At 29.8% G+C, this 60,975-nt stretch overlaps 4 protein-coding genes across 5 annotated transcripts; 3 read left to right on the top strand and 1 right to left on the bottom strand.

The window, feature by feature from the left end:
* The first annotated feature begins 1,206 nt into the window (after nucleotides 1-1,206).
* LOC106767187 lies at nucleotides 1,207-2,040 on the top strand. The gene has a single exon (XM_014652030.2). It carries the CDS (start codon nucleotides 1,316-1,318, stop codon nucleotides 1,679-1,681), a length of 366 nt encoding a protein of 121 aa, XP_014507516.1. The 5' UTR covers nucleotides 1,207-1,315; the 3' UTR covers nucleotides 1,682-2,040.
* Nucleotides 2,041-23,472: 21,432 nt separating this feature from the next.
* LOC106755656 (protein ABHD17B) lies at nucleotides 23,473-27,202 on the top strand. The gene is made up of 5 exons (XM_014637883.2): nucleotides 23,473-23,986; nucleotides 25,214-25,250; nucleotides 25,364-25,600; nucleotides 25,715-25,762; nucleotides 26,596-27,202. Exons 1-5 carry the CDS (start codon nucleotides 23,685-23,687, stop codon nucleotides 27,073-27,075), a joined length of 1,104 nt encoding a protein of 367 aa, XP_014493369.1. The 5' UTR covers nucleotides 23,473-23,684; the 3' UTR covers nucleotides 27,076-27,202.
* A 2,841-nt stretch (nucleotides 27,203-30,043) lies between these two features.
* Nucleotides 30,044-33,850, bottom strand: LOC106765284 (glycerol-3-phosphate dehydrogenase [NAD(+)]). Of its 2 annotated transcripts, none has more exons than XM_014649856.2 (11): nucleotides 33,466-33,850; nucleotides 32,992-33,068; nucleotides 32,831-32,903; nucleotides 32,273-32,490; nucleotides 32,072-32,179; nucleotides 31,245-31,308; nucleotides 31,120-31,157; nucleotides 30,895-31,015; nucleotides 30,770-30,824; nucleotides 30,628-30,676; nucleotides 30,044-30,452 (listed from the first exon to the last, which is right to left on the bottom strand). In XM_014649856.2, the coding sequence occupies exons 1-11, from the start codon at nucleotides 33,650-33,652 to the stop codon at nucleotides 30,297-30,299; spliced, it is 1,146 nt and encodes a 381-aa protein (XP_014505342.1). In that variant the 5' UTR covers nucleotides 33,653-33,850; the 3' UTR covers nucleotides 30,044-30,296. The 2 variants fall into 2 exon arrangements, with proteins under 2 accessions (XP_014505342.1, XP_014505350.1); XM_014649864.2 differs by having other exon boundaries at nucleotides 32,273-32,376.
* A 3,742-nt stretch (nucleotides 33,851-37,592) lies between these two features.
* On the top strand, nucleotides 37,593-38,135 carry LOC106757863 (classical arabinogalactan protein 6-like). Its single transcript, XM_014640699.1, has one exon. The coding sequence runs from the start codon at nucleotides 37,593-37,595 to the stop codon at nucleotides 38,133-38,135; it is 543 nt and encodes a 180-aa protein (XP_014496185.1).
* Nucleotides 38,136-60,975: the final 22,840 nt, after the last annotated feature.

The raw sequence follows: 60,975 nt of genomic DNA, 5'->3' as shown, positions 1-60,975 counted from the left end.
ATCTAAGTCCTAAACAATTAAACTACAATTATTACAAAAGCTTTTCATAACAAAAATAAGTCTTCAAAGGATCTTCATGAATCTTGATAAATCTTGACTTAATTTGGGCATCATCAAAACTTCATCTTCACCATTTTGCTAACAAAAATAATACAGAGAAAAATAATCTAACATAAACTATGTGTACCATATCATCACCCCCACAATCAAACATGTCGGACGGTCTTGGAGAGCCAAATGCGGCCAAACTGGTTGAATGTGGTAATAATCCTTACTCAAACCGAACGGCCAGAAGCTGAACGTCTGCTCTATTCAATAATTTGGTCTTTCTACAAGGATTAAAATAAGTGGTAATTAGAGATATTTGGTTGAGAATGGACCGTGATTAAGATTTCGCTAATCCTAGGCCCATGACAAAAACTATAAGTACAGATCAAAGGTAAGAGGTAGGTGGTTCACATTTGCTGTATATTTACTACTAGTGTTAAATTATTGTACGGATAACTGACTTTTGCATCGGAGAACCTTTGACAGATACACCTCCGAAAGGTATAATAAAGACGAAAACAAAAGACGTAAACCGAACGACTTTCTAGAAGAAATTGCGTAGATATTGAAAATTGTTTCACCTCACACACCTGAAACACTATGTATGTTTGAAAATTGAATTTTAAAACAAAAACACTAATTTTACAATTTACTTCATTTAGCACATGTAGGTTGTTTTAATTAAAGATGACTTTTTTGAAAATTATGAGTAAAAGATAATAAAAGCAGGACTAAAATTCAAAATCTGTCCAATGCATACTATTTTATGTCCAAGTAGTTGAATTTAAATTTTAAACTAAATGTAATGAACTAACAAGCATAAATAGATAGATTTTTTTTCCTCTTCCAAGTTATTCGATATATTTAGCTGTAAAAACCTATTTATAATTTCAAACGTGTGAAATTATAAATAACTTTTTATAGAATTAATTATTTTTATGAAATATATTCTCATATCATATCATATATATATATATATATATATATATATATATATATATATATGCTTTTACGAAAAAAATGAAAAATTAGTTATTCATAAAAATAATTTGGTTCTGTTGTAAAAGTTTATTTTCATGACTAATCAAATCTCACTTTACAACTTTTTATCAGAATTAAAAATACTCTCATCAAAAGTCACAACAATAATCAACTAATGAAAAAGGGAATAGGGCTCAACCTGGAAAATTATAACCAAAACACCATCACTGCTTCTTCTGCTCTTCGGTAACAGATCTCTCTCATTGCGCAAACTCCTTTCGTTTCCATGGCTTCAGCGCTGCAGAAACTGCTTCGAAAACCACCATTATTACCCTTTAAATTCATTTCTGCCGTTAACCCTTCTTCTCTCCTCCAAAACCCTATTCTCACTGTTCCCTCGCAGTGTCACCCTCAACCCTCTCCCACAAGCCCGGCTACGCAGCAATTCGATGCCCCCACCGTCATCTTTCCCAGTTTTCCTTTTGGCTTTTTCCCAAAACCCGTTTTTGAAAGTGGGTTTCGTTCCCTGGATGATGGGGTGGAAGAAGATTCGGGAACCATGTGGGCGGACAGCGTTAAGAAGAAGCGCAAGCGGAAGATGAACAAGCACAAGTACCAGAAGCTGAGGAAGCGCTTGAGGAAACAGAGTTAGAAGGTGAGGGTTCAATGGTTTTGATGCCCAACAGGAGAAAAAGAAAATCTTTGGACTTTATCAATTTATTTTCTTTATTTTGTTTTACTGAAAGAGTGAGGGTGTCTTTCTTTCAATTAGTATGTAGTGAGAGGAGACTTGAAGGGGAAGAAGAGATGTTTAAAGTTCTATGACAATTAGTTGGAGTCCAATTGTTTTGGATTTCTCTTTTATGATTTTTGGTTAGTTTAAATGTTGCTATTGCACTTTATTTGATACATCCCTAGGTTATGATAAATAATGCATGCAATGACACTCTAAGAACAAATCGGTTTTTATGATGAGTTTGTTGATTTTTATAATAGTTCCTCCTTGATTTAGTGCTCTTGTTTTTGGATTGATGATGATTACTCCTTTATTTCTGTTTTGACTCTGCAAAGACATGGATGTTGGTTTCCTTACCATGGGCACTTCTAAAAAGAAGACAAAACAATGAAATATTTCATAAGCTAAAGTTAGCTTATACATAATTGGTGTTTAGAAACTTTCTCATGTTATCTTCTCTTAAAGTTGGTTTCTAACTTGTTAGTCATGCATAGGCTGAATTTAGTTTATAGAAAAAATTGTTTCATTTTCTTTTTCTCTTAGAATAATTTGTAGAAAGTTTTTCTAAACAAGTCTTGCGCATATGGGTAACAACTTTTGACATGTATGTGCTGCTAACACATTACAGGGACCTATTGTTTGTGCTTTAGGATAACATTTGAAGTCTCAATTTTCATTTGTGACAAACCAATTGAGAAACTTGGATCAATGAGAATTTTTCTTTCTTTTCTTTTTGTTCTATAGGTTTAGATAATGCCACTTTGCCTACGAAAACAATAGGAATTATTGCTAGATTTGTGCTATATTATGACACCTAGCAGTTGTAAAGGAAGATGGGTATCTGGTTCATGGAATGACGCCTCCTATATAGATATTGTAGGAATCAAAAGCACTTGGGTTGGATGGGGAAAAGGCGTTCTGGTAGAGGATTGAATCTCTGACATCAGCTTTGGGTAAGATCATGAAGATTGGGTTGGTGCTAATTGAGATAGAAGCATGCTGGTCTTTTAAGTTATATTAAGTTTGTCTTCTATTTTAGAGTTCTGTACTTAACTTTCAGCCAAGGGTAGTTCTCTAGCTAAGTAGTATGGAAAATAATGTGTTAATTCTTTCTTTGTTGGATTTTTAAGTTAAGTCTGTATTCTATTTTAGAGTTCTCTGGTCAACTTTCAGCCGCAGGAAGTTCTCAAGTTAACAAGTATGGAAAATAATGTGTTAATTCTTTGTTTGTTTTCACCTTTGGTTTGAGTTTGCGTCTAGACGTTTCCAGAACATATAACCTTGTCCTGTTTTCTATTTTTAAAAAAATTTTAAATACAAAATCCAAGCTGATGGAGAATTTAGAAGCTCTCTTTGTGTATCAAGTAACAGTTTTAGTAGTTGAGTCTTAGAAATCTGTATTATTTAAATGTATTACATACTGTGGCTACTAGCAACCAAAGAGTCATTGTTGTATTTGATAAATGATAATTCTGCAAAAGTCAATCTCATTATTAGGCGTCTATGTAATGAAAAATAGTTCTGATGTCAAGAATTATGTTACGTAAGAGCCTGGTCAATTCTAGAATAATATATTGGAAACTGTGATTCTCAATGAAATTTCTACACATTGTGAATTTGGTGAACTATGTTCAGTGACTTGGGATAGAATGTTGATCATATTGGATTTCTTTCGTCTTAAGCAAACCCTTTATTTACCCTATAGAGGTACCTATCCTATTTTCATAATTTCCACTTGCTTTAAACCCTAATCTTAAACTAACTGCTTACCTGCATGAAGATTGAAACTTAACCATGATGACACTAATATGTGATGTTCTGAAACAGTAGCTTTCCTTTCTTATCTTTATAATTTTGTTGTTTTTGATGCCTATAGTTTTACTTCGCTCTTGTTTCACCTTTGCACTACTCTAGCAAAAGTTATGTAGACTTATTTGAAATTGGAAACAACAGAGGAAAATCTCTCTGAAAATTATAGATCTGCTTCGTGCCTGAATAATTTCCCTCAGGAACCTGTTTTCCCTTTTTTTTTCTTCAAATTTTAGTGCAATTCTCTGTGGTTTTATTGAATGTATATGTTCTGAAACATCACAAAACTGAGGATGTAGATCCATTAAGAATGATTTTTTTTTTAATGTTTTGAATGGTACTTGTGAAATCTGATACACCTGTTTGGCTTGTTTTAGAAAAATTCAAGCAAAACAAGTCAGCCCTAAAATTGCAATAACAATCTTATTTAAACTCTGAAAAATCGAAGTAACTAAAGCAAATTATAATGACAGGTTACTTTACATTGCTCTAGTGAGTCATTTTTACCTAATTTTACTCAGAAAAGACAGTCAAAATCCTTAAGGATCTAACTGATAGATGGGATATGACAAAATAAGATTATATGATATATAATGAGATAAGTTCTTTACTAGAAATTTTACATTAATTGGGGATATAATGAAATTATAGGATATTAGTGGATTATAATATAAAGGGAAGTGTAAATTTATGAACCCTGAGTTTTTTGTATCCTTTTTATGTAATATGAAATATAATTTAAATTATTTTTTTTCTTCACTAGAATAGACTAAAACCAAAATCCTTTTTTTAAATTTAATTAACTTTTTAATTTAAACAAAAAGTTTTTTTTTTTTTTTAATTTGTGATATAGGAAACCATGGAATCCTATCTCTAAGTTTTCTACTTCTCTTTATTGCTTATTTCTCCTTGCACCTCCACAATTTTAACCTATACTTTTATAAAGTTTTGTATTTTAGAATGTACACTTTATAATACCATTTTTTTTACATTTTGGATTATGTATTTTGAAATATAAAATAAATAATGTATTTTAATTATATATTTCAGAATATGAAATTTACATTATAAATTATACAATTCAAAATATAACATTTTTGTAGAGTAAAATTATAAAAATACTGGAAAAAATTGCTTAGGATATTGCATACATTGGATTACATAAGGTTGCTTTGGAAGGAGGAAGAAGAGAAGTTGATTTGGTTGAAAGTTTGTTCTCAAATGTTTGATGATGAAGATATTACATATATTTTCGAAAATTTATTGTGAAAATCCATCTCATAGAAATTTATTCTAGAAAACATTTCATATGTTCATAGAATGCATTTTATATATTCTGAAAAACTTGTTTTAGACATCTTGTTGTCCTGGGAATTTATTCTGAAAATTTGAAAAAAAGCTTCTTTTAAAAGATCTTAAAAATCAAATTGTGGAGTTGCAAAAAGAAAAAGCCTTGACTAAACTGTCTAAGATTCATAGAACAAAGGTCCAATCCAAGTATCTTCCGCCAGAAAATACTTCTAGAATTACTGTGCATTCTCTTTACTCTTTCTTTCACAAAAATAGTTACATGGCAAAACAATTTTTTTTTCCTGTTTTTAGTCTTTAAATATGAAGTGGATCTTTTTTGTATAACTTATCTTGGTTGTTGGTGAGGGTCGGAATCAGATTTTATGTGGTTAAAGATTCATGTGTTTAAAGCAACATTAGGTACCCCTAGTTCTTGATAAAACAGACAAATTTTGTTGTGATTTAAAAAACCATTTTAGATATGTTTGGATCTTTTATGTACCATCTACTACCAAATGCATTCGTAAACAATAATTTTTAGGTGTAATATTTTAGAAAATATGATTAGACAGTGTACAAAATAGTGTCACAAAACTCATATTGAAAAATATTTAAAGTTAATCAAAGATATTTTTAGATATAACTAAAATAAAGTTCTAGTTATGATATTTCTAAAAATACAACTTTTGATTCCAAGTTTGCCAAATGATCAAACCTCACATGAGATATTGATCTGCTTTGAAGTCTGTACTTTGTGTCTATTTTATCTTTAAAAGACAATTTAAAAGATGGAAGGATTAAACTGTTTTAGGTCTCGATTCCTAAGCGATGTGAGAGTATTGGTCAGTATAGGAACATAAGCCCTTCAATTGAGGTCTAAGAGGAATAACGAGTCATTCTCAATGAAGGCTTGAGACTGATGGATGGTTTGTTTGAGAACCACATTATGGGCCTTAGGGTTAGCATCAATGTTCTAATTCCAAGCCAATGAGTGACGTCGTTAGAGTCAAACACCATGTTTCTGAGGTATTGTCCGCATTGGAGTTTAGAGCTTTGTCATAGTTTTATCCTTAAAAAGAGTCTCGGAAGGTAAAAGGAGGAATGAGTATTAAAATTGTCTTAAGTATCAACTTCTAAGAAATGTGGGACTATTAGGTGTGATAAGAAGCCCCAAGTCAAGGTCTAAGGGGAATGAGGACTCATCCCGAGTGGATGTCTTAAGCGAACCAATGGTTCGTCTTTAGAACCTCGTTATAGGTTCCACATTGGGCACCAATTTTCCAATCACAAGTTCTTTAAGTGACATCATTATGGTTAACCACCATACATCTGAGGTATTCTTCCGATTCCAAGTCTGCCGAGCGACATCATTAGGATTAATCACCATGTTCCCGAGGCATTGTTTGCTTTCAAGTATGGAGCTCTATCATGGTTTTTCTTAAAAGGCATCTCGGAAGGTGAGAAGAGGAAGGAGTATTTAAACTGCATTTAGCCTTGACTCCTAAGTGATGTGGAACTTTTCAATATAGTAGGAACAAAAGCACTCTAGTGGAGGTGTATGGGGAATGACTGGTCATCCCCATAAGAGGGCTTAAGGGATAAATGGTTCTTTTTAGAACCTTGTTCTCAAGATTTAGGCGCCAATGTTCTGATCCCAAGTCCATCGAGTGACATCATTAGGGTCAATCACCATACATCCAAAGTATTGTCAACTTTGAAGCATAAAACTTTCACGGTTTTGTCCTCAAAAGGCACCTTAGAGGGTTGAAGGAGGAAGGAGTATTTAAATTGCCTTAGGGCTCAACTCCTAAGCGTTGTGAGGCTATTAGGCGTAGTAGGAACATAATCCCCCAATTGAGGTCTAAGAGGAACGATTGGTCATCCCCAATTAAGGGTTTAAGGGACTAATAGTTCATTTGAGAACCTCATTATCAAGACCACGGTGGGCACCAATGTTCTTATCCCAAGTTCATCGAGTGATATCATTAGGGTCAATCACCCCTCATTTGAGGTATAACCTGTTTTGGAGCTTGTGGTTCGTCACAGTTTTTTCCTTAAAAGGCGTCTCAAAGGATGGATGGATGAAAAAGTATTTAAACTGTCATAGACCTCAACTCCTAAGCGATGTGAGACTATTGAGCATGGTAGAAACATAAGGCTCCTAATAGAGGTCTAAGGAGAATGATTGCTCATTCCTAATTGAGGACTTAAAGGACCGATGATTCGTCTTAGAACCTCGTTACCGATGTTTGACATAAAGGCCGCCAGTGTTCCAGTTCCAAGTATGTTGAGTGAAATCATTTGACTCAATCACCATATATCTAAGGTATTGTCCACATTGCAGTGTGGATATTCGTTACGATTTTGTCCTTAGAAGGCGCTTTAGAAGGTAAAATGAGAATGTAGTATTTAAACTGCCTTAAACCTTGACTCTTAAGCGATTTGAGACTATTGGATGTGGTAGGAACATAAGTCTCCTAGTTGAGGTTTAAAAGGAATGACTGTTCATCCCCAATGGAGGTCTTAAAGGACTGACGATTCTTCTTACAAAAAGGTCCTCAAAAGAATTTTTTTAGTACTAATATACTTCAATTAAATTAATTATAAAATTATGTTTGAAAATAAAATAAAATTAAAATATTATGATTAATTGTTAATTTTTATTGGTATAAAAAATAATACTTAATGAGATAATAACTTTTTCCAATGAATCATAATTTGTTTAGAAAAAAGAGACTGGTTAATTATCTCTATTTTCTTACTAAATCGGTTATCATTTCTATCTTTTTTTTTCTCTCTAACTTTTCATTCATTGATTCTACTCCTTGAATCTTAGGATTTGAAAAAACACAAACAAAAAATTTCATTTCAGTAATAAAACCATAAAAATTTAATTTTTTAATAAACCATTTACATACTAAAATAAAAAATTTAATAAAATAATATAAATTTCAATTTCAATAAAAATCATTTACATAGAAATAACAACATAAGTATATTTCCTTTCTAAATAAAACAATAAAAATTTCAATTTCTAATAAAATCCGGGTTGTAATTTTAGAATAAGAAAACTTCACTCATTACCACTTGCGACTCGAAGATGGCCAGACTAGAAGCTGCAATAACGAGGAAGGTGGTGACGATGGCAACGAGGACAACAACGAGTGTGACAATGATCGCAAACCAAGCGAACGGTGATGAGGACGAAACGCGACCACCCACAGCGAGTGAACGAGTGATGACCACGATCGACAAGCGAACTAAACTCGGCCACGAACGACGATCGAATGGAGTGAAGCTTGACCACGAGCGACAAAGATCAGTGTTGGAATGAAACAAAACAAAAATGAAAAACATTAATTAGGTTATTAAACCCTAAACAAAAAGACTCCTCCTTTCTTCGTTTCTGCCTTTTCAAATTCGCTAAATCATTGTGAAATCGTGATTCTGAAAGATTCCACCAAGCCCATATATGGATCTACCGAGTTCAGTCCAAAAACGAATTTGGTTCCGAGTTAACTCGAAAACCATGGCTAAAAATGTAAACTTGAACAAGTTAATGAGTTAACTCGCGAGTTTGACAACTATAATGTTAACAATTTCACTAGTTTTCACCTAAAAGAGTTTTTCAAAACTAAAAATAATAAAAATTTATTAATCTTATATAAAAACTTGAAATATAAACTTTAAATCAAATCACGATACAATTTAGCAAAAATTGTTTTATAAGTAAATAAAAAATTCTTATATATATATATTAATGTAGGGACACGAGAAGAATTTTGAATTGAAATAGATGAAAGAAATAGTAGGAAATAAAAGTATTTAACATAATAATATGGAAGAGGCATGATTGGCAGCTCCCTTTCTTGTTTAGGAAATTGAAAATTAGCAAAGAGTGGAAGTTAGATGCAAAATGATTAATGAGATTAGTTACCGAAATGGACAAACATGAAACGTTAGACAACAGTGCATGAATGTGGTGAATCATCACATCAGTCGCAATCTGTGGACCCTAAATTCTTGGAATCAACCACTTATCTTACTGCCACCAACGGACCATACAACCACTAATTCTAATCAGACCAAACCCAGGATTCAATCCAACGACACAATCAAACCATTTTTGGTCTCTTGTGGACCCTTTCAAGTAACCGTATCAAACAAACATATCAACAAATAAAACTCATCTCCAACCCTCCCAAGAAAACTAAAGTAATTTTCGATATACACTTATATTATTAGTAAAATTTATTTCTTTTTCTGTCGGTTACAAATTTTGCATCAATTTTATCTATATATTTCATCAAGTGTATAAGTTTTTGTCCACAATAAGTTGTTAAATTGTCTATAATTATAGATGATAATACTCAGATCGAATATAGATAGTGTTTAATTTTATTCACAAACTGAAGATTACATTTTGTAATTTATATGTTATCTTGTAAATACTCGTTTAAAAAAATTAACAAATATTTTAAAACTCGTAAGTATCAATAGATATATGTAAATGTTAAAAATATATAATTTATATATTTTAAAAATAAAATTAAGAAGAAAAATATAAATTTAATATAAATAAAATAAATTTAAAATTTAGTTTTAATTAAATTTAATATAATAAAGTATACTTTATTTTTATTTTTTATGGATGATATAATATATACTCATACCAAAGAATTTATAAGAAAATATTATGTATACCAACTATCGTAGACAAATTTTTTGTCATCCTATTTATAATATATATTTGTCATATCATAAATTAATATATGCTATGAATAAAACTTAATTTTACTTAAAACCTTTTTAGAACTACAATAATAATTAAATATATATTAATAAGAAAATAATGTTGAATAAATAAAATTAATAAAATAAAGAGTAATAGTCAAATTTAAATAAAAAACATAATTTTATAAAGATTCAACTTAGTTTAAAAATAAAATTTTAAGATTTATAAATTTATAAGTATATTTTAAATTTTAAAATATATTTTTAAACTATTTTTTCTTAAATTTTAATAGGAAATTATACAGAATTATAATTATTATAAAAGTAATTATAATTTTTTTTAAAGATTTAATATTTTTTTTTTACTTATTTAAAATTGAAATAAAAGATTTTTAGAAAAAATTAATCCAATATAATATTGTCTAAATTAACTTATAATATAAAATTGACTAATCCAATAAATTAAATATTAATATGCAAAAATTAAAATTTAGATTTAAATTATTCCATATTAATAGGATTGGAATATTCATACCTAGATTGGGTCGCCTGACTAGCTGTATATTCTGGTTGATGTGATTGGCTGATGAGACATGTCTGGTTTCCGCAGCAATTTCTCATCATTAATACTAAAAAATGTTAAATATTCTTTTATCCTACTGATTATATTTTTAATTTTATCTTATTATTTTAAACATTTACCAGTTTTTTTTTAAAAAAACTTAGTGTGATATTTACTTTTTATTTTTATTGTTATTAAATTGATGATCACACTAAAATAAATTGAAATCATTCAAAACAATAAAATAAAGATTATCAGGACAAAAACGTTATTTAAACAAATTAAAATTATACAATAATCAAAAACCGTAAAAAGAATAAATTTGTAATCTACTTTTTAAGAATATTTTAATCATTAAAAGGAGAAAAATTGAAGAGTAGAATAATAAATTTGAATTTTATGTAAGTTTATAGGATATGTGAGACGTATGCAGTTGCTTGGAATAATTATGATACAACATAACTGTCTATTTTCACAACAATTTCTATTTTATACCACTGATTGCTCTCATCGATTTGATGAATCAGAAGTGCTCTGATATATAAGGTCCTGTTAGCTTTAAGGAAATTTATTTGTTAAAAGGAATTGGCATGGATTCATTATTGGTTAACCACATTATTGGTTAACGATACTTTCACACTATTATTTGACAAATTTTTTATACCATCCATATGTTTCGTTTTGATGGGTCCAATTGAAAAAGATTAAAAAAAATTAAATGACATATATATGCAAAGGATTTGGGATTCTAGGATTTTAAGTTCATGGGTTTCATTTTGAAGATTTCAAAAATTAGAAATTTCATTTCTTATAGAGAAGACACAAGAGAAAACCTACGAGAAAGAATGTTCTCCCACCCACAACCGTCGTCGTTCACCGGAGCAGTGTATGTCGTCGTTCACCGTAGTTGTCTCTGCTGCCGTTCGTGTCGAACGTTTTGCCGTTTCGAACCATTGTTCCTTTCGCTATTTCAAATTATTGTTCAATGCTGAAACCACCATTCACGTGAGTTTTGAAGCTTCATGTCGTTCGTTTCGCTGCAAGCGCCGTTTGGAATCACCGTTGTAGGCGAAAACCACCATTGAAGACAAAAAAACATCGTTTGTGTTGATGTTTAGACATTGATTATGACATTTATATCGAACTTCATCCCAAGAAAACATTCTTTGTAAAACTCATTGTGCAGAAACAACATTGGGAGCAAAGGCCAAATAAGTGGAGAGTTTATGCAAAGTTTTTGCATACGGGGGTCAATTGTGAAAATAACATTGAATTTGAAGTGAACCATTTTCTTTAAGATTTATTAGCCATACAAGTGATGTTCAGGCATTGATTATCACATTTATATCAAACTTCATGGCCAAGGATCCATTCTTTGTAAAACTCATTATGCAGAAACATCACTAGGAGCAAAGGAAAAATAAGTGGGGAGTTCGAGCAAAGTTTTTGCACACAGGGGTCAATTATGAATAGGACATTGATTTTTAAGTGAACCAATTTTTTTAAGACTTATTGGACATACAAGTGATTTTCAAGCATTGATTATCCCATTTATATCGAACTCCATGGCCAAGGAATCATTCTTTGTAAAACTCATTGTGCAGAAACAACCTTGAGGAGCAAAGGCCAAATAAGTGGGGAGTTCCGACAAAGATTTTGCACACAGGGGTCAACTGTGAAAATGACATTGATTTTTAAGTGAACCAATGTTTTTTAAGATTTATTGGACATAAAAGTGATGTTCATGCATTGACTATCACATTTATATCGAACCCCATGACCACGGAACAATTATTTGTAAAACTCATTGTGCAGAAACAACACTGGGAGCAAAGGCCAAATAAGTGGGGAGTTCAGACAAAGTTTCTGAACACAAGGGTCATTTGTTAAAATGACATTGATTTTTAATGGTGGTTTTCGCCTATGATGTTTTTTTGTCTTCAATGGTAGTTTTTGCCTATGACGGTGATTCCAAACGGCGCTTGCAGTGAAACAAACGGCAAGAAACTTCAAAACTCACATCAATAGTGGTTTCAGTGTTGAACAATGATTTGAAATAGCGAAAGGAACATTGCTTCGAAACGTTCGGCCCAAACGGTAGCGGAGACAGCTCTGATGAACGGCTGCATACACAACTCCAGTGAACGGCAACGATTGTGGATAGGAGAACATTCTCCCTCGTGGGTTCTTTCTCGTGTCTTTTCTCTAGGAAATGAAATTTCCAATTTTTGAAATCCCCAAAATGAAACTCGCGAACTTAAAAACTTTGCACCCCCAATCCTTTGTATTTCCATGTCATTTAATTTTATTTTTTTTAATTTTTTCCAACTGGATCAATCAAAGCGCAACATGTGGATGATGTAAAAAATTTGTCAAATAGTGGTGTCAAAATATCATTACCCTTCACTATTTAAACCGTGTTTGCTTTCGAGGATTTGCAAACAATAAGAGGTGACGATTTAGAAGGATTTGCAAATTTTAAATCATCGATGATAAGAAGAGATTTGAAGTGATTTAAATTAAATGTTATTTATACTCTTTTATAATTTTAATAGTTTCAATTTTCATTTAATGCATAAAATATTATAATCAGTTTGTAATCAAATTCAGTTTTGGTTTTGTTATTTGAATAAAAATAAGCATAAATAAAATTACACTTTACTTAAATAAAATATTATTTCAGTTTTTTTATTAGTTTTTATTTATTTTACTACTTCAAATATTTTTTTACCAGTAAATATTTTTTTACTACTTCAATTTCTACCCATTATAATTTTAATTTACTAAATTATAATTTTTTACATTTTCAAGATTAATTTTATTTTTTTACTCTTTATAAACATTTCTACAATTAAATATAGCATTAACAATTATCATTTTATATTACTTTAATAAATAGGGACATTTTGGTAATCTTCAATTTCTATTCATTAAACAATTTTTTTTATCTGTCATATCAATCAAATCCTATGCTAATCCTCAGAGACCTTACCTCTAAATTCACTCTCAATTACCTCAAAATCTACTCAAATAAACACACAAAAAAAAAAATCACCCTCAAATCTACTCAATCACTCTTCCCCAAAACATCTCCCCTAGTTACTCTGAAGTGAACACATCCTAAATGCTGAAATGCAAATGTACAACCGTTTTTATTTTATTTTTATGCATAATTTAAATTTATTCAATATATTATTAAAAATAATAAATAAAAATGTGTTTAGTAAAAAATAAATAGAGTTGAAATAAAATAAATAAAATTAAAGTTAAAAAGCGAAATATACAAATATTTGTTCCACTAAATTTATTATTTATTCAATATTCATATTATACTGATTTTTATTTTTATATATTTAAATGTAGTATGAAAATTTATCTTCTGAATTCAGAATTTTCTTATTAGATTATTACCTTTTAGATGCATATGAAAAAAAAAATCAACGTCCAGTATATTTAACTTTTTACATATTTAATTTTAAAAATTTAATATTTTTTAATATTAAATCTATTTCATAAATTAATTATTTTATAGCTAATATTTTTTTATTTATACATATTTATATTAAAGTTAAATGAAAATATATATTAGACAAGTAATTAATTTCTTTAATCATGATTGGAAGAGCTTATAAAATTGGATTTAAATTGATAATATCTTTAAAACGATCCAATTTTATTATTTTAATAATAAAAGTTTAAAGTATAAATAAAAATTTTATAAAAAATTTCATTATTTAAAATATATTTTTTAAAATATTTTCTTAAAGCTCTTTCTTCATTCTTTATAAGATTTTTTATTATCTGTTCATCTTTTTGAAGATAGGAAACCGTAGAAACTTCTTTTGGGATGAATCATTAGAATTAATTGACGAGTTTTTATGATAGGATAAGTTCATTTTTTTTCTTTTTTGGTCTGTTTATTTGTCTTCTACATTTGACCATTTTTGGCTCGTGTGTAGTGTATGTGTTCTTTTTGTTAGTCTCTATCGTGAGCTATTATAATGGTGTGCTCTGATTTTATAGGAGCAATTTAAGCTTCTTGTGCATCTAAAAGTGTTTTAAGGGGTCATCAAGCTATTTTGTTGTCTTTTATGTAAGGCAAGCTAGTTGTTTTAATGTGTGTGAGTTTGATAAATCTAATATTGTTTGTATGTTTATTGAATTTGTTTGGTGTGTATGCCTGAATTGAATTGTGTGGTTTGAGGATTGAATTAAGCTGCTTGATATTTGGACTTGTGTGACCGAGAGAACTAAAGAGTTGAGAAATTGAGCAAATTTATATAAGTTTTGATATGTAAACACTGCGTTGAACTAACTTTTTAGAAAATGAATACCAATTTGAGCAATTGATCAAGTGCAAATTCACATAAATCACAAATTTATATAAGTTTTGATATGTAAACACTGTCTTCATCCACGTATTCATCACCACTGAGATCGTCCATTCCTGCTTCATCATCACTATCCACATCCACTTCCACTTCCACTTCCACTTCTTCTTCAATATCAACCTCCCCTCCATCCTGAATGTCCACGTCAACTAATTCTTCACTCTGAACCTCAATTTCATCCTCATTATCCACTTCCAATGCTTCTTCACTTACATNCTCAACTTCATCCTCATTCTCAACCTCCAAGGCATCCTCATGCTCAACATCCTCATTATCCACTAAATCCTCCTTCTCAACCTTCAATGCATTGTCATTCTTATCATCCCGTGCATCCTTATTGTCAACATCCACTGCATAGTCATTCTCAACCTCCATTGCACCCTTCACTACGTGTCTAATTCCTTCATCACCACCTTCAACATGTGCTTCTCCACCAATGCCACTACCCTCACCACTCTCTACAGGACCTTCACATAGGTACAAAATCTCATTCTCATCATTTTCTAATATAGTTGCTTCGTCCACCCCATGCACAACATACAGGTTCACTTTCCCCAAATACTTAGCCACATTCAACATGTTCATAGCTCCTTTATCATCATCAAGCTTATATAAAACATGTTGCACATTGTAAAATAATTCTTCTACTTGCATGTAACCCATATGTTTAAGTGAACCTAATACTCCAAAATAACACCATTTATCGGGGTCTACGTCCCAATAAACTATCTCCCCACCTATATATTTAAAGGGGACTTCTTTGATCAAGGTCCCACCATGGTGGACCATTACTCGAAACATGTCATCACCCATCCCTACCCGAACCCTGCAAATGCAAATGGGGGACCACTAATTTAAGTTAAAGTAAGAACTATGGGACCACTATCACGCATCAAAACAAGACAACTTTTCTCACAAAACATATTCACCCATAGTTAAACCCCATGAAACGCGACAACACTCTAAACATATACAATACCTCAATTTCAGAAAATTAGCAAATGTAAAACCTAACCTGTGAAGCGAAATTGAATTTGCTTTGAAGATTTCACCCTCAAGATCACTGAAATTGAAAGACAGATCCTCCAAATTGTTGAACCCCAAATCGCGTTTTCTGCAACCCTAACTCAGATTTTTTTACATCTTAACCAAGTCAATTTTTTTAACCAAGTCCATTTTTTTAAAATCCCAACTTTACCCTTACACGTTCTGAGCAAAAAGCAGACACGTTGCACATATGTCTCCACGCTGTCAGGTAAAACGTTAAATATTTAACACTGTGACAAAAAACGACTTGATTGTACACTTTTTTCACAACTAGGGACAAAATTGAACTTTTCAAAAAAGGTAAGACGCACTTGAACATTCACCCCCTAAAGAAGGACCAAAAGAGGTATTAAGCCTTGTTCTTTTAATAATACATTTCAAATATATGTTGGAAATATATTATGAAAATCAAGAATTTTAATCAATTTAAATTAATCTAATTAAATTCAAATCACATTATAATACTCTAAATTATTTATGAGATCACCTATGTTTTATTAACGATAAACATATGTTAAAAAACTTAGTAAGATTTTATGTATTTTTTTCATTCATAATAATCTAATCCAATAACTAACTAACTTATAAAGATGAAGTCCAATAATGACTTACATGATTAGTTAACTTTCCATTTGAATGACCTTAACCAATCACCATCTTAATTGGGTATATATAAGAGGACAAAAACTCAGTGCTTCACTAGTGTTTGTCATTCACACGCCTCTCACAATAACCTTCGTTAGTGGGTCATGTCAAGAACTGAAACAGATGTTATGTTGGCCCAAATCTAGTTTCTAAACATATTTTTTAAACAATCTTATTATTGAAAAATATGTTAAGAAGGATTGGATTGAATAAGGAAATACATACACTCGTTACAATAATATGAATGTATATGAAGTAATATTATCACTTGTACATTCAAAAATAACAAATGTATTTATATATTTTGTAATTATGTGATAAAAACAGATACTATAAATTGGCTTTATGTGACACTTTCAACCATTATAATAATAAAATATGTGAAGGGAGTAACTAAATTATTTTCAAATTATTATTCTTTATTTTTGTTTGGGTTCTACTACTTTTTATTTTTTAATTTATGACACTTTATCCTATTAATATGCATTTTTTTTTCTTCTTGTATTTTGTCTTAACGAAAGTGTTAGGAAGTGTCCATTGTGAGTCAAAGGAAGATGATGACATTGAAAAAAAATGGAAGTATTGTTTGTTTCCTTAGTCAAAGAGAGATGACGATGATCATCATTGTTACAAATGTGTGATAAAGTTATCTTCTCATCCATAATTTCAGCTACCTGTCTTCATAATTTCGATCCAAATTTCCTTCTGTAAAGAAATAGAAAGAGAAAACTTCATATTTAAATATTGAATCCAGATTCTCTCACGTTCTTTAAATATTTGATATTTAGAAATATATTACAAACATTTTTATATATCGATGTTAGTGTATTTTAAAGACGCATATAAAGAGATAATATAAAAAATTTACAAAAATAAAATTAAAAGTATCTACACATTTCTAGTTCCTTTATGTTAATTCACAACAATTAACAGGAAATTTTTTATTAAGATTATTTATATATATATTTTCAAAAATTACCTTTTCTCCATTGACTTTTGTCGTAGTATATATAGAATGTTCTTTGAAAATTAAACTGTATATTAACAACCTTCTAAGGCACTTTAGATACCTAGATAGAATCTTCTATCTATAAGATACTATATATGTCTACTTTTGAAGATTTAGGTAAAAACACAATGGTTTTTCAAAAAATAAAAAATAAAAATATTAATTTATTTTGATGTAGAAAATATATTTTTTTTCTATGCATTAGGCATGAAGTATTTGCATAATGAAGTCTATGGTTGGGGCAACTTCATTGTCACTTTGGAAAAGAGAAGATTATGATGAAATTTAGTGAATGAAACTTTATAGGAGTAGTAGCTTTCTAAACACATTCCTCTGTCTAAATTTTTCAAATCATCATGTTGTGTAAGGTGCAATTTTCTTCAATTAGTCATGACTTTCCTTTTAGTTATGCACATTCTATAGTAGGGCAAGGAAAAATGTTCTACAACTTACCAACTTTCTTTATTAGTATGAATTACCAACTTTCTTTATTAGTATGAATTGAACTAGCCAGTTAGATATGTTTGCCTTTTAAGATAATGTTTCATACATAAAACAAATGTTAAAGAAAATTAATTATTTAAAGAATTGGAGATTGAAAAAGTATTTACATAAGCCATGATGACATTTTGTTTGTTTTTTTTAAATAGTGTATGGTGATTTTGAAAATAGTTTATATAACATATCCTCTTGAGAATAAAAATAACTCAAATATTATATATCTGTCTATGAGGATTGCAACAACATGCTTACTAATTTAATTACAATTATACATAATTTTCACTTTCCTTTTTTTTATCGGAAAAAATTATAAATGTAAATGTAAGTTAACCTTAAGAAAAAATCTACTTAATTGCATGTTCGAAATAAGAGTCTTATATATATATATATATATATATATATATATATATATATATATATATATATATATATATATATGTGTGTGTGTGTGTGAAAAAACATATAATTTAAATAAGTTATCTCTCATGTACAAACCTAAGAATAAAATGTATGTCTTTAAGTAATTTTTTCATTTAAATAAGTACAAACCTATGCATATCTCTTTTTGGTAGTTGTTAATTTAACCTAAATCATTAAATAGATTCAACTATATTTAAAACTCATTTATTAAAGATATTTCTCTCAAACATCATTGTTGTAATTGTGATTTGTGTAATGTAGATTATATATATCAATAGAAGACTTATTTGTGCGAAAAGAAACTTCAAAATTTTATAAAACCTTTTGAGTTTCTTTAGGGTGTGTTCACTTAGGGGTGATCGAAGGTGATTGGGGGAGAATGATTGAGTAAATTTGAGGATAATATTTTTTATTGTTTATTTGAGTGAATTTGCAGATACACGAGAGTGAAATTTTGAAGTAATTTTTTTTAATTTGTCATATAAACTAAATCCTACACCAATTCTCACAAACTTTATTTCAAAATTCACTCTCGTTTATCTCCAAATTCACTCAAATAAACAACAACAAAAATTATCCTCAAATCCACTCAATCACCTCCAAGTGAGCACACCCTTAGTTTTTAAAAACACAAAAGGAAGAAGTTAGAGTGTAAAAAAGAAAAAAAAAATAATAAAAGAAAATAACAGTATAAGTTATAAGTATGATATGTGACTATAACAATTATAATATTAGAGTGTCAAAATGAGTCGACTTAGCTCATATTGAGTTCAATTACTACAAATTAAGTTTTAAAAAATGTTAGTTTAACTTACTTTTTTTTTTTACAAACTAATATATTGACTCACTTATAAATATTTTACTTTTTGTAATTTATTTTATATGTTTATTATAGTACAATGAAAATGGATTGATTCAATTTATTTTTTATAATAGTAAAATCAAAATGTTCACCTAACTTTTTAAATATTATTATAAAGATAGTAGTTAAAAATTAAAATATTAACATATATAATTTGGTAAAAAAAAAATAAATTGAACATCAAAATTATTCAAATTATTAAATAAGTATTTAAAAAAAAATCAAATTGTAAATCTATATTAAATAATATTTATGATTTTTTTTAACTTAATCCAACACGAATCCATTCGAATTGATCACATGTCACAATCCATTTTTACATCTCTAATAAATATAATGATGATTATCTAATAAGTGGGATCAATTTTATTTTTTTTATAATTTTTCACTATAATATTTCAATGACAAATCTAATATAAATTGTAACTAAACTAATTAAGAATACACTATTTGAACAACATCTAGTGTTGTATTAATATATTACTCTTACAGTATTTGTGTTTTAAGTAATTAGATATTTGATTTCATAGTTAGAGTTTTAAGTGTCTCTTAAATTTGAATATCTACAATTTAATTTTATATATTTTACAATCGAGTTTCTATTATTTGATTTTTATTATTATGAGTTTGACATGATCATGATGATGATGTATTATCATTACTTCCATGTTTTCACATAAAAAAATTTATATAATTAAACTTTCTCGTAGGATCTATTAAATATTTTTGTTATATTAGTTACTAAAATAAATATATTTTTGACATCAATATTTTGTTAAAAATTGTTTGATAAATTTCAGAATATTGATTGTTGAAGATTCTATTTTGTCTCAACAGAAAACATAGATCAAATATAAACATACTATAATATCTTAACAATAAAATATTTAGTGTTTACTCATCACTCCAATGATTTTACTTAAAGTAATAACACATAAAATGTTCATACTGTTATAATATTATGATTAAATATGTTTTTAGTCCTTATTTTAAGGCGATTTTGGTTTTAGTCCATTTTTAAATTATGGTACAATTAGTCCTTCAACTTTAGAAAATTCTGGTTTTAGTCATTTTTACCAAATTTTTTTTAACTTTATTTGTTGTTTCAAACACGTTTCATTATAGCATTTGGATTGTTTACACTGTTTGACACATTTTTGCTTCAATGTTAACTAAGAAATGTGCTTGAAACAACAAATAAAATTAAAAAAATTTGGTAAAAATGACTAAAACCAGAATTTTCTAAAATTGAAAGATTAAATTGTACCATAATTTAAAAATGGACTAAAACCAAAATCGCTTCAAAATATAAAAAACATATTTAACCCTAATATTATTCCCAATCATTTATGCAGATCAATAGTTCTTTTTTGTGATGCAATTAAAACTTATAAAACATAAAAAAGTCTTAAATAAACAACATTATGTTTCTGGCCAAAAACAAATTACAAAAGAGAGTATTTATGATAACTGGTGCCTAATGTGAATCAAAACTACAAGCTACGAATGACATCCCCAATAAGGTAATTAATACATCCATTAACAAAAAAATTCAACAATATAATAAAAAGTATAATATGACTATAATCAAAATTACAAAAACTTCATAAACAAACTATGTTTCTATATTTTTCACTTTATTTTAAAGTTATTTTTAGAAGAGTTGAACAAGATATTTTGGTATATGAGTCAAATGGGTTCTACTACCACAACTTGCTTTTTCTTTTCCTCTTTTTTTTTTTTTTTTTTTTTTTTTTTTTTTTTTCTGTCCACTTTGAATGAAAAGAAGTATTCTTGAAAATTCCTTTTTGACCATCCCCAAAAGTCATAGTTTTTAGTGAGACTACGATCACGACCGTCAAAAATTTCTGATGTTTCTGCATCACCACATATGCATCTTTGTTCATTCTTTCTATAATTATTTCCCATAATATTAAAATCATAAATTCAATATTTGACATGTTTATAACTATAAAAATGTTAATTAAAATTACATTAAGAAAACTAATGTATAATATATATATATATATATATATATATATATATATATATATATATATATATATATATATGTGTGTGTGTATGAAAATAAAAATAAAAAATGTAAAGTAAGGATTGAAAATATGTAACAAATAGGTAATAAATATGTTTTTGTTCCTTAAGTATTACTGATTTTTTATTTTAGTCCCTACTCAAAATATTGATATTAAAACATGTAAAAATAGTCCTTAAAAATGGATGGAGCCAACTTTTGATCGACCTAACAAACGATAATACTACGTCTTCTGCCAGTTTTTATGTTCTCTATCTGCCATGTTGCTTATATCGTGAAAACCCCTATAGTCATCTTCCTACGAGAGAAAAGCCTAACCCAATCTTTGCAGATTCATCATCTTCCTATCCCAAAATCCCCCTGTCAAAGAAATTTCAGCAAGTTGTAAACCGATTTCTTACAACCTTCAATCCCCTTGCCTCTATTCACCTCAAGCCACCAACAAAGGGATTAAACATCTAAGAAATAGATATAGAACAAAAACCATAAACACACTCCAACATTTCCAATCCCAGTGAACAATGAAATAGAAGAATTAACCAATACAGGGCATGATAAGAAAAAAACAAAGAATGCGCTTTTGTCATCATGCGGTGACGACCCGTATCGTCAGCATCACCTACGATCGGATTCGAATGACGTGTGTTGGTGACTTGATCTGACAAATAAAGAACAATAAAACTAGCAGAAGACGTAATATTGTCATTTGTCAGATCAATTAAAAATTGACGTTCTCGATTATTTTTACAAATTTTAATATTACGAGAATTAAATATCATTCTAAGTAGAGACTAAAAAAACAAATTATACTTAAGATACGAAAAGAATATTTAATCCTAACAAATAATATGGGCGTTTTGATGCCTGTGCATATATGAAATTAAAGATCACAATCAAATAACTAAACATGCGTGATTATTTATCACTGTAAAGTAAACAATTGGTGTTTTAAAGATACACATATATCAAGGTTTTAGCAGATACTTGTACAGAGCGTAAATTTATCGGTGGATTAATCACGATATTCTAAAATTTATTATTATGAACTAAATATGGTAAGCTTTAAATAACAACGATAGATATATACTAAAAAATAAAAAATAAAAAATACTTAGTTTGGTTGGTGAAAGTCCTGATGCTAATAAGAATTAATAAAATAAAAACAAGTTTACCTAAATTTCAAGTTGTTATAAATTTGAGTATTATAAATTAGGTTTTTATTAAATATTTTTATTTTATTTAGTATTCAAAATTTTATATTAATTTTTTATTTAAATATTCATTTAACTTACTTGTTTTCTTGTTTTCATATGTAAAATTTTATAGTTAATATAAATAATATTATTAAAATAAATATATTATAAAATTTAAACACGTATTAGATAATAATATTATTATGTTCTTTCCTAACTTTCATTATAAACAAGTAAAGGATTGTTGTTATCCATAGTGGTCCGAAACCTTAATATTAAATTATAAATAAAAATAATAAAAATTATCTATACGTAATAATATTATTTTGTTTTAATTAAAAAATGTCATATTTTAAACATGTAAAATAATAAATAAAAGATTAAATATGATTTTACTCTTTAATTTTGAATGGAAATTAAAATTAGTTTTTTCTTAAAAGTTTAATCAAAGTTAATCTCTCGTATTTATAAATGTATAGATTTTAATTAAATTTTGATAAATTTATTTGATATTTCAATAAATAAATTTAACAAAGTTTGATTGAAAAATTAAATTTCTAAAGATGAAATAAGTTTAAGTTAATTTTAATTTTCACTAAGTTTATAATTGATTAAGATTTAATTGATAAATAAAATAATAAATTAATATAATAATTACATCATCTAATTAAAAAAATTAAATAACAAATTTAATTAAAAATTAAATAACAAATTTGATCAAAAGAAATTAAATATTCAATATAAATAAAAGTTTAAATAATTTTAGTCTTTAAATTTTTGAAACTGAACTTAAATTAGTTGATATTAGAAACTTTTGTATATTTTTTATCCTAAACTATTAAAACAAATAAATCTTTTAATCCAATTATATTAATAAACATATTCATAACTAACATTAAAGAAGAGACGAGTTAATTAAATGTTTGACATATTAAGAAAAGAATTTAAGATAATTGAGTTAAAATGATTATATAAATTATTTTTAAATTTTAAAAATAAATTTACATTAAAATTTTAGAAAGAGTTAAATTTCAATTTTATGATAAAATTGATGAATAAAATAATATTGAATCTTAAATAAAATAATTTAATAATTATTTAATTAAAAATATATAAATTAAAGTGGGTAGATGGATGTTGTTGTCGGAAAGCATTGATAAGATGAGTGATGTATATATCCTTTTCCTAACTAAATAGCATCATTATTACATCTACTGCATTACACAGCTAAAGCTCTCACTCACTATAACTCCCTCTCCTTCCTTTCCTTTACTTTCCTTTCTTTTCCTTTCTTTCTTTCTTTCCCTTTTTCCATTTCCATTCTCCTTCCACACATCCAAATGCACTCATCCCACCTCCCAAACTTCTAAATTCACACCACCGTCTTCTTCTTCTTCTATGCAATGGGAGGTGTCACATCATCCATGGCTTCCAAGTTGGCCTTCTTCCCACCCAACCCAGCATCGTACAAGGTTGTCAAGGACGAGCTAACGGGTCTTCTGCTCCTCAGTCCCTTCCCTCACCGCGAGAACGTCGAAATTCTTAAGCTTTCCACGCGCCGTGGAACTCAGATACTCACCATGTACGTTCGCCACCCCATGGCCTCTTCCACTCTTCTCTACTCCCACGGCAACGCCACCGATCTTGGCCAGATGTATGACCTTTTCATCAACCTCACCATCCACCTACGTGTTAATCTCATTGGGTATGCATATTTATGCTTTCTCTGTTTTTTCTTTTATACTTCTGAATTGTTCTTGTGGTGGTGGTAATCAAATGCCCCGTATGTGATAAAATCATTGACGTTGTTGCTAAAATCGTCACATTCAAAAACCCTTGTTGCTAAAATCGTAACAATTGTAGTGTTACTTCAAAAACATTGGTGTTTTTGCTGAGATTGAAACCTTAAAACTTTATTTGTTTTTAAAGATGATGTCACACACGTAATTAACTGTATCAAATGAATTATACGACTATGAGAGCTTTATTGAAGGAGATGTTGTTGGCTTTGTTAAAAGTTAAAGCTTTAGGAATATTGTTATGTGGGTGATGGAATAATTTTATTTGATTAATATATTTTACTTTTGTTGTTTTTTTTGTGTCTATTAATTCATTTATTTCTTCAAGGTGTTATTGAAAATATAAATTACTACTATCTCTAAAATTGCAATGTGATATAATACGCCCTCTCACTTTATGTGTGTGGTAAATTTTCATGCCTCGTTCGTGTGGTTGCGTTGGTTTTCGTTTGAGTTTTTCCAAAGTATGGCTCTTTTTGAGGTTGAAAATGGTGGCCACATGGTGCTTTTTGGAGGGAGGTTTCGTGAATGATTTGGAACGTTGGGAAGAGAAATGCAAGTAACAGATAGACTCTTCTAAAAGCACTTTGTTAGTTTCAATGTATTAAAAATTATAAATTTGTATGAATTTTCCTCTTTATTTGATGAGATCTACATTATTTTGTAATTTTAATAGTTTTAAAATTAATATCAGATAGTGTTAGTATTCCTCGTTTTGTATGTTCTCGAAATATTAAAATGTGGTTGCTATAGTGAGTAATTTTTAACTTTGGAAGGATTAAAGAAAAAAATGGATGGCTTTATTTTTTTCTATTTTGGGTTGTGGTAGTGTATAAGATCAAATTACTATATATAAATTGATGCAAAGTGTATCTTAGAACCTGATTTTGTAAGGTTGAGTTAGACTTAAAATCTATTGTTTAAAATGATGTTATAAGTTTTTTTGTAAGGTTGACTTAGGACAATATTACAAGTTCCTTAGATTTAAAATCTACCTTTTAAGATAGTATTTCAAGTTCCTTTTGTAAGGTTGAAATAGAAAGTGTGGTGAATAATACTGTCTATTATCTGTGTTGATCAAAAGGAAAATTGTGAAACGGGGATTTGACTCACCGTGGTTTGATTTTGTGCAGGTATGACTACTCTGGGTATGGTCAATCATCAGGGAAGGTTTGTAAGAATCTGAAATGCTTGTTCATGTTGTTATGTCATGCAGTGATGATGTGAAGAGTGGTAGAGCTAAAACCATCTGCTGATGAAACATTGTTTTGCCTGAACTGCAGCCAAGTGAGCAGAATACATATGCAGATATTGAGGCTGTGTACAAATGTCTAGAAGAAACCTATGGTACCAAGCAAGAGGATATAATCTTGTATGGCCAATCTGTTGGCAGTGGCCCTACTTTGGATCTTGCAACTAAATTGCCACATTTGAGAGCTGTTGTTCTGCACAGTCCTATACTTTCAGGCTTGAGGGTCATGTATCCAGTGAAACGCAGTTACTGGTTTGACATATACAAGGTAGGATAATGTTTTCACTTCTAATCATTGTTGAGATTTCTAATAAAATGTTGCTGATTTACCGGCACATGAGTTCCTTAATCTAATCAGGTGCTGCTTTGTGTTAATGTGCAGAATATCGACAAAATTCCATTGGTTAATTGTCCTGTTCTTATAATTCATGTAAGTTTTCTTTGAAGATGCTGCATCATTTGTTGCTTTTGAGTTGGATTGAGAAACAATTACTTTTGTATTGGTTACATGGTATCTTTCTTTTTGAATATCTTATATCTTGGGCTTATTTTTTCTTTGTTCTTTTTTCCACTTTTTAAAAAATTTCTTTACCTTTATTGTAGACTTTTCACCTACTGATTTATTTCTGAGGTTCTATACAGGGATTATGTGAACAATTATTTCCTCATTATAATCATATGACACAGAATGCCTTTGTTATGCCTCGTGTGTGGCATTGGCAGACTTCTAAGCCCTTGAACTTCGTATTTGAAATTTAGGAAGTACAAAATTTTCTTGACCTGAATTGCTCTATGTAGATAAGTTTATACAGGGAATAAGAGTATGTAGTCTTAATTTTAAAAGCAAGAAACCAGTTAAAATGCTGCCAGTCTTCTACTTATGGAGCCTGTTCGGCATATCGTTTATGGTAAAAAAGGATGATCAATTTCGACAGAAGTGAGAAATTGTGTCTGTGACAAGTGCTATTGTATCTACTAATTCTGCAACCATTTGATAATTGTGAATAAAATACATGCACATTTCAGACTCTTCACTTTTATCAGTTTTTGTAATAATGTGTGATATCAACCATTTCAGCAGTTAAAGAATTTGAAGTTCATAAGTATGGCACAATCATGCAAGCTATTAGTTTAGTTTTCTTTTGACTTGAGTATTTGAAACAACTGTGTAATAAAGTACTTCATCTGCATAATATTTATTTAGATGATGAAAGAATCTGGTCAGTATCTTATGATTAAAGTTTTTCTCATGTTATTATGTAGGGGACTTCAGATGAAGTGGTAGATTGCTCCCACGGAAAACAACTGTGGGAACTGTGTAAGGAGAAGTATGAGCCACTATGGCTACAAGGAGGTAACCACTGTGATTTGGAGCAATTTCCTGAGTATATCAGGCATCTGAAGAAGTTCATATCCACTGTTGAGAAGTCTCCATCACAAAGATACAGCTTCAGAAGAAGCATGGAGCAGTTTGAGCAGCCCCGAAAGAGCACTGATGTATTTGATGTCAGTAGAAAGAGCACTGACCGCAGGGAAAAACCACGGCTGAGCACAGACAGGCCTGAAAAACTGAAGAACTTGTCCAATAATGCAGAAAAGTTAGAGAGACTACGGGTAACTTTTGATCACATAGAAAGGTCAAGAAGAAGTGTGGATTGTCTTGAGAAGTCTAGAAAAAGCATTGATCATCAACTTGAAAAGGCAAGGAAAAGTGTGGACAGGTTGGAAAGAATAAGGACCTGACATTCTTGGTTTAATCAAATTATGTATTCATAAATGGCTTGGCTTTATGGGATTTTTTTCTTCTTTAAATTGACCTACCTGGTGTTGTAGTATGGCTTATATAAGATATAGCTTCACATTGTGATGATATCACCTCTTCTTCGTATGATTTATTTATATTGTTGAAAATTTTATATCGACTAAAAATAAAATCAAAATAAAATCAATTTATATTATAATATATAAATGGGTATAAACTTTATTCTATAAGTTAGTTAGATTTAAAAATTATTTTCTAATATATATATATATTCCTTACCTAATTAATTCTATTGAAAATTTCTGGACCAAGGCATTGCAAAGTTTTCTTTATTCTTTAGCAAGAAACTCTTTTCTTTATAACTTTAATATGTAGGCCATGGATAATGGATAAGCTGAAGCTTTAAATGCTCATGCACCCGTGTCCTCTACATATATTCGAAAACTTTATCTGATGGATTTGTTTTCTCTCTTAACAAAAGTAAGAAGTATTTTTTTTATCATGTTATTCAACTATATATAATAACATAAAATCAACATATTACTGGTTTGAGTGAAATCAAATTCAAATTATCTAAATAATCTCTTCAAGTCTCAACTATGTTCATAAAAGAAGTGCCTATGGATAAATTTTGGAAGGTTGGTTTCTTTTCCTGACAAAATCTAGCATAGGCATGATGTGTGTATTTAGATGAACATTAGCTAATTTGAAGATATCGAACAATGTGAAAGCCATTCAAACATAAAAATATATAAAAAAATATTTTTCAATTTTTTTTAAAAGAAAAAAAATTATAAATAGTAAGACGATGCATTATATCACATAAATATTTATACTTTTTGTTTTAAGATATTCGAAGATACGGATGGTCACAGAAATTTGTTCTGAATGTATGTTTATAGAACATATGGAAATTCATTAAAATATAATCTTGAAATAAATTAAAATAAAATGAGGCTAAAAGAAATACCCCGAGAAAAAGGTAGATCTGAAATTAGGAAATAAAATGAAAGAAAATTCCTACAACCTAAAAAAAAATAATATAATAATAATAATATCATGAAATAAAAGATGAATTTGTATTAATTGGTGATCCACGTGTGACTATCCCTTCACGCCAACCAAAAAATGAAGCTAACGTATATATGAATACTGTACCTGAGATTTGCATGTTTTTATCTTATGAATTTCAAGATTGGTTTCACATAATCATTTGAAATGCATTCTTAGTGTACGAAGCAAAAGGAATTGGGTCACTAACTTCAAAACCTACCCAATTTGTTTTATGGACGTCCAACAATACTTTCCGTCTTCTCACTCTCTTTGGTCGTGTTGAATCAAGTCTTTCCTCCATGTCGAGTTTCAGCTGGATATTTATAAAAGGTTGTTCAACGTTCAAGTCAGTATATTGTCCTTTTTAGGAATAGAAAGAAAGAGAGCTGAAATAAATGTACAATAAATATAACCTACCACCTTATACCTAATACCTAGTGTTTTTTCACATAGTGTTTCTCTTCAAGTCAAATTGAAAAATGGTTTAAAATTACAATACCACAACAATATTATATATTTTTTAATACATTTCGAAATCCATCTTAAGCATATGCACAAATAAATAAAGAAGGATAAACTAATCAAAATTTATTACATAAATTATTTTAACAAAATTCATTTTCTATTTAAAAAAATACCACACTGAAATTCCGTTCCTTGAAACTAAGTTTTGACTTGTCTTAAAATTTGCAAATACAAAAGGCTACTATTTTTAATTAATCAACATATTATAAAACTTAATTCTGATTCATTTTAAAAAAATCTTGATATATTTTTAAGTTTTTAAAATATATACGAACTGTCTAATTTTTTTTTTCAATTTTGCTCTGTTGAAATATGGAAACATAAAAAAAAAAGCTAGAATTGAGTTCCCGGTCCAGAATTAAATGTACTGTTAAGTACATAGTAGTGAATAAAAAAATTTCACCAACACCATCAACATGCTCTATATTTTGTTATTATTATAATAGCATTCACAACTTCCAAAAATGATGTTAAAGAATATTATATAATGCATAAGCAATGGACTTTACAATTCTCTTCCACTAATTCTTTCTTTGTTTTCTCATTCATGCTTCATAATGTCTGATGTTTGGCACCAATGAATAAATAAGGAGAAAACATAATCTCCATATACATTAAGTAAATCTATTTTATGTTAAAAGTAGTTTCAGTCTTTTATATTATACTTCAAATATGGTAAATCTCTCCTACAATATATTTAATAAAAAAACATTCTATCAATGATATTAAAAGTCGATAATTTATCTATCCGGTTCAAACAGAAACAAATATGTCTATTGTGGTAAGATTTAACCAGTGTTGAGATAAATGGATAGAACAAATATATTCTTTTGTAGTAGAAATCCATGATAAAATCCAACTCATCTTAAAAATAGTTAAGAATCTAATTACTGAGTTAAAAATTTCGTATTGAGTAAAAATGAAAAGGTTGAGTAGTATATAAAAAAAACAAGATGATCAAACATATGAAGTTTTTAAAGTTAAAAGTGTCGTAAAGTCTTGTATGGCAACTCATACGTCAGACATTGGCAAACATAATCTTCCTACACTGTTACCAGTTATTGTTAACAATTATGACAATGAAATGCACTATGTTATGGCCTAATATACATAAAGCTTCCTTAGATAATGGTTAATAACTTTTAATTTAGTCATATATCCCATTATGCTATGCATTTGATTAACCAAATTAATATTTGAGGCATATATATTTTTTTTATAATTACATTTATGGGACTTCCTAATACTCTCTTTCTGCCTTGTAGCTCGATCACAAAAAAGAGACAAAAGAAAGAAAAAGCACAGCTTAATTAATAGCTTAAGGTAAATGGAAAAAAAAAAAAAAAGAAAAATCATAGAATAGAGAATACATAAATTTAAATTACTACTTTATTGTATATGTAAACTATATAAGTTTGTTGAGTGTAATGTTTACAGTGAAAATGGAAAAAGTTGAGGTAAAAGTGAAGTTTGTTGGTGTTGAGAGATCCTGGTTGGCATGATATTTTGGAAAGAAAAAGCATCCTAGCCACCAAGGCTTTGCACAGTTGATAGAGCTAAAACATGGTGGTTAAACTGTCACTGTGACTATGTTGCTTATACAACTATCATGTCTTGTCTTGCATTAGAAGGACCTAGGTAGCTTCTCACTGTATTCAACTATGGCTGATGGAGGAAGTAGGCCAGAGCATATCTCATGCACTGTTGAGAAGAGAGGAAACAACTCTAGCCACCCACGATGGCTTAGAACCTCATAAACCTCACTCGCAGTTGAGACACCCTTGGTAAAACAAATTTAAATCAATAAAAACATCAAGATTAACAACATGAAAACCAGATTTTTCCTGCTATCATACAAGTTTCGTGTTTTTGCTTTGTGGTAGTAAGAAATCTCCATTCATATGAAAATCTATATATAGTACTATTTATTTGTCATGCCAAGTATCATAACATACCTGTAATTTCTGGCCTTGTAGCATTTCTGCTTCAAGCTCATCAAAAGATCTGCATAAAATTATGAAACATAAAACACACTCAGACATTTTCATTCCCTCAATCTACAAATGTGGACAAAAGAGACAGAAACACAAAAACAACCTCTTCCCTCCATTCCTTGCATATGCCTCAGCAACTTTTCTATTTCTTCCACCCACTGCCATAGACAATATGGTTTTCATAAGACAAACAGTGAAAAATAGGGTGAAATTAATTAGCTTCCTTACAGCATGTTGTGATAAGATCAGCTACTCCACAGCTCTCAAAAAAGGTGCTGTCCTTAACAGATGGAAACAACAACTTTGAAAATGCCTTCATTTCTCTAAGACCAAGTCTCATGATTGCAGCCTACACACATGCAGAAAACCAAATCAAATGCACAAAAATTACTTTTCCTTTTCCTTTTTTTGTCCTTCTGCTAACCTTCTGATCACAAAATCTTTTAAACTTACTTTTGTATTATTTCCCATCTCCAGGCCATCAACAAAACCTGTTCCATTTGGGTGTCATTCCTTGATTCTTCACAAAAATAGAAAAAAGGGAAATAATAACAAAGTGCATATACAGTACAGGAAACCTGCTGCTATGGCCACTACATTTTTCAAAGTTCCACACAGTTCAACTCCTTCAACATCTTGAGCCTGTTTTTCCATAGAATACAAAAATTGTAAGTATCAATAATATCTCAACAAGAACAATAACAAAGCCTTATGTAAATTGTTAGAATATTTACCCTATTTATTATCATTATATTGTGTCCAGGGTTACCCTATTTATCATGATTATATTGTGTTTAGGGTTATCCTATTTATCATTATTATATTGTGTCTAGGATTATCTTATTTATCATGATTATATTGTGTCTAGGGTTACCTTATTTATCATGATTATATTGTGTCTAGGGTTACTTTATTTACCATGTACTTTGTATCACAATTTTCTTATATATATATATAGAATGAGAGTGAGAGAGATCAACCGAGTCCTCTAGAATTATTTTACAGTTTAATTGTCAAGTTAAATCAAGTGAGGTTTGGTATATAGATTAGATGATGTTAATCTTTACCATGAGATCAAATAATTCAGTTCAAGGCTGCGTAATAATCTAATTTGGATTCTCAACTGGTTTTTTGTACTGTTCCTATGTTGTACCTCAAATATTTGATTGACACTGATTTTGATGTTTTAAAATATATTATAAAGATTTTTAAAATATCAACATCAATGTATTGTTAATGCTCAGCAGATTACGGTACCAAAAAACCTAGTAGAGAATCTAGACTCATAATAATCTGTCTTGAGTCATAATATTTCCTTAGTATTTGCTACATATTACTTTAAAGAGCAAATTCCTCAGTTGAATTAAGTTTGATGATAATTTTTTAAAGAATGTGATGTACTCACAGCTGTCACAATGAAATAAGGAGTATAGAACAACTGAACCCATCTCTCAGCAACTTCTTTGTTGTTCCTGTATCCAACCGTTGCTTCACTAAACTTCTCCACAGCTATCTGCATAAACATTGATAATAGCTATATAACAACCAAATATAATGAGTAGAAAACTATGAAAGAAAAAGACAAACTGTAATTTCTTCTAACTACCTCATTGGCTATGTTGGCACCCATTAAAACAGAACAATTGATTCCCAGTTGCTGGGAGATGAGAGTAGAGATCATGCATGGCCCTTCCATCTTGACCTCCATCCCTTTAACAAGGGAAATAGCCTCAGCATCTTCCCTTATTTTCCCAACAAGCCTTTTGCATATACCTTCCACAAATTGATGTGGAGTGACAAATACTAACATGTTGGAATCCCTCACTGCTCAATTTAAACCGTGAACATCTTTTAATCCTTATGTTGTTTTGCATCCTTTTCATCATTTCAAAGTTTGGTCCTTTAGGTATGAAGTTTTTATTTTTATGCACTCAATCACAATGAAAAAAATAATGAGCAAATGGTTTATGCAGTGATAGTGTACAAAAGTACTAAATTGTCATCTAATCACAAACATTTTGGTTAGGTAAGATATATGACTTTTACAATAACTACAATCATATCAATGATGAGATTTCTCAATGGTTAACTGAGTAAATTGTTTTACACTGACTGTACATAGGAATTAAACTCATAAATAAATAAATGAACAACACTGATATACCTGCATTTTCAAGGTCTGGATCTGCAACAACATTTTGGCCAAGTTTGATTCCAGGGAGATATTTGACATTTTCCTGCCAAAATAAACAGTGATGTTCAATTTCTTTTTAGGGAAAAAAATTGGACATTCAACGAAAAAAGTGAAATGAATAGAGTTCTCACATTGGTTCGATTGATGACATCTGTTAGCTTCTCACCACTCGGTAATGTCTCCTCGTACACCCACATCCTAACTTCATCTGCATTTCATCAAAAATTGGAAATTTAAGATTCTAAATGAAAGATCACTTATTTACATTATTTGAGAATACAACAACAGTAAAAGCCTTATCCAATCACATATATTTGAGCACAAAACATCAGTCTACACAAATGCACCAGTACGAAATCAAGTAATGCATTGAATTAGTCCATGAAACTACGAATCAATGAAATTTGCAAATGTAATTCAAGTTTCATTTGCATCAATTGGGTCACCTCACCATGACTCCGTCCAATTAGAACACAGGCACCAAAATCCCACAACAGGGACTAAAAACAGAATAAAAAATTACTTTTCTTTCATAGTTTTGGAAAGCGATTTGACATTTGACGCATGAACAGTTCATCCCAAGTGATAAAGAGCAAGCAAATTACCATGGAAGGAGGGAAGCCTGAGGGTGTTGGAGGCAATGAGCTTAGAAGCAACACTGCCCCAGTTGCCGCTTCCAATAACAGTGACTTTGGATCTGTGTGTGGCATCATTGAGAGTGTTATAGAAGTTGTTATTGTGTGGCAGAGATTGTTCCTCTTGTTGAACCTGGGCTTCCAAGGCTGGAGCCATGAAGAAGAAGAAGAAGAAGAAGAAGAAGAAGAAGAGAAAGAGAAGAACGCAAGGTAATGCAGAAGGATTATTGAAGCAGTGGAACAGTGAAGATGAAGAGAGAGTAAAGCGAAGAGGAAGAAAGTGAATATAAGAAGGGAAGAAAAGGGTAATGGGGGCGGAGATGGCACAACTGTTTCGTGACAATCTATGTTTTAAACGTTAAATCTGTCGATCCCATCTATGTATGCAACGTGTTTGTTGCTTCTATTGTGGGACCACTTTCTGAGTCTATCCATGCACACCCGTTCCAGATTTTCTTTCACTCTCCTCACTAATAACCATTTCATAACACGTGTTCCAATTAATTTACTTTATGCTAAAATAGATTTTTTGTTTTGTTTTTCCTTATTTTTTAAAATTCAGTTTACTTTTTTATTTTTTACTTTTAAATTAATCTTTTATATTTTTAATCTAACTCAAAAAAGAAAAAAAAAAAGATAATGATATTTAGACAACATTTTTCTTACAACATTTGAACATTGATTACGTGTCAATCTGTGATTGATAAAAAATTACTCCACAATAATGTTTATGATTATTATTATTGATTGTGGAGTAATTTTTGACCAATCACAGATTGACACGTAATCAACGTTCAAATATTGTAAAAAAAATGTTATCTAAATATCATTATCCAAAAAAAAGTCTTACCAAAATAACATTCTTGATATGAGGTTACTCCTTACATCATCGTACATTTCTCCCTTCACCTATCGAAAATATCCTTTCTTAACGGATTTTGAAATCCGTTAAAACTTTTAAAAATTCTTTAAATGGATTTCGAAATCCGTTTTTGAAAAATTCTTTAACGAATTTCGATATCTGTTAAAAAGAAATTTCAACGAATTTCGACATTCATTTAAAGATTTTTCAAAAATTTCAACAAATTTTGAAATCCGTTGAAGGCTCGAAAAACCCTTTAACAGATGTCGAAATTTGTTAAAAAAAGTTTTTTCAATGAATTTTGAAATTCTTTAAAAAAAGAGTAGGAGTGTAGGATTTTTTAAAATATAAAAAATACTTTTGGAATTTTTTTTAAAATGTGATAATAAAGGAAGTAATGTAGATAGTGTAGGAAGTAATCCTCGTTGTGTAGGATGAAAATTACCAGATAGTAGTTTGGGCCAATGATTACCCGATTAAAACTGTTTTTTACATTCTACACCCTCACAATTTCTTTGAGCAACTCCTAATTTTTTAAAATATCTATTTTATATTTGATTTTTTTTTAAAAAAAATGATATCCAGATTATATATTTTGAAAATTTTCTTGAATAAGCTTTTTAAAGTTTTCAGAATAGGATTTCTTGCATGAGATTTTCGAATAGAATTTTTAGAATCAGTTTTCTCAAATGAGCTTTTCTTGTATTCTCTAAGTTTCTTCTTCTGCAGCGTCTTTGTTTTTTCCTTTTTTTTCCTCTATAGTAATAATAATGATAAAAATATTCATAATAACAGTACCGACAACGAGATCATTTGATACAATAATGAAGAGTATATAAAAGAGGGAGTGCAGTTAATAATTGTGAGGTTACATGAAGCAATAGCCTTAAAACGAGGTTAAATTTTGTCTTTAGAAAACATAACTAGATCTCATTGGAAGTCGAATTCTTATAAAAATTAAATTAATTTGAAATTTAAGTTAATTAATTACAATATAATTTTAATTTCCAAATTAAAATATTAATTTCAGTAATGTTTTTAGTGACAATAAATTTATTAGCTTAATTGGACAAAAATCTTAAGATTTTAAAATTTCAAGATTAATTGACAAAAAAATGTTAATTTTAAAATAGAAAATAGTAAATTCAATATTTTATTAAGTATAATTAATTTATTAACTTAATAAATTATTGGAAAGTTAATTGATAAAAAAATTGAAAATTTAATTCATAAATTTAAATAATTATGTAATTTAGTATTATAAAAACGAATTTATTATTACTCGATAATCCAGTCATTATTTATTTTTTATAACTGAAAATTATTTAAAAAATTAATAATTACTGTAAAGGTTCAGTACTTGTAAAAAAAATCATTAATTATTAGATATTAACAAAACAATTATTAACAAGTGAGAGAATTATTTGTAACTATTCTCATATTTTCAAGGTTATGTTTATGCAAAATTATTTACTGTAAAATGTTTAATTTAAAAATAATAAAATGAGTAATTTAAACAAATACTAAAGATAAAGTCCTTGAAGATGTACAAGGAGATTAGAAGAATACCTAATAAAATTTGAGCTTAATTTAAGCAATTTTTTTTTCTATAATTGTGAAATTGTTCTCAATATCTTACGATCCAATTTCTTTATTTGGTAAATTATCTTCCTCTCGATTAGATTCTTTTGGTGCATTTAAATTTCCTGAGTGACATTACAATTATTTCTATTATTTGAAATTCTTGATCGTTCAATGAGCAAATTGTTCTATGACCGTGTAGATTATCAGTTATTAAATTTGTTATATATATAATGAGAGCAGTTGTTCGTACATGTTAGAGCAAATGATTCTCTATTAAGATGTACGAAATAAGCTACTATGGTACAACCGGAAGAGAGCAGTTGTTTCTCACGAGCATTGTTAGATTTCATTGCTCTCTCTCACACACATATATATAGAGAAAAATTATAAACATACACTTTTCCATCTTTCATTTAAACGTTTGAAGTTGAGTTAGTAAGTGACTATTCATACTTTAGAATAAATGACATAGACCGAACGGTCGATATTCAAGACTGTTCGATCTACTTGACATAATAAGCGGGAATCAATAAAGTTTTGAAAGTCAAACATGTTAAATGATTTTATTGATATTGAATCATAATTGGACCAACGTTTGAGTTATTGGGTCAAATCGAGCAGGATAGGGCCAATGATATAATCTGACAGGTAATAGAATAATACTAGAATGATTAAAGGATATTATTTAACGATGATATCCGATTAAAGATATTGATAAATTGTTTATGAACAATTGACTGGAGAAAAGGTAAGTTTTTTTTATTTGATCTATGAAACACTTATAAATATAATGACAATGCCAAAAGTCACGGACGTTGGACTAGATCCAAAATACTCAATTGTGATCAACAATTAACTGAATATTCAATTATGAGCAGAAGCTCTTTCAACACGCGTCTAATTTGAACATCAGAATACTTTTTGCAAATACCTTCCCCATCAAGAATGCAAGCAAACGAAACAGGCAACTCGAGCATTGAAAAATAAAAAAGTTAAAAAGATACGTCTCTCAGTCTTACACAATTTCCTCTCGAAACACATACCATTGTGCATGGCATTTGAGTTGGACAGATTATAACTAGATACAATTTTTTTTCCTTACATTCTACAACTATATAAATTATTATATTATTATAATATAATATTTCACTAAAAAAATAGGTAGAAAAGAGTTCTTTTTAATGAATAACGACATGAAAATATATGTTTTATTATATTAAACTAAGCATATTTCTAAGAATATGACCTAGCCGAGATGATCCGTAGAATGTGAGTATTTTTCTTGTTTTATCGATGAATTGTTCAACCAAAAATAACCTCTTCCCCGATTAACTCCATCTTTTTAACATAGTTTCTAAGAGGTTAGCTTAAAATAAGGTCTAAAAACTGAATCTTTTCTTTCCTTTATTTTTTTTCTCCCTCCATTTTCTCCCAACCACACAAAAATTAATCTCAAATACATCCCTAAAACTTCTCTCAACCATCAAAACTCCCTTTAAATAACCCTCCCATGCAAACTCAATACTCATTCTTACTTGCAGCAGTTTTTCTCTACCTCTTCTGATAGAGAAGAACAACTGCTCTTACACAATAAGAATCCCCCTACGCAAGAACAAATAATACATTAAAATCCCAAAAAAAAAAACCAAAAATGGCTCGTCAACTTGTTGTTCTTGCCCTTGTTTTTGTTGCCATAAGTGGCATTGCCATGGCTGAAGAGGCTCCATCTGCATCTCCAGAATCATCTGCATCACCAAAATCATCTCCAAAATCACCATCTCATTCACCAAAATCATCTCCATCACCAAAATCATCTTCATCATCACCATCTTCATCACCAAAGTCATCTCCATCTCCATCACCAAAAGCATCTTCATCACCAGCATCATCTCCATCACCAAAATCATCTTCATCACCAGCATCATCTCCATCACCAAAATCATCTCCCGCCCCATCAACCCACTCTTCTCTCTCCTCTCCTCCTTCACCTTCCCCATCATCCGATGAGACTAAAGTCGCAACCCCACCAGCTCCAGGCAGCAACCCCATCGAGCTCTATGCACCTGAACCCGCACCCTTTGACGCCTTCTCACCGGAGGCCGACCCCGCCGACATTGCCAATGGTGCCGCCGCTCGTCAAATCTCTGCTGCCCTCGTTGCCACCGTTGCTGCTGCTGGCTTCTTTGCCTTCTAAGCTACTTTCGTAGTTGGCGTTGCACTTTATAACTTGGGACAATGTGTTGGGCATGGTTCTATATCTTCATTCGATCATTGGATTAGTGCAGATGGTTGGTTCTCAAGAACATCAAAGTTTTATTTATGCCTTCAATGTCACTTCTATGAACCATTTTTTCTAATCTAAATCTTTCAAAAATTTTCCTTTATCTTTTCCTTTAATCTTTCCATTTATTACATTCTCGTGGGATAAAATCTCAAATTCAATTTTTTATTTTCACGTACGGTAACTTTATATTCATACAACTAAACAATGACTAAGTCTAGTCCAATGATACATTGTTACATTCGATTAATACAGACTATAAAAAGTAAAATAGTTATAAAAATATAAATTTTTGTATTATTTTAAAGGTTTAAACCTCTTTTTGGTCTCTAAGTTATGAGCGAATGTTCAGTTTAGTCTCCGCTTTTAAAAATATAAACCTTTGATTCCTAAGTTATAAAAAATGTATCAAATGAGTCCTTTTTTTATGTTCATACTCAAAGTACAAAGAGCAATCTAAAGTGCTGTAATTATTAAGAAACAAATCAGAGCAATCTAAACATGTAGCAGTTGTTAAGAAACAACCAAAGACAGTATTTCAAGTCAAAAAAGGATTCATTTGATACATTTTTTATAACTTAGGGACCAAAGATTTACATTTTAAAAAACGGAGACTAACTGAACATCCACTTATAACTTAGGGAGAGATTTAAACCTATTTAAAAAAAAGAAAGTAAAAAGTAAATAAAAATAATATTAAATTAACCTAAAAAATTTTAAACGTGTACTTAGGAAGAAGAAAGTCAGCGTTACCAAATTTTTTATGTGTGAAATTTTTATTGACAGTTTCTTCTCATAATATTCGGTACTACTTTCCGTATTTATTTCAATAGACACAGAAAGGACTTGTTTAAAAATAAATAATTAACTTTTTAATGATTAATATATGATAATAAATCATAAGCATATTCCGAAGTATGAATCTTCTGATTAACATTTATTTTCTTTCATAGGTATTATAGTATGTGCGTGTGTTATTTTTTTTATAATAACAAAAAATAATAAAATTATAATTATAAAAATAAATATAAGTAATATTTATAATTTGATTATATATTGATTTATTTATATAGTAGATAAATTTTATATATTTATTTTATGAAATATTTAAATTTAAAAAATGTTTAAATAAAAAAATGCTTAAATTTAAAAGCTGTCGTTTGAAGAGTAAAATTGGAAAACAATGTAGACTGAAAGAATAAAATTGGAAAAATAATATGGACACAAAAAGGATGAATCTTCTCTGTATAATAATATAGAAGTATAAATTAACTTGTTTACATGGCCATACACCAAAATGTTGATTTTTGTCTAATTTTATTTGATAACTTTTATTTTTAATTAAGAATTATTTTGAAAAGTGATACTCAACCACAATTATATTGCTATTTGTTTTCGTGACAAATAAAATTATATACTAATTTTCATGTTTTATACACTATTCGAAAAGAATAAGCAAGTCCTACCCTACTGCTAAACCAGTACCACGCTCAGAAGAAGACCTTAAATCCTTTTAGGAAAAAATTCTCTTAACAATTTTTTTTACAACTTTTTGTCATGATGAATTCGTTTCAAATATTTTTTTAAACATAAATTCAAACAAACCAATAAAATAATAACACGTATCCTGTTGTAAAAAATTATAAAAAAAAAATTATCAAAACATCTTATCCCTCTTGGACTCTTCAAAACATACTAGTTTTTCCTTTGTTAGAACCTCACCAACTCCATCCTTGCCCACCTTTCACCATCCACCTCAATGTTATGTGGGTTAACGTTAATGAAAGTTTTATATAACCTTACAACTTTTTCTTATCAGCAATAAAAAATGTATTAATGGAATAAATGTGGTGTTCCAACCAAAAACATTTATATGCATAAGATGACAAAAAATAATATGCATAATAATATAATTTAAGTCTCTTAAAAAAGAATTTTAAAAATGTGCGGTGTATGTTTGATAAATAAAAATTAGTTATTAAAATTTATTGTTAACTAACATATTTAAATTAGATATATTTTTACATATTTTACTTTTCTAACCGACTAAAAATGTGTTATTTTTATATTTCTTATCTTTTTAACATACTTAATTTAATAATTTTACATTTGTATATTTTGTAACACTTAAAATTGTGTTTTAACCTACTTCAAATAGATTCACGTTTTTACTTTCACTTTCTAAACTCTTAAAAAAATCATTTTTCAACCTTTTCACTCCTAGCCTTAATAACCAACAACAACAACAACATTCTTCCAGCGACAAGAAGATTCTTCCGGTGACAACAACATTCTTCCACCGACTATAACAATTATAATGAACTAATTTTTTTTATAGTCTGAAAGGTGTGCGTATTTTGTTTTAAATAATAGGTTTTATTGGAAAGTGAAATGGTTGGTGGTTGGAGTAGACATTTAGAAGATGAGTATTATATAATATGGAATAGGAATGATAAGAAGAAAGAAGTTTCAGAAGAAAGATACATATACCATGGAATGCTTAGAGGCATTGCAGGTTGATCATTGTCTATTTGTTTCTTTAGCCTATATTCTATAATAAATATATTCTTTGATATAAAGTACTCACACAAATGGTGTAGTTCCCCTTCTATGGAGAATTTGGATCCTTTGAATGCTCTCAAAGTGTTTTTGTAGTTTTATCTCTATAAACCTTAACGTGCACTTCATAAAAACAAATATATGTCAAAACAAAGTGTGAGAATATGAAGAGAAGAAGATGTTTCGATGAGTGATGAGTCAAGTCTAGGTCTACTTAAATAGTTCATAAATATCAAATTATAGACGAATGAAGCAAATCAAGTGTAAAGTGGTACATGAGATTCAATATATAAAGATTAATTATGGCAATAGTGGAAAAGAAAAATCGATACATTTCATTCTAAAGCGAAAAGGAAAAGTGGGATAAAGAAAAGAAAAGCAATTAATTTATTATTAATTATTAGGTAAAGTGAAAGACAATTGAATTTAGTGCATATCATTTTCCTTTAGATTTCCATGTAATTTTGATAAGATCATTGGAAAGATTGCACTGTACTTTCAAATATCCATGTTCCATGCACTATATACAACAAAATCAAATTTAAAATTTGCATAATAATTAATTGTAGATTGGCCGACTACTTTTTCTTATTAAATGATTGACAAACTACTTTTCTTGTTAAAATATACGTTTTTCACACATTTGACATGGTTCATCTTTTGTTTTTTTATTAGAGTATAATAGATAGGTTAATTCATGGGAATGTGGGTATTACGTGATGTACTAGATTAAAGCAATCATCTAGGCAGAAATATATGATAACCGGACAACTGTAAACACTTATAATTAGTGTATGAATTCTACGATTTTAAGTACACCATTACATAATAACATTGTTTGTTTTAGGTGTTCAATGATCTATCACCAGTATTCAAGGAGATCATTGCCGAAATAACACATGAATGGGAAAGTTGTCTTCTCCAACATGGAGATTAGATTTTGATTAGGTGTTGTTTAAGTTTTCTTTAGGTTACGTTTATACTTAAAAGTTTAATTTATATTTTTTTCTAGACTACAAATTTTAGGTTAGACATCTTATTGTTTATTTTGATTTTGGAACTCTTTATTATGTACTTGAATTGAACAATTAGAAATATATATTTTGTTCTGGAAAATTTATTGTATTTCAGGTTTTGGTTTAATGATTAAACAAATAAAATTAAAAAATAGCAAATCTAAATATGTTATGGTCACAATAAACTTAAATTTTCTTCCATTTATATTTATAATTATATAAAGATCTAAGTCTATTGAACAATAACATATTTAAATTTTAAATTTGTTAGTCAATAAAAGACTTAAAATTTAAGTTTCAGACTTAAAATTTAAGTCTAAAAAATCTAAATTTATTATAAAATGAACTTAAAAAACCTATTTTGTAGTAATGCTTACATTATATGTTTCTAATTTTATTCATATAAATGCAAATGTAATAATCCAAAGAGCATCTCTCACATGTTGTATTATGAGGAAATAAGTATGCGTAAAACTTGCATTTCAACTTACAATAATAGAAATTTTGACTTTGCAATTGAGAATGATATTAAGGTAAATATGTAATACTTTATTAGATTTGGATAACTAATATTCGTTGTTGGAAAAACCCATATCCCCTATTGTTTTGTCCTTGGAAAGAGAATTTGCATACAACCTTGGATACTTCTCTACAAGAGAGACCTTATTAAGTCATCTATCTGTTGGGAAAATCTCCTTTGCACACTTATAATGTGATCCACACAAATAATTTTACTCTTCAATCTATTGTGGGTTATTTTCATTAAACTTTGGCAACCTTTAAATAGGTCCAAATTGGGTCTTGGGCCAATTACAAATAAAAAAAATTGACAATAAAATATCAACTTCATTCTTCTCTCTTCATTCTCTACGATCTTGAGTGTTCTGAACTTCTCCGTTTCTCAGAGTTTGAAGCCGATCTTGCTTAACACAGTTCTCCCTTGAACGCATTACCGCGTTTCCTGTACACGTTACCGTTTCCTGTACGCGTTACCATTTCCTGTACACGTTACCGTTTCCTGTACGCGTTACCGTTTCCTGTACACGTTATCGTTACCCGTACACGTTACCATTACCCGTACACGTTACCATTGCCCGTACACGTTACCATTGCCCGTACGCATTACCATTTCCCGTACGCGTTACCATTGCCTGTACGCGTTACCATTTCCTGTAAAACACTGATTGCAAGATTAGCCCTCCCTTACTCTTTTTTTCTCTTTTCTTTCTTCTTTCCTTTTTACTCTTTTTTTCAAACACGACTCTTCCCGCTCTCTGGGTATTTGACTCTCCTTTTTTTTTTCTTTTTCTTTTACTCATTCCCCCTTCAACGGAAGCATTCCCAACCAAACAATCAGTTCTGATACCACTGTTGGGAAAATCTCCCTTGCACACTCATAACGTGACCCACACAAATAATTTTACTCTTCAATTCATTGTGGGTTATTTTCATTAAACTTTGGCAACCATTACAAAAAAAAAAAAAAACTGACAATAAAATATCAACTTACCTAAAAATAAAATCTCCTTATTCTATCATAAAATAATATTTTACCTAACAAACACAAAATCATAACTACACATTCCTCTTTTATCTCTATCAAATCAAACCAAACCAAATATTACTATACCCAAACCTAATAAAATAATAAATCTCTAAAATTTAAGTTTATCCCAACACTATCTTCCCCAAACAAGATCTTATTTCCCCTAAACCAAGAAACATTAATATCAAACTAATTTTCTCTTTGTCCCTTCCCATGTACTTTCCTTTAGTCTATCCACTACAAGGATTCATAAATATTTTTGTTTGTAGGATTTAAGCTTTTCTAAGAACCATACCTTGACTCCAAGATGTACCATTCTACAAGCTATGAATCTTTTTCCAAACACCATTTTCATTTTCCTAATAAAGCTATGTTAGCTTCTAAATATCTAATTCCTAGGCCAACTTCTTCTTTAGATTTATACATATAATCCCAACTTCTATAATTAGAATAAATGCTAACAATTTACCCATGCAATTTTCCTAGAACTATGTCCTCATCCCCATATAAATGTCCTTCTTAGTTATTTTGATTTCATCTTTTACTTTTGATGAAATATTAAAAGGAAGAAGAAAAACAATGGTAGGACTTTAATGATTGAATTGTGATCCTACCAGTAAAAGATAGATCCTTTTGATGTCAATCCAACCGGTTAGAAGAGAAAGGAAATGACGTAGTTTTTAATGAAGCTCAATTTTCATAATTTCAAGAAAATGAGTACTTCATAATTTGAAGCGGCTAGAAAGCATGTTTTTAGTTTCACTAATTTTATTTTATATTAGTTTATTTTGCAGTAAATAATTACAATATCAAGAATGTGGATAAGTAGCTTTGTAAGTGGTGGGATGAGTTTTATAGTTTTTCAGTGATTTTGGTTGTCACAATTTCAGTTGCAATTAATAATTAAGTAGTGAGATCATTATTAGCTTAAGTGGAATGCAATTGAAATTAATCATCTTTTGCAATGACTAAAGTTTTTGTATAAACTGAAGGGAAGATCTAGATAAAATAAAAATACCTTTTATTTTTATTTTAATATTTTATAACAGTACATATTTAATTATGGTCTAATGTTATGTGTAAAAGTATTTAGGAGTTGTATGAAAATTAATTAATTATTATGGGTTAAATATGTTTTTAGTCCCTATACTTTGGGGCGATTTTGGTTTTAGTCCCTCTTTTAAACTAAGGTACAATTTAGTCCTTCAACTTTAAAGTATACAAAGTACTTTAAAGTACACAAACCAATTAAGAAATTAATCTATTAAAATATTCTATTAAGAAAATCCTAATTAAAATCCTAATTAAAATATTCTATTAAAGTACACAAACCAATTAAGAATCCAATATTAAAGGCTAAATAAGGGCATAAATATGCACTTATCATCCACATAGCATGAATTTCATGCAGAAGAATTATGCCAGGCTCATATCATGCTAATTCAAAAGCACATGGTAGCTCGTAAGTTGATCATAGAACGCATCCACAATGACCACTGTCCAAACCTATTTGATTCACTCGCTCAACTTCATCAGCAATAAGTCCTAGACCATATCCTAAAACATGTCCAACAAGTCTTTTATATTTGATTCCTTTATAAGTGTCACTCAAGAGGTTAAGACTTTTTTCAAAGGACACCTTGATCTTTTTATGTTGTAGGAAAATGACATTATGCATAACATCCTAATACGAGCATAGGTCTCCCAAACTGGACCCCAATAATCTCTTGAGGCTCCAGTGCACAGACTCAACCTTGTTACAAAAGATATTAACGCTATGAGAAGAAATATAACATTAATAAGTACAAACATTTAGAATAAGAATTACATGTTCATCGTAGTGTTGCCTAGATGCATCACTCTATTGGTCCACGCCTTAAGAAAGTATGCCTTTCATGGAATGTGTTGAGATTGTTGATAAGGGAAGCACTGGTTTAGCTAACCTTAATCTCACAGTGCTTTATTCACTCTGGTTTTTTATGATGACAACACATTATTAATAACACATGTCTTGTTATGTATTACATGTTCTGTTGCTTATTGATTGATATCTTATTGAACATGTTTTGTGTTGATCTTAATATATGAATGCATATTCACTGTTCTAATATATGTTACATCTGTGGTGATTGCATTTCATATGTTTTGGAAAAGGAAAACCACATGCACTTTGATGACCTTATATTGTGTGACAAATCTGCAAGTCCTAAGTCGACTTCATTATTAATTGATTTGATTAAGACTAAAGACTTTGCACAGATTTTCAAATACATTACTATGTGAGATTTTACATTGAAAAAAATTTCAAAATGTGCAGATGTGTCAAAGTCGATTGTGTGCGCATTGCATTCGACTTTGTTAGTAGTTTTATTTGAGATTTTGTTATGCTTGTGAACAGTAAGGGCTATATTTTCAAATGTTAGTTAAGCATTGAATGAGGGTCAACTGTATTGAATGTGAAATTAACTTGTTTGAATTGATAGCTACTACTTTGACTTAACTGTTATTACTGTTAGAGGACAGTCAACTCTATTAGTAGCTTAGTCGACTACAGGAGCGTCTGATTTATAGAAATCTATAAATAGACGAGACCTGAATTATTCAGAGAACTTTTGGAAGAACTGACATTTTCATATTTTGTTTCAGATTGATTCTCTGTGATTTAGTGCTCTAAGAACTCATTAAGAAGACCGTGGAGATCATTCTTTGAAGAGGTTCTGAAGGAGAATTCTATTGTGCTTACTGGTTGATCAATCTCTGCACATTGCAGTGCTTGCTTGCTGATCAAGATTTCTCTTAATCTTTGTAAAGATTGTGACTGTTGTACCTGTTGTGATCATGGTTATCAAACTCTCGAGTTAACCCTTAAACTCTTACGAGCTTACGTTTCCAGACATGGCTTCCGAGTTAACTCGGTAGAATTAATTGTGAAACGGTAGGATCGTGTAGAATCGCGAGTTTGGAGTGATTCTACGAGCTTGAAAGGGAAGAAAAATTAAGAAAAACAAGGTTGTTTGGTCTTTTTTTATTATATATTTAATGAAATGCATCAAAATTAATGACAATAATCCAAGTATTTATGTTTTACAATATTTCTTTTTATGAACAATATATCTATAAATTTTATATATTTAAAGTTATATAATTTTGTAGACTTGTTTGAATTAAGATATTATTTATATAGCATTTTTCATCTGAAGTAAACTTTTACGAGTTTACGAGTTTACGAGTTGAGTTTACGAGTGGAGTTTACTCGACTTTCACGAGTGTACTTAAACTCGCGAGTTTGATAACCTTGGTTGTGATTACATGGGGTAGACTCGTGAAGTTTCGACACTTTGAGGATTGTTCAAAGTGGGTTGCAGATTGCAGATTGTTCAAAGTGGGTTGCAGATGCAGATTGTTCGTGGATTCTGGACACTTGCTGCAGATCTTGCTGTGTGTATTGCCTATATTTTGGTTAGAGGGTTAGAGAGGTGTTTTTTATTTTTGACGTGGAGGTCTCTGTAAAAGCCTTGTTGTAAAAACCTTGACCATTATAGTGCATTTGCTTCCTGGGATTGGAAGGACACTGGATGTAGGCATTGGGCCGAACCAATATAAAAATCTGCGTTTGAATTCTCTATCCCTACTCTTTTACATTCAGTCGGCTCTGTTAATTGCGTAGTCTACTTTAATGTTCTGCTACACTTAATTTTTCGTTACTTGCGATTCAAGAAATTGTGTCAAAAAGGTTTTAAAAAGACTTTGATTTTGAAACCTCACAATTCATCCCCCTCCTCGCTCTTGGTGTTGAAACGAAGCCAACCTGTTTTCCAACAAAACGATCCAAGTATGGTTCATATATTCAAAAGTAGAGGCCATGCAGTAGAGACATGTTGTACATGATCAACATAAGCACCAAACATCAACTGTTCCTCATAGTTCATCACATTTTGCAACACTTCCATCAAGATTTCTCATGCCTCAATTGAATCTGCTAACATCTTGCATTTCGCTTTGACATTTTTCATAATGTGGAACGTAGAAAGCATCTGATAAGTGTTGAGAAATACATTACCAAGGGAATTTATCAAAGCAAGGTCTCTATCAGTGACAACAATGTTGGACCACCCTCTGATGTAATAAATAATCCTTTGAACCTTTCCAACGCCTAAGTGAAATTATTTTGGCTTCACTTGAAAACTATGCAAAGGTGGTTGAAAATGTCAAATCAATTGATGTGACCCCAACTATCTCAAGCAAAGAGAGACGATATTTGTTTGTATTGTACGTGGTATCCATCAAGAAAAAGGAAGACCAACCAAAGTCTCTATTAATTGATATTTGTGATAGCCACAAATAAGCTTTTTAAACCCAAACTTCTCCTTTGGAATAGGGTTTACCCATCAACCTAAATGGGCAGTCACATTTTCTTTGGTCGAATACACTAGGTTGAACATTTGGTTTATACTTCCTATACTTTCCACTCCTTCATAACCTAACAAAATGAATGTGTTTCTTCGAGCTTCACCAGTTGCTATGTCAGATCTTATAATTAAAAAAATTACCATATTCCAAATTAAATTAAATGCTAAAATTACATATTACAAATTAACTAACAAATAACATATAATAAAAAACTTTAAAATTTAAATAATAATTACAAAATATCAAAAGTTAAAAAGATTAAGACGTAAAACAAAATTGACTAATAAAAAAATAAAAAAATATATTATAAACTAGATACTAAATAAAAGACAAAAAAGTTATTAAAAATTAAATACAACTCAAAAACATAAACATGCATAAAAGTGAACTAATAAATACAAAATTATCTAATACATAAATTTTAAAAAAATATATTCAAAAGTAAATAATAAATAAATAACTATATTACAACAATAATAAAATTTCAAAAGTTTAAAATTAAATAATAAATAATAAAATATAAAAAAATAATTAACATATCATAAATTAAAAAATAATAAAATATTAAAATTAAAACAATAAATATAAAATATTAACATATCATAAATTAACTATTAAACAAATACTAAAATTAATTAAATAAAAGAAATATTATAAATTAAATAAAAACAAACTCACATAATTAAATAAACAAGAGTAAAAACAAACTCAAACATAACTAAATAAAAAAAAATATAAAGTAAATTTAAAAAAAAAAAATCAGAAGGTCATTCATTGTATTTCGAATCACGCGATATTCTTAATTGGCATTCGAACGTCGGTGAAACCTTTACTAATGTTCGAATGGCTGTTAAGGTTCACACATAATTCGAAATGCGATGGACCCTTAACTGACATTTGAACTTTGACTAAGGTTTCATCATATTTCGAATTAAGGTGCTCCTTAACCAGCGTTCAAACATCGACGAACCCTTAACAATAACTCGAATGTAAGTTAAGGGTGTTCCACAATTGAGCTTTTTACTTGCCTCGAACAATGGCTTCAAGCTTCTCCTCCCATGAACCAAAACACGACAACGACCACCAACAACCCATCGGGACCATTGCTATCACAATGGGACCACCACCAACACATTGGGATCCCCACACAACTCACACAATGCAAGCACCACAAGTAGAAACTCACATAACAAATCAAACTTAAATAAGAAGGAAGAAGAACCCTAAAAACTCTAAATCAAAGATTTGCAAGGACGAGACCCAAAAACCTTCACTACACATCAAAGTACGTTTAGGGCCTCGACTACGTTAGAATGTTCCTTGGGGGCTCGCCGTAGTTCGAAACACGACGAGGCCTCAACTGGTATTTGAATGCAAACGCTACCTTAATCGTACTTCGAAGTGTAATTAAGGTCTCGTCAACGTTGTAACGCTGATGGAGACCTTGTTGTTTCTAAATACGTTTTTCTTTTTTCTTTTCTTCTTTTTTATATGTTTTTAATTTTTCTTTTTAAATTTGTAGTTTATTTACATTTTTTATTATAGTATTTTGATTTTTGTATTTATATATTTTACTTTTATATTGAGAAAATATGTTTTAAACATTTTGTTATTACTTTTCTTTTATTTTTTTGTTTTTTTATTTATTAATTTGTAATTTTTATTTATATTTTTAATTTTTGTATTTTGATTTTGTTTATTTATATATTTTATTGTTTAGAGAAAACATATGTTTTAAAAATTGCGTTATTATTTTTTGAATTTAGGTTAATTTAATTTTATTATTTTTATTTTTTATGTGTTTTTATTTTTTTTAATTTATAATGTTTATTTATATTTTTGATTTTGTATTCAACTACATCGGGAAGAAGTTGTTGAAAAACTACAGGGCGTGGTGCTCCTACCTCGGGAAGAAAGTCCAACATTTGGACCACCGACAACCAGCATGGTGGCACAGGGGACGCCCTTCGACGTGAGCTTCTCTACGTGTCTTTGTACCTCTTTATCTAGGGAGAGGTAATGTTGGACCTGAAAAATGTTCGCTATGAATGACATGAGTTTTTTCATAATAGAAACCGGTTGGTTGTGGGGTTGTTGTGGCTTCCAGTTGTGTTGATTTATCTTATGGATATACAGATTTGGTATTCAATATACTCGTCTTTTACTGGGGTGGGTGTGGGGTTGTTTACACACTTGGGTGAGATAAGAAATATGCAACAGCTGAAATTGAGGTTCCAGTTTTTTGCCAGTGCAATTTAGTTTAATCTCATGTTGGAGGAACAATTATTGAATACAAGAGGAACAAGAATGCGACTTCTATAATTCATTGTCCATCTCTTCGAATCGAACAAAGAATGCGATTTTCTCCCTTTAAACGAACCCTAGTCATAAGAACCCCTAATTTTATTTTTGCGTTTCAGTTGCATATCTCAATATTAAAGGTGACAACCCTTAAATTTATTATTGTTTCCACCTTTACCCTTCCCTCAATCTGATATCACCTTTATTCTTTAAAAATAACTCAATAAAAATTCCACATGCCATTAGTAATTCAATTGTGCATGCCACGTAACCAAATATTAAACGACCGTTAGGTGAATTTGACGACAAGCCTCTACTTGAATCAAATTTACAATAATAAGGACCCAATTGATACGCCAAAAGAAAATGAACCTATTTAAGATATTCGACAAAAATAAGGACTTCTAGTGAAATTAAACCTAATTTTTAATATTAATTCATATTTTTTAATATTTGTATTTTTTTGTTTATTTATATATTTTACTTTTTAAATATTATTTTATATTATGTAATTTCTTTTTGGTTTTTCGAATATACGTGATATTTATGTGATTTTGTTTTTTATAAATTTAGGAGTTTAATTTTGTTTTGTATTTTATTTTTAAAATTTTAATTTTATATCAGTTTGATTTTTAATTTTGATTTCTATATGTTACTTTACAATATTGAAATTTAAAAATATTGTTTGATTTTTTGTTTTTTTATTTATAAGTATTTAGTATAAATTATTTATAATATATTTGGTTTACAAAAACGGTTAGAACTAGAGGTGCATATGTTTACCGTGGTGAAGTTTCATGGTCATTACAAAAAGAAAGAAAGAAAGAAAGAAAAAAAGAAAGAAAGAAAGAAAGAAGACCTACGACATCAATTCGTGGAAGATGCATTGAAGAAATTAATGTGGACGTGATTCAGGATCATGAAGAGAAACATTAGAAGTATATTCAGCAAGAATATACTAAGGACGACCATGTTGAGTAAGAGGATGTTCCTCAATAAGAATATGAAAAAGTGGATTCCCAAGAGTTCCATAGGACACCTCCCTTCTTACCCAATACACGCAACATGTTGCATATGTCATTTGGCAAGACAGAGTTGTTGGAAAACAGGTATGCTTCGTTTTTATACCAATAGGGGGGGTGAATTGGTGTTGTATCAAAAACAATTTCTTTTCGCAATCTGGAAATCAAAGTATGAAACTTTTTTAACTTTCTTGAAATGCAAGTAATGAAAATTTGTATGCAGCGGAAAACGTAGTTGACTGTGTTAAATGTAAAGTCGACTGTAAAGTAAAAGTGCAGGGATAGAGAAAATCAAACACTGATTTTCATACTGGTTCGGCACACAATGCCTACATCCAGTGTCCTTCTAACCTAGGAAGCAAAACCACTATAATGGTTGCGGTTTTTAAAACAAGGATTTTACAAAAGACCTCCACGTCAAAAATATAAATCTCCTCTCTAACCCTTAACCAAACTATAGGCAACAAAAACAGCAAGACTTGCAGCAAGATGTCCCCTCTTATGCAATCTGGCAATCACCACTTTGAACAATCCTCAAAGTGAACTATCCTTTATAATCAACAGGTCCAAAACAGCAGTCTTCACGGATGCCAAGCCAGAAAATATGCAACAGTCTTCAAGGATGTCAAGCCTCAACATGATCAAACCAGAAACACCTTTTTTGTGCAGAATATGATCAATCAATGTGTGCGAAGATGGTCTCCCTTTGAATCTTTTTCAAGAAAGATCACCATTGTCTTCTTGGAGAATTCTTGGAGCTCTTAAAACAGAGTATTCAATCTGAAACATAAATGAAATTGTTAGATCATCAAAAGTCTCAGAACAAATTCTTGTTCAGCCTATTTATAGATTTCTGTTAATTAGATAGTCTCTCAGTTGAACATGCTACTAGTTCAATCGACTGAATTATGACAGTTATAACAAATCAGTCAACCTAGTACCATACAGTCAACCAAAAACAAAACACATTTAATACAGTTGACCAAGTCATCAATGCTCAACTAACTTTTGAAAATATAGTCGTTAAGATACAAGAGCATAACAGAGTTTCAACACAGACAACAAACACAGTCGAATGTGTGGTGCACATAGTCGACTTCAACATGCAAAAAATTTTGAAATTATTTTCTTTTCAAAATTTCACAAAGCACTGATTTTCAAACTCATGTACAAAGATTTTAGCATAGTCGATTCTATTAATAATGTAGTCGACTGCACTATAGTTTTGTCACACAATGATAAGTTAATGAAAGTGCTTGTGGTTTTCAGCTTTAAAACGTGCAGTAAAACATATGTAATGATGCATTGCACATAGCACATAAAGCGCATAAACACGTTCCACAGATATATCAATCAATCAACATAGGAACATGTAACACAATACATAAACATGTTCAACAAATATAACAATTAATCAACATAAGAACATGTAATTCAGCAACAACATATGCGTGTTATTAAGCAATGTGTTGTCATCATAAAAAACTAGAGGGATATAGAAATTGTGTTGTCAACAATCTCAACAATCTCCTCCTTTTTTGATGATGCACAACCATGATTAATAACCAACCATGTTTGCACAATCAAATACAAAACAGAGTAACAAAAGATATATCACAGTTCAAGTACTCTGCATGTAACACAATTAAATAGCAAAATATCAAGCAGAATATGAGACAGAATAATCATTCTCCCCCTTTCATAAAGCTTTCAGAAATTCTCTCCCCCTTTGTGCATTAGCAAAAAAGGAATGCTCTAGATATTTATGTTGATATTTCAAACAGAGATTCATAAAAAAGTATATGCAATTTTCAAAATGCAATGATGCTCTCCCTATCACATTTAATCACATGTAAATGCAGGCATGTGAAGAAAAATGTGTAAATTTAATACTCCCCCTTTCATTATGCAAAGATATCAAAACCAGATCAAATGCACAATGCAGTATATCACACAGTATACAAACAGTATAGTACAGAGTTGTATCAAGGACAAGGTATCAAACAGTTTAGTCATGCAATGATACAATCATCAACAATCTCACAATATTATCTCAAACAAGATATTTAAAACCAATTTAGATCAAAGATAATAGTAGATATTCAAAATAAGAAATCAATGAAAGAAAAACCAAATTCCAAAATGGGAATTTATAACCCTGTTGTGAGCAGTCGATTGCATTATTTTCTTAGTCGAATACATTACTTCCCAAAGTTATTAAATTCCACTTGTAGTTTTCAAAGCAATGTTCTTCCTGCAAAACATTTGAAAGATCTTTTACAGATCAAGCATTTTAGTTAAGCAAGAAATATAATTAGAAACAACAGAAGTCAATATGTAAAGATATGTAACAGATTAAACATAGTTGACTTCAATCACATTACATTTGAATCATTCAATTAGAGCAAACAATGCAAACAAATTAAAGCAACTGTATTGATTCAAACAACATATTTCATTTCCTTGATAAAAGATATTACAATGATAGACTCAATCAAGGAACAAAAAGAAAATAATAGATGGCCTTATAACCCATACAAAACGAAAACAGACTCGAGGAAACACCTAGGACATACAAGGAACACAGGGCAATAAGTTTCCTAGTTCCCTAATCTAGTCAGAAGGTTCTGGTTGAATCCTTTTCATCAGAATTTTCTTTGTCCAGTTGCAGATTAGCATTTTGCATTTGTGTAAGATTCACAGGTGCATTGAATCGGGATGTGTCCAGAACAGGTCACTTACCACGTCGAAATCGTCCAAAGATCTACTCCATTGGATGTATTTATCTCTATCTAACATCATCATAAACAACTGCATTTCAGTTCTTGATCCTCTCAAAGTTTGTATGTATACCTTGCGTTATGTTGGAAGGATTTTTGTCGCCTAAAATCTCAACAAACCTAAATTCCCCACTAATGTAGTATAGGGGTAACCTAGGGTCTAATCCAAGGACTTGGTTCTTGTTAAGTGTAGAAATGTAGAATTATAGCCTAATTATTAAAAAAAATAAAACTAAAACTAAGTGGGGAAAGAAAAATGAATTATTAAAAATGAAAGAACCTAAATGCATATGCATGACTTAACCTATCTGAATGAATGATGTATGAAAACTAGTTTAAAGAAAACAATTGCCTAATCCTAGAAAACATATGCAATGAAGGAAGGATGTATAAAACCTAATATGCTAAAACCTGAATATGGAAAACAAAGAAACTTAGGGGTAAATGCACGAGAACCAGTAATGCATGATTATGAATTGAAAATGCAAGGATTGATGAAAAGAAAATCAAATTCTAATTGGTATATACAATGATAAAAAATCAAAACAGAATTAAGACAAAATAAAATTGAAAGAAAAGTGAATATAGAACAATGGGTTTAAAACTGGAATCATAAAGGAACCATAAACGAACGCAAAGCAACTCAGAATTCGAAACTGGAATGTAAACTCAATCAATGTTAAAACGGAGAAAGTAAAATCATGTGCAAGAATCAAAATTGAAAGAACATGAATCATAAAATTGTGCAAAGAACATAAAAGAACTGAATTGTATTTGAAGATTGGAGAATTGGAATACAAAAATTGTACCGAAAATCACAAAGGGAACCTCACGGCCTGTCACCCACGCGAGAACCCTCCACAAAATCCAGTAACGAAGAAAACAGTGTATCTACCCAACGAAAGCTTTGAAATCTAAACTAGAGCATGAGAAAGCGAAAAACCTAAGCTAAGTACACCGTCTGTCACCCAGTGCACACCCATTATTCATTACAAAGACTTCCTTTTATAGGAAAAGTTCAAAGGTAGAAAAACGAAAGAAAGAAAAAAAGGGGGAAAGGGGGAAGAATCAGTTACATCTTGGAAGAGTCTCGAATTAATCTTTAACTGACTCGAACCTTTCTTCTCTTCAACCGTCAACCAGCTATCGGTCCGATCAACATTCTGGTCCGATCATCATTATGGGCTTCTTCCTTCGGTCATCATCATTCTGGGCTTCTTCAAAAATGGCCCATGGAGCTCGCGTTGCTGCTTCGTCACAGTACCTCTTCTCTCTACGCTTGACGAACCCTAGCTCGAGGGTTGGGAAAATTGGAGAAAACCCCAATCTGATTGAGCTCTCTCTTGCACGAATGAAAATGAAGGAAATGGCAACAACTGCCAAAACGCACCGCATTACTAATTCACTGCAGCACTTTTACTTTATTGTCTTTAGCCCATCCACGGTTTAGTTCTAGTGCATCAGCCCACTTACCCAATTGACTACTTCAGCCCAAACAGCCAAGTTCAATTCCTTTGCAAAGGCAGCAGCATTGCAGTGCAGAAATAACGCCTCTTCTTATCAGCACGGGCCCAGCTTGATTGGCCCACTTGATTATGGGCTGATCTGCAAAAATAAAAGATATAGGGTAAATCAGCAAAAAGAGAAAATGGAAATCTATAACAGCAAAAATTAATATGTCATTTGAAGTAAAGAAAAAAAATATTATTTAATAAAAAAAATACTATTTATTATCTAAAAACACAAAATTAATACTATTTCTATTTAAAACCTATTTTTATCCTAATATACTAATCTATCTTAATTCTAGGAAATTAAAAGCTAAACTATCCTAAAAAAGTAATATTAACATAGAAAAATAGGGAAATTTAGACACTTAACACGTTACATAGTTGCTTTATAGTTGTCACATTAGCATCATTATGTTCTTTGAGAGTCAATAGAATATTTGAGGACTTTCTTAATCCTTAGTCATGTCAACAACAATTGATTGTTCAACAACATTTAACCTCCCAACAAAAGGATGACCAACCAATGTCTCTACTAGTTGATGTTAGTGATTCCTCACATAAGCTTTTTAAACCCAACCTTTCTTGTGTCGGATACAGTAGGTTGAACTTCCTATACTTTCAATCATATCACACATAAGAAATACTGTATTTCTAAGTCTGGATAGATTACAACACACAGATATAAGTATCTCTTTGCCTTTTATTTCATGCAGTCTTGCTAAAAAGGAAATTCAATCACTAATATGCAGCCGAATCAGAGTTATGAATAACATATCATAACTAATTTCTTAGTGTAGAGTTTTATGCCAAGCTAAATCTATATTCAAAGCAGTATAGAACAGAAAAGGTTTTTAACCTAGAGCATAGTAAGTATCAGAAAAAAGCAAGTAGTCTCAATTCTACATAATTAAAACCAGTTTAACAGGTACACGATAAAGAAAAATGAAATTGAAAAGTAGAGAAATTTTATTGGTACATGAAAAAAAAATAGTAATCATGAAAGTTATTAAATTCAAAACAAGTAATAACTTTTTTTCTCTAATTCTTTTTCTTTTACATTAGAGGGAAAAAAAGACATGATACCTAGGAGCACGAAGTGACCGCGGACGAACGCGGAGAAAATTGTTCCGGCACTATTAAAGCATTGGAGAAAACCAAGGTTCCACCGGCATTATGTCCTGCAGCTAGTGGATGTGGCTTTGGCCGTGGTCGGGCCAGTCGGTGATAGGGCCGGGGCTGTAATCGTGACGGCCGTGTGTGAGATTTTTTATGATATAATTTTATTTTTTTATTGATGTTTTATTTTTATGGATTATCGGGAACACTTTAAATAATTTATATTTTTAAAAAAAAATTAAAATTGACGTTTTATTTTTATTTTTTAGAAATCTTATATGAAAAGTTATAAAAAATTATTATTTAAAATAAATATGTTATTATAGGTAATGAAAAATGTTATATTTTTAAACATGAAGTTTAAATAAAAAATTAGAATCAATTAGAAAACTATATAAATAATGATTTTCAAAAATTTAAACTAAAATTTTATAATTTTTAAATATCCATTAAAAAAATTATTAAATACTCAACAAAAATAATATATATATATATATATATATATATATATATATATATATATATATATATATATATATATATATATATATATATATAACGGTAAATAATTAAAATAAATTAATATGTTCCCATTTTACTAAAATTAATTTTATTAATTTTCAAAATTTATAAGTATTATTGTGATTCAACAAGAAAATAGTCTACATAAAATTTCATTTTCACTGAAGCAATGGCATGAAATTAAAATAGGAAAACTGATTAATAATACACACTTAACTGGAAACTAACATAAACATTTGAGACATAAATATTAAAATTGCATATAAATTGGATGAATGAGTGGGATCATGCCAAAAGGTAGATCATGCATGTCACATTGCAAATATATATTTTTTTTAAATGTTGTCAACACACAGTCTATACCAAGTTATAGAAAGGCACCCAATCTTTTCATGAGTGATAGATTTTAATTGTTTAATGTTGTGCTAAGTGTGTTTATATATTAATTAAACGTTCTGTGTAGTTTCATTGTCTCTTATTTACTTTTTACATATTTAATTAAAGTTTCTAATTAAAGTTCTGTTTAATAAATTTAATTTGACATATTAATTTTTCTAATTTAATATTGTATCTTAGGTTGAAATTGATTATTGTAAAAATAAATTGTTGGCTTATATATTAGGTGTTCACATTATTTGATGTTATGAGCCCTAAAGACATTACAGCTACATGTTCTTTGATTTATTTCTTATAAGTTTTTGTTTTATAATTAGTGATTACATATATACTAAGAATGCAGTTAACGCTTTTCTATGGATAACGGATATTCTGGAAAACTTAAACCATTTTTTTGAATTTGACGGTGATACAATTCTCTTTTTTTTTTATAATGCACTAAAATTCTTGAATGTTTTGAATACTAAATATTAAATAATTAAATATTATCAATTAATAAATATTACTTAATAAATAATAATAAATTTTAAATCCATTGTAGCTTTTACAATTTTATTATTTTGTTAACATGTTTTTGAATGTGTTGGGCTCAAATTGCAACGGATAGTTATAACAATTATTTATAATGGGTTAAAAATTCCTAAAAGTATTTTGGTAAAATAGTAAATATTAAATAAGTAAATATTATGAATTATCGACTAATAAATATTAACAAATATTAGACCATAAAATAAGTAATGTGGTGTTCCATGTCAGATTAATTTTTTTGTGTATAATTAGTTGCATTTTGTATGGGAGAAGTTTTGCATCATCCCATGTAGATCATTAACTAGGAAAATAACATGTTCTTTCCCATGTTACTTGTATCGACTTTGTATAAATTAAATATTATATATTATATTTTATCATAATATATATATATATATATATATATATATATATATTTATATTAAATTATGATTATAAAATAGGTTTGTGAATAGGCTATTTGGTGTTACAAATTATTTCTCTTTTTCTCTACTATTAGCCGCATTATATATAAAGATGTTTTGTATTTTTACATGCACGCACTGGTTGGATAATTAATTATGATGACAAATGTTCTTTCCCCTCTTATTTATAACCACTTTGTATAAATTAAATAATATATATATATATAAATAAAAGTTCAATATTATTTATTTTTATTAACTTATTTATTATTTATATTTTGAGGTGACTATCCGTGCTTAATGATGTATATACTCTCGTTAATATAGGATAAAATATGTTTTTAATTCTTAATTTTAATTAAAAAATAGAATTAGTTTTTTTTTTTAAAATATTGACCTAATTAATTTAATCTTCAACTTTAGAAATATATGGATTTAGTTATTTAAACTAAATTTTATTAAGTTTATTTAACATTTCAAACACATTTAATAATAATATTTGAGTTGTCACTAGTGCAAAAATAGGTTTCGACGTCAATGTTTCCGGCCTTTTATGTCCAACTCGAAAGCAACGTCATAGCGAGAGACATTATATTGACGTCGAACTATAAAGCCGACGTTAAATTAAGATATATGATGTTTGGCCCATCATATGACGTGACGTCATAATGATGATTATTAGGTGTTATTTCTGTTGGATGGAAAGGTGGATTTGACGTCCACTATAAAGAGGTTAGACGTGGAATTGACGTGATATTTACTAAGGGGCTGACGTCAATCTCGCTAAGCCACAAAAAAATTTGCTCAAAGAATATTTACTTTGAGAGTGCATAGTTCGACGTTAAATTGAGGTTTTTTTTTTAATATTTAAAAAGTGAAAAACAATTGAAAAACTTACATGCATCATACTTGTATGATTGAAATGTTTAACATTCTTTCTCCACCAGCGACTTCCAGTGCATCATTTAGAGCAATATACAATGACACATGACACGGGAGGCCAAATAATCTTAATTCCCACCCCAGCTCTACCGATCCTTTATTCAACTTGTGTATTTTTTTCATCAATATGGCTAGAGGATCATCATCATCTTCTGCTAGCTCATCATCTTCATGGCTCACAGGTTTAGTCATTGGTTGTTTGTCAAGACGGTAGAATTGAAAGACGCATTTATAAAAGTTATTAATTATTTATTTATAACTTGAACATAAAAATATTGAGAATAAGAATATAATATTGTTGGTGGGCAAAAATATGACATGATCAAATCCTTAGGCCAAGCTATAAATGTGCCTAAGGCCTCCCCCACGAATTGGATTTTAGAGGTTGGCAAAGACACTTATGCGTGGGGTTCTCTAACTTCATCAATTGTGACCTGCGCGTGAGTGGGCAATAAAGGAACACCTTGAATGATTTGTCCTCCTGCAATTTGTCCTCCCATGACCATTACGCGAGGAGGATCCTCATCAACTGAACGTTCACACTGACAAGTATAATCGGTAGAATTTGCAGTAGAGAATGAGCCTTTGGTGCTCACACGATGTGGGGTTGGATCTTCTGTGGGGATGTCCTCCCTCTATTGTTGGGACATCTTATGAATTATTTCTTCAAGAAGCTTGTGATATTTTTCTTGTTGTTAGAGGCGTTGCATGACTCTATTGCTCATTGAATTTTTCCTCCATATGGACCTACATCTGTTGCTTTACCTTACTTAACGCCTCCTGACTCGGGGCCCCTATGCTTTTTGGTTTATGGCCAAAGTAGTCTCTCAATCCAATAGATCCTCCAACGGCACACACATTACCTGTGACTGAATTCCCTTCCTACCTTGGCCCACAAATGTACCCAGAGTCTGTTGCTCAACCAACTCATCATGCATATCATAATGAACTTTGATACATAAAATAAATTGTTACATAAAATTGATATGAACTATGATAATGATTTAAAAGTGTTTACTTACAATTCTTTGGGATATAACTTGAGTCTTCTGGGATGTCGTCTGACCATGGAACTTAGTCTATGTGTTTGTGTCAACATGCCCAAATAGCTCGTAAATTTTTTCGCATGTGGGCACTAGGAGTACCCGATCAGGGATCAATCTCCATTACCAACTTCTCCATGGCAACCCGACGAGATGTGACTTTAGTCAACAGAGTCACAGATCTACCATGTCCAATCCTTCCTGATCCATAACTCGTCATACCTATTTACAAAGACTAGTACATTTAAAGTTAGAACAAACAATATATATATATATATATATATATATATATATATATATATATATATATATATATATTGTATAAGTAACTAAAATAATAAAAAGACACTTATTTCTCCCATATGCCTTCGTTGTGATCACTTTGAATTGCATGGATTTCATTAGGTACATCATCAACCTTATTTCCAATGGTTCTTGATGATAAGGAGGTTGTCTCAAGTAAATCTAGAGAGTCTTCATCATAACTTGTGTGCACGGTGATGAGTCGATATTTTATACCATTAACTTAGTTTTTCGCGCCGAATTGTGTTGATGATTTGCGCTTAATTCTTAGTTATTGTGTCATTTTCACCATTTGGGCTTAATTAGACCAATAATTCTGATTTTAATTAATTTAAATTAATTGAGCTTAATTAT

This window comes from Vigna radiata, chromosome 1 (genome assembly GCF_000741045.1).
Source record: "Vigna radiata var. radiata cultivar VC1973A chromosome 1, Vradiata_ver6, whole genome shotgun sequence".
Lineage (NCBI taxonomy): Eukaryota > Viridiplantae > Streptophyta > Magnoliopsida > Fabales > Fabaceae > Vigna > Vigna radiata.
Note: the sequence above shows the minus strand (reverse complement) of the source record. Positions and strands in the feature narration are given on the sequence as shown.

Excerpts from the sequence above, each read along its gene's own strand:
- LOC106765284 (XM_014649856.2), bottom strand. The coding sequence starts at position 33,652 with ATGGCTCCAGCCTTGGAAGCCCAGGTTCAACAAGAGGAACAATCTCTG. Across the intron at positions 31,309-32,071 it reads CTTATTTCATTGTGACAGCT|GCTCAAGATGTTGAAGGAGT; the intron begins GTGAGTACATCA and ends ATGGAAAAACAG. Across the intron at positions 30,677-30,769 it reads GCAAGGAATGGAGGGAAGAG|ATCTTTTGATGAGCTTGAAG; the intron begins GTTGTTTTTGTG and ends AATTTTATGCAG.
- LOC106757863 (XM_014640699.1), top strand. The coding sequence starts at position 37,593 with ATGGCTCGTCAACTTGTTGTTCTTGCCCTTGTTTTTGTTGCCATAAGT.
- LOC106767187 (XM_014652030.2), top strand. The coding sequence starts at position 1,316 with ATGGCTTCAGCGCTGCAGAAACTGCTTCGAAAACCACCATTATTACCC.
- LOC106755656 (XM_014637883.2), top strand. The coding sequence starts at position 23,685 with ATGGGAGGTGTCACATCATCCATGGCTTCCAAGTTGGCCTTCTTCCCA. Across the intron at positions 23,987-25,213 it reads CTACGTGTTAATCTCATTGG|GTATGACTACTCTGGGTATG; the intron begins GTATGCATATTT and ends GATTTTGTGCAG. Across the intron at positions 25,251-25,363 it reads ATGGTCAATCATCAGGGAAG|CCAAGTGAGCAGAATACATA; the intron begins GTTTGTAAGAAT and ends CCTGAACTGCAG.